The sequence below is a fragment of the Marmota flaviventris genome, chromosome 5 (genome assembly GCF_047511675.1).
Source record: "Marmota flaviventris isolate mMarFla1 chromosome 5, mMarFla1.hap1, whole genome shotgun sequence".
Classification (NCBI taxonomy): Eukaryota; Metazoa; Chordata; class Mammalia; order Rodentia; family Sciuridae; genus Marmota; species Marmota flaviventris.
The window spans coordinates 164,424,995-164,485,942 of NC_092502.1; the positions used below are offsets into that span (position 1 = coordinate 164,424,995).

The 60,948-nt window shown below is 38.9% G+C and overlaps 2 pseudogenes; one reads left to right on the forward strand and one right to left on the reverse strand.

The window, feature by feature from the left end:
• The first annotated feature begins 46,716 nt into the window (after positions 1–46,716).
• On the forward strand, positions 46,717–49,156 carry LOC114099531 (lysine-specific demethylase 2B-like; annotated as a pseudogene).
• Positions 49,157–56,641: 7,485 nt separating this feature from the next.
• Positions 56,642–56,904, reverse strand: LOC114099563 (protein kish-A pseudogene; annotated as a pseudogene).
• Positions 56,905–60,948: the final 4,044 nt, after the last annotated feature.

The following is a 60,948-nucleotide window of genomic DNA, read 5'->3' on the forward strand; positions in this document are numbered from 1 at the left end:
AGTCGGTAGCTTCTCTTTTTGTATGTGTGTAGGGGAAGGAATGATTTTTATTTTGACACTTGGAATAGATTAGGAGACAGTGAGATTGCCCTGATAGGGAAGTATTATAGTTTTCCTTTAGATAATAAGTCTTAGGAAGATTTAAAGTAACTTTTTTTTTTTTTAAAAAAGGTTGATTCTAGTAGTGAAGGGTTCTGATCTCTTTTTCCTCTTTCCACATTTTTTAAGTTGGTGTGTGGTAGTTGTACATGATGATGGAATTTGTTGTCACACATTCATACTCCACACCATAGAACACAGCATCACTTCCCACCACTTCCCCTCTCCCCTACCCCACCCGGCCTCTTTCCTCTGCTGATCTCCCTTTGGTTTTTATGAGATCCTTGCCCCACCTGTTTTTTCCCTTTTCCTCTCTAGCTTCAGGGTCTTATTTCAAGGGGAGCTTTGTAAATAGTGACTGTGAGAGGTATGCAGGGTGGTGCCAGCCTGGTGTGACTCTCTGAATTATGGAGCACAGGGCCGGCCATGGTGGTGTGGTTCTGTTCAGGGTCTCTAGGTCCATATTACCTAGTCAAGACAATTTTTTTTTTGTTTGTCTTATTTTTTGTTAACAATGTTATTTTCATAGACATAACAACTGGAGAGGCTGAGGCAGGAGGATTGCAAGTTTGAGAACAGCCTTGGCAACTTAGTAAGACCATGACTCAAAATAAAACATAAAATAAAAAGGTTGGGGATAGAGTGCCACTGGGTTCAATTCCGACTACCAAAAACGAAGAGGAGGAGAAGACTTATATTTAAGGATTTAACTATTTTGGGGGGTGGGTAGGCTATTGTAAATGACTAATGCTTTTTAAAAATTTCTTTTTCCATTTTTCAAACTCCACTGTTTGCGGTATATTATTGTTGACATAGGAAATCAATGAACTTGTCAGTTGGCTGTGCACTTTGCTTCTCATTATCCCATTCACTCCTATCAAGACATGACATGGCATGGTGGAATTTATTTTTGTTTGATTTCCAAAATCATGGCCTGGAATAATCAGAAGGATGAATTTCAGAGCTCCACCAGGACTACCACCTTGATCATGGGGAGTCCTGCACTACCAAGAGTGGTCAGCAGGGGCTGCTCAGAACCACTTTCTCGGACTCCCAAGGCGCATCAGCCTTCTGTTTTATGGGTTTCTGCGTCTACAGTGACTTTCTTCTGGTAGGACCAACTTGGGGACACCTGGGGCCATATCTACCATGAAGACCAGAGTTTCCTCCTTGGCACCTATCCTTGGAGATGCCACTGCAGCTTTGGGTTGATTAAAGTCTGTGTGGTCAGAAGGTGAGGAAGAGTGAGGGAAGAGCCTCTTGTCCACAGCCCCAAGCCATGTGCTTTACCTTCTCAGGTGCTGTTTAGCAGGGTTTCACTTTACAACAGTGTCCCTTATTAGGCTCTGACGGCTCACCACCATCATGGCATGCCGAACTATTTTTTATGATTCTATTTTTTATATTTCTGGGGAAAATCCTTAATTGTGGAGGACCTAAGGGAAAGGGGTAATGTGCATTTCATGGCTTGCTTTTATTTGTGTTTTAATGGTTTATTTTTCTTATAGTGATAAAGTACTTGAAAAATACTGAAAAGGTGATGTATTAAACCTCAAGATTACTCTAAGTGTAAATAATTATAATTCCGCCTGTTACAGGGAGAACTTTACAGGTGGGTTGTAGCTCAGCAGTGGAGTGGTGCCTAGCCTGTGTGAGGGCCTGTTCAACCCAGGCACTGCAAGATCAGTAAGTAGGTAACAGAAAAAGAAAAGGGAGGAGGACTTACGATGTGTTACTCAAATGTAAAGGAGGCTCCTATTTTGAACCTGATTTGTTTATACTAACTGTGAAATTTATTTGAAATAATTGGAGATGTCTGTTTATTGATTGGGCATTTGATGTTTAGGAATTAGTTTTGATTAATTTCAATGTGATGATAATAATACTGTGGCTGTATTAGAGTTCTTTCCACACTACATGACTTAAAAATTTTTATATAAGAAACTAGATGATGCTGGGTTTGCTAGGTGAGTCGGTTCACAGTGGGGTGGGTCATCCGGCAACCCCTGGGGGTCACTGTGGTGTTGGTTGTGTGGGAAGCCTGCAGCTCCTATGGACCCACCAAGGAGGGGTGCATGGGGAGAATGCTGGACTGCACTACCCAGGATCCTTGGGGCCCCCAGAGCCTGTGTGGTAAGGGCTGCACAGGCAGAAAAACTGTACTACTCAGAATTCCTGGGGATTCCTTGGCAAACGTGTGGCTCACAGTTTCCAGAGGCCTTTCTGGGGAAGTCTGGAAAGTCAGCTGCTGGGCTGCACTACTCAGAATTCTCAGGCTATCAGGAAAATCGCGTGGCCTGAAGCTTCAAGGAGCCTTGACAGTGAAGGTTGAGTGGCAGAATGCCAGACTACACTGCTCGGAGCCTTCCGGTGTGGCTGTTCAGCATGTGGCATGCCACTCCCATTAGCCTCTGGGGTGAGGGTTGTACAGGTAGGATGGACTGCACTACCTAGAATCCTCCAGGGATGTAGTTCCAAGAGGCCTCTGCAGTGAGGGCTGTGTGGGGAGATGGAGAGACTGACCATCATAACTTGGAGACCTGAAGCTCCCAGAGAGAGACTTCTGCAGTGAGAACTGCAAAGAGGACAGAAAGCCAGGCTATGCTGCCCAGAATCCCTGGGGATGCCTAGGAAAATGAGCAGCCTGTAATTCCCAGAGGTTTCTGTTGTGAGGCTGCATTGGTAGAGCAGTGGACCCTCAAGGTCCCAGGGCAAGCGTGTGGTCTGCAGCTCCCAGGATCCTCCGTGGTGAAGACTGTGGGGCAGAGAACTGAACTACACGACCCAGAATCATTGGGGTGGGGGGAATACCCAGGCAAGTGTGCAGACTACAATTCCCAGAAGCTTCCATGGTGAGGGCTGTGCAGGCTGAGGGTTAGAGTACTTGACCTGCAACTCCTGGAAGGCCAGACTGTGGTGTCCAGAAACCCTGTGGGCCTAGAGCTCCCAGACAGCTCCTGTTGAGGGCTGCATGGGTGGAACTTTGGACTGCACTACCCAGGCTCCTCAGGGACACCCAGGCAGACAAGAGACGAGTAGCTGCCTGGAGCCATGACAGTGAGGTCCACTTGGGTAGGATGAACTATACTGCCCAGAATGATCGATGGTCTGCAGCTCCCAGAAGCTTCTGAGGGCAGGGTTGCCTAAGTAGAGCTGACTACAATACCTAGAGTTCTTCACAGTCAAGGAGCACTGTGGTGTGGGCTGTACCCGCCTAATACACTGCACTGCTAAGAGGCCTGCAGCTCCCAGAGGCCTTTGCATTGAGGACTGCATTATACCCACTGGTCGTGCAGACCAGACTGGGCACTGTGGTCCACCTCAGCTTTCAATAGAGAGCACTTGCTGCTCTGCCACTGAAGGCCTTTTTTTTTTTTTTGGTAACAAGAACTGAACCCAGGGTTGCTCAATCACTGAGCCACATCATCAGCAATTTTTTATTTTTTATTTTGAGACAGGGTCTCACTAAGTTGCCTAGGGCCTCCCTAAATCTCTGAGGTTGGCTGAGGCTTAGTAGACATGTTTTTTTCCCTTTTATCCTTCTCCAAAATTATGATGCGAATGACACCCCTGCCACCCCAGGTTAGGACATGCCTGGAATGTGCCACTTTAAAAACACTTTATTCCCTCTGATGGGCAGAATTACAGCCTCTGGGATAAGAGTACCATGTGTTTCTTCTTTACTAGCAAAGTAGTAGTACTTCCCCCCCCCCCCTTTTTTTCTCAAAACTGTGTCCTTGTTATTGGATTGACATCCAGGACAAGGACTGAGCTTTTGATATCACTGGGGGTATCAGGGTGAGCATGCTGCTTGCAGACCCCATGGGCCTTTGGGCTGAGGGCTGCATGAGAGAATTCCAGAGTATGTTGCCAGGAAACCAGGGAAGCCTTCATCTCCTGGAGGCCTCCGCAGTGAGGCTGGGGAGCACTGCAGTGCACTTCTGGCCTACTGCCCTGAGAGGCATCTGGGGTGAGGTCTGCCTGGGCAGAAGGCAGGCGTTGCCTGTGGTACGCAGTCCCGTGGTCCTGCATGGTGAGGGCCGTGTGGACAGGGTTCCAGATTGCACTGTCCAGAACCCCTGCGTCTCCCAGAGGCCTCCATGGTGAGAGCTGGGAAGGCAGGATGGACTAAACTATCTAGAATACCCCGGGGTGGGGTGTGCAGCCTGCAGCTCCCAGAGGCTGCTGGGGGATTTGCTTCTACGCTGCAGGTTGTCGCCTTGACACTAGTCTGGGATTTAACTTTTTTTCTTGAAATCCATGATCCTAAAATGGAGGGGTCCCTGGCTATGTCCCTCCATCTTAAAGACTACACTCCCAGAGGCCTCTGTGGTAGCCTGTTTCTACCCTTGGGCGAATGAGTGCCGTGTTTGGGCTCTGTCCACCGTCATGTCTGCACCCTCTGCCCGCCTGGCCTGGGCTGCAGCAGTGCTGGGCCTGGTGGAGTGCAGGACGGGGTTCAGGAAGGCGGTCTCCTGGATTCCCTTCTCTCCTTTCTAGAGATTCCACTCTTCATGATGCCGTGAACACAGCCAGACCTAGTTACCGCAGTGGGAACAGACTGCATCCAGGTACAGGTGAGGGTGGAGGAGGGGCCCAGATCCATCCTGAAGCCAGGAGCTGCAAGGCCTCCCAGGAGGGATCCTCCCTCACGGGGCGTGGCCAAAGGGGCGGGGCCCTGCAGCTTCACCTCCCGGCCAATCCTGCCTCCTGTGGGCGGGGCTTCCTGCTCAGGACCAACGCCAGAGAGCCCGGCCTCTGGGGACGGCTGGGTCCCCGCAACTGGGACGACCAGAGCTTCCTCCTGAGGGGCGGGATGAAGCTCCCAGCAGTCTGAGGGGGATGCCCAGGCTTGGGGACCCACGTGAACTGAGTCGATGGGACTCCGCAGCTCCCTTCTTTTCCCAGCAGCCTCAGGGGGACGCCAGGTTGGGGACCTCGTGGGTTGTGTCTGTGGGATGTTCAGGTCCCTTCTCCTCGGAGCAGCCTCAGGGTGACACCCAGGTTGGGGGATCTCGTGGGGTGTGTCTGTGGGATGTGCAGGTCCCTTCTCCTCAGAGCAGCCTGAGGGGACGCCAGGTTGGGGACCTCGTGGGGTGTGTCTGTGGGATGTTCAGGTCCCTTCTCCTCAGAGCAGCCTGAGGGGATGCCAGGTTGGGGACCTTGTGGTTTGTGTCTGTGGGATGTGCAGGTCCCTTCTCCTCAGAGCAGCCTCAGGGTGACACCCAGGTTGGGGACCTCGTGGGGTGTGTCTGTGGGATGTGCAGGTCCCTTCTCCTCAGAGCAGCCTGAGGGGACGCCAGGTTGGGGACCTCGTGGGGTGTGTCTGTGGGATGTGCAGGTCCCTTCTCCTCAGAGCAGCCTGAGGGGACGCCAGGTTGGGGACCTCGTGGGGTGTGTCTGTGGGATGTGCAGGTCCCTTCTCCTCAGAGCAGCCTGAGGGGACGCCAGGTTGGGGACCTTGTGGTTTGTGTCTGTGGGATGTTCAGGTCCCTTCTCCTCAGAGCAGCCTGAGGGGACGCCAGGTTGGGGACCTCGTGGGTTGTGTCTGTGGGATGCTGCAGGTCCCTTCTCCTCAGAGCAGCCTGAGGGGACGCCAGGTTGGGGACCTCGTGGGGTGTGTCTGTGGGATGCTGCAGGTCCCTTCTCCTCAGAGCAGCCTGAGGGGACGCCAGGTTGGGGACCTCGTGGGTTGTGTCTGTGGGATGCTGCATGTCCCTTCTCAGAGCAGCCTGAGGGGATGTCAGGTTGGGGGACCTCGTGGGGTGTGTCTGTGGGATGTGCAGGTCCCTTCTCCTCAGAGCAGCCTGAGGGGACGCCAGGTTGGGGACCTCGTGGTTTGTGTCTGTGGGATGTTCAGGTCCCTTCTCCTCAGAGCAGCCTGAGGGGACGCCATGTTGGGGGACCTCGTGGGGTGTGTCTGTGGGATGCTGCAGGTCCCTTCTCCTCAGAGCAGCCTGAGGGGACGCCAGGTTGGGGACCTCGTGGGGTGTGTCTGTGGGATGCTGCAGGTCCCTTCTCAGAGCAGCCTGAGGGGACGCCAGGTTGGGGACCTCGTGGGTTGTGTCTGTGGGATGCTGCAGGTCCCTTCTCCTCAGAGCAGCCTGAGGGGACGCCAGGTTGGGGACCTTGTGGGTTGTGTCTGTGGGATGTGCAGGTCCCTTCTCAGAGCAGCCTGAGGGGACGCCAGGTTGGGGACCTTGTGGGTTGTGTCTGTGGGATGTTCAGGTCCCTTCTCCTCAGAGCAGCCTGAGGGGACGCCAGGTTGGGGACCTCGTGGGGTGTGTCTGTGGGATGTTCAGGTCCCTTCTCCTCAGAGCAGCCTGAGGGGACGCCAGGTTGGGGACCTCGTGGTTTGTGTCTGTGGGATGTTCAGGTCCCTTCTCTACAGAGCAGCCTGAGGGGACGCCAGGTTGGGGACCTCGTGGGGTGTGTCTGTGGGATGCTGCAGGTCCCTTCTCTACAGAGCAGCCTGAGGGGACGCCAGGTTGGGGACCTCATGGGGTGTGTCTGTGGGATGCTGCATGTCCCTTCTCAGAGCAGCCTGAGGGGACGCCAGGTTGCGGACCTTGTGGGGTGTGTCTGTGGGATGTTCAGGTCCCTTCTCCTCAGAGCAGCCTCAGGGGGACGCCAGGTTGGGGACCTCGTGGGGTGTGTCTGTGGGATGCTGCAGGTCCCTTCTCTACAGAGCAGCCTGAGGGGACGCCAGGTTGGGGACCTCGTGGGGTGTGTCTGTGGGATGTGCAGGTCCCTTCTCTACAGAGCAGCCTGAGGGGACGCCAGGTTGGGGACCTCGTGGGGTGTGTCTGTGGGATGCTGCAGGTCCCTTCTCTACAGAGCAGCCTGAGGGGACGCCAGGTTGGGGACCTCATGGGGTGTGTCTGTGGGATGCTGCATGTCCCTTCTCAGAGCAGCCTGAGGGGATGTCAGGTTGGGGGACCTCGTGGGGTGTGTCTGTGGGATGTGCAGGTCCCTTCTCCTCAGAGCAGCCTGAGGGGACGCCAGGTTGGGGACCTCGTGGTTTGTGTCTGTGGGATGTTCAGGTCCCTTCTCCTCAGAGCAGCCTGAGGGGACGCCATGTTGGGGGACCTCGTGGGGTGTGTCTGTGGGATGCTGCAGGTCCCTTCTCCTCAGAGCAGCCTGAGGGGACGCCAGGTTGGGGACCTCATGGGGTGTGTCTGTGGGATGCTGCAGGTCCCTTCTCCTCAGAGCAGCCTGAGGGGACGCCAGGTTGGGGACCTTGTGGGTTGTGTCTGTGGGATGTGCAGGTCCCTTCTCTACAGAGCAGCCTGAGGGGACGCCAGGTTGGGGGACCTCGTGGGGTGTGTCTGTGGGATGTTCAGGTCCCTTCTCCTCAGAGCAGCCTGAGGGGACGCCAGGTTGGGGACCTCGTGGGGTGTGTCTGTGGGATGCTGCAGGTCCCTTCTCCTCAGAGCAGCCTGAGGGGACGCCAGGTTGGGGACCTCGTGGGGTGTGTCTGTGGGATGCTGCAGGTCCCTTCTCCTCAGAGGAGCCTGAGGGGATGCCAGGTTGGGGACCTCGTGGGTTGTGTCTGTGGGATGCTGCAGGTCCCTTCTCCTCAGAGCAGCCTGAGGGGACGCCAGGATGGGGACCTCGTGGGGTGTGTCTGTGGGATGCTGCAGGTCCCTTCTCCTCAGAGCATCCTGAGGGGACGCCAGGTTGGGGACCTCGTGGGTTGTGTCTGTGGGATGTGCAGGTCCCTTCTCCTCAGAGCAGCCTGAGGGGACGCCAGGTTGGGGAGCTCGTGGATTGTGTTTTGGGATGCTGCAGGTCCCTTCTCTACAGAGCAGCCTGAGGGGACGCCAGGTTGGGGACCTCATGGGTTGTGTCTGTGGGATGCTGCAGGTCCCTTCTCTTCAGAGCAGCCTGAGGGGACGCCAGGTTGGGGACCTCATGGGTTGTGTCTGTGGGATGCTGCAGGTCCCTTCTCCTCAGAGCAGCCTGAGGGGTCCCCCAGGCTTGGGAACCTTGTGGCTTGTGTCTATGGGACGCTCAGCTTCTTTCTCAGAGCAGCCTTAGGGTAATGCTCAGGCTTGGGGACCTCATGGGTTGTGTGTATGCGATGCTGCAGGTCCACTCTCCTCAGGGCAGCCTGAGGGGTTGTCAGTCTTGGGGATTTCATGGGTTGTGTCTATAGGACACTGAGCTTCCTTCTCAGAGCACCTTGAGGGGGATGCCCAGGCTTGGGGACCTTGTGACTTGTTTCTATGGGATGCTCAGCATCCTTCTCAGAGCCGCCTGAGGGGGATGCAAGGTTTGGGGACCTCGTGGGTTGTGTCTATGGGATGCTGCAGGTCCCTTCTCAGAGCTGTCTGAGGGACACACCTGCCTTTGGGACCCTTGTGGGTTCGTCCAGATGACACCAGAGCTCCCTTCTTTTCAGAACGGCCTGAAGGAAATGCTTGGCTTGGGGACCTCATAGGTTGTGTCTATAGGACACTGGAGCTCCCTTCTCTTCGAAGCAGCCAGAGGGACTGCCTGGCTGGGGTTCCATTGTGGGTTGTTTCTCTTAGGATGCCTGAGTTTCTCTTCTCAGAGCAGTCTCAGGGAGACACCTGCCAGGGGCCCTTGTGGGTTTGTCTGTAGGACCACCCAGAATTCTTTTCCAGTCAGAGCAGCCTGAGGGAGATGTGTGGCTTGTGGACACTGGGTCATGTCTATAGAGATGCCCAGAATTTCCTTCCCCTCAGAACAGCTCCAGGCAGACACCTTTTGGGTCTTGTCTGTAGGGATGCCTGGAGCTTCCTTTTTGTCAGACCAGCCTCAGGGAGATACCTCAGAACCTTCTGTGTGAATAGGCATCTTATAATGAATACCTGCCACTTCTACAGCTGTGATAGTTTGGATGTGAGGTGTCCTCCAAACGCTCATGTGCAAGACAATGCAAGAAGACTTGGAGGAGAAATGATGGGTTAGAGAGCCTTAACCTAATCAGCGAACCTGACTCCTGATGGGATTACGTGAGTGGTGGCTGGAGGCAGGTGGTGTGTGGCTGGAGGAGGTGGTTCACTGGGGGTGTGGCTGTGGGGTTTATATTTTGTATCTGGAGAGTGGATTTTCTCTCTGCTCTCTGAGCATGATGTGAGCTGGTTCTCATTGCCACACTCTTTCACTTATGATGTCTGCTTCACCTTGAGCCCTGAGGAATGGAGCTGTCCTTCTATGAATTAAGACCTCTGAAACTGTGAGCCCTCAAATAAACTTCTCCTCCTCTACAGTTGTTCTGGTTGGATCCTTTAGTTATAGCAGCAAAAAAAAAAAAAAAGGACTAAAACATCAGCATTTTAAGGCAGCTGGTACAGAGCAGGTAGTGGTGGTGGGTGGCTCCTGGTGCTTAGCGTGCTGGCGGGTGGTGGGTTGGGCAGCCTGTCTACCTCCACTGAGCTCCAGCCTCAGCTTCCCCTCGGTGGGATGTGTGGATGGAAGCCTGGAGTTTCAGGGGCTCTGAGCTAGTGGCCACTAAGGTTGCTGCTCCTCACCACCTGTGTGTGCTCCCTTTGACCCTCCTTCAGACACCGCTCCTCCAGACCCTGCCCCCCATTCTGACCCCACCCATCCTCCTGTCCCCACCCCTACTCCAGGTTCTGCCCCCATTGGGCTAGGTCAAGCAGCTGACCTAATCTGTGCCTCAGTTCACTAATTGGCAGTATGTGTTTAGTGGTGCACAGAGTGGTGTCAGTCGTATAAACATTGACATCCTGCATTGGATAAAGTATCTTGACCATATCAGTCTTGGATATACCATAAAATAAATTTAAAAAGTTATCTCTCTCTCTTTTCTTTTCTCTAGATTGTGAACATTTTAAATAAAATTAGAATTTGTTAAAGGTCAGGTAATACTCTGCTGTGAGCCCATGATCCTGGGTCTTTCCAGTGGGAGATCTCTTAGCACCAGGCCAGCTTTCCTATGCTATTTGATCAATTTACAGTTTCCTTATTTTAGGGTCATGTTGTACCATCTGTATTTACTAGGAAATCCCCCATGTTCTCCAAGTTTCCAGTTCTGTGATGTAGCTTTCTCCTATTCAACTTTTAATTTCTTCTTATTCCAATTTTCTACAGAATTCTTAATCCTATGAACTTCCACTAGTTTTCATCAGCAATATATAAAGAATATACTTTTAGCTTACTTTGTTTTTGAGAGAATTGTCTCGTTTGAAAATTCTTGTGATAATCTTAAATAATTCTAATTAATTTCCGTTTATTAAGATGTCTTTGGGGTCTGGATGTTCAGCTTGGTGGCAGAGCACTTGCCTAACATGTGAGAGGCCCTGGGTTGGATGCCCGCACCCTCTCACCCCAACATGGAACATGTTTTTGACAGGACTTATGCATCAGAGGTATCCAGAGGTACTTATTGTTTAAAAAGATCATGTATTTAGACATACACAAATATACCAAATGACCACTTCCAAATTTGAGTGAAATTATTTTAAGCAGAAATTTCAAATAGTTTTAGAAGATAAAAGCAAGAAGGTGATATTTTCAGTGCCGACTATTGGTATGCATGATGCTTAAAACCTCTATAGATAAAATTTCCTCAGGACTCAAATCATTACAATATGTAAGAGACAATTCAATAGCTGCTTTTTTGTAGTTCAACACATTTACTAAAAATAAACTTTAAAAAACCCCAGACATTTTCTTCTTTACTTTTTAAATTTAGAAAGTATATCTGCATGTCTTATTAAAGTTGTACATTCATCAGAAAGTTAATTTCTCTTATTCCTTCCAAACAATAGTATGGGCCTTCTAATGAGCATGATACTTCATATATTGTCAAGAATTATTGTTGGAGAACTCTATGAAGTGTTTCTGTTCAAAATATCATGTAATGGGCTGGGGATGTGGCTCAACAGGTTGCATGCTCGCCTGGCATGAGCGGGGCACTGGGTTCGATCCTCAGCACCACATAAAAATGAAATAAAGATTTTGCGTCCACCGAAAACTGAAAAATAAATATTAAAAAATTCTCTCTGTCTCTTTAAAAAAATCATTTAAAACTGTACCATTGTAAGTTGAGCTGTGGCTAGCACCTGTGAGGTGTGTTAGAGTGCTTGCCTAGCACCTGTGAAGCGCTGGGTTTGAACCTCAGCACCACATACAAATAAATAAATTAAATAAAGGTATTGTGTTCATCTATGAGTAAAAAAATGTAGCATTGTGCTTTTGATTTCATAAATTTGAATTTCTTTTTTTGAGATTATGTATTTATTAGTACTTAATGAATTTCATGTGGGAAATGCCATGATTACATTTTATCCTAATGTTGGTATCCCTGTAGAGAGCAGAGTTAAATAGATCTCTCTCATATCTGTTGGATTCCTTAGGAAAATACATACACTTTTTATCATCTTTCAAGGGTTGTCATATTTAAATTACTAGGAGCAGAGGTTAGATATGTTAGTATCATGAGCTGAACAAAGTGCAGGTTTAGTTTAATCATTTGTAGGAGGTTGACATAATGGTCTGTTCTGTTCTACTCTTGCTGTGGTTGTCTATGATGAGACATCTGGTCTGGAGAATTTTTTGACAATGGAGTTTGAACCCAAAGCCTCACATGTGCTAGGCAAGCACTGAGCCACCTATACCCCCAGCCATTTATAAATATTATTTTGAGACAGGTTCTTGCTAATTTTCCCAGGTGATCTACCTGCCTTAGCCTCCCAAATAGTTGGGATGACAGACATGTGTCAAAGTGCCTGGTGTGTTCTGGAGGATTTGGATGTCAATATCATACGTTTCCAATGTATAATAATTTCCTAAGCTATACTATGTCCATTTTCCCACTTCTCAAGACTCGATAAAGTTTTTTTTTTTTTTTGCATGCTTTATGTGACACTGCTGTTCATGAGAGTCTAGTTATGCAACACTTTTATTCTGATAGTCTCAATTGTGTTTCAGGTCCAACGTGTTTTCCTAGGAGCAGTGATTATTCATTTTATATTTGGTTACACAATTAAGACACAAATTCTGTTTTTTTTTTTCCTTCTGTGGTGCTGAGGATTGAACCCAGAGCCTCCTGCATGCTTTTGTTTTTCCATAACAAAGCATCTAAGTCACCCGTGGACTGTGCTGCCCCTTGTGTTACTCTCTACACTTCCTGCATTGTGTCATGGAGGAGATAGATGCTGGTGTCTTTTTAAAAAATCTTCTGCTCAGAAGGCATCACTCATTGTGTCTGCCAATCCTGTTTATCTGTTTCATTTCTTTGACTATTTGTGGCAAATATTTTATTATATTACTGCTAAAGGGTATGCATAGAAACAAAATAAAGACAAAGATTCTTTGGAATAAGTGATCCAGTTGGTGAGTCAATTTGCCGTTGGGATACACACACACACACACACACATCTTTTTTTTTTTCTTTTAACAAAGTCTCTCTTTTGTGAAAGTTCAACCATGAATTGAAATAGTCTCAAAAATGTTATTCTTTCTCTAGACTAAAGTGATCAGGTTTTTAGAAGGCACCCCCAGGACTTAGTGACAGCGTAGAAATACAATAAGTTTACATATATGTTATTACTTCCACATAAAAACCTGTAAAAGAAGCACTTATTTTGAGTTAAATATTAGATTGAATTATTTAAATTTTGTTATAATAAATTTTTGTGTTAATAATAAACTATAGAAATAGCTGAATGTCAATTACCAGTAATCAACTGTATAAATAAATAAGCAGATATATGAAAAAATAAAAACCATATCTTAAAGATTTATTTTAGAGTAGTTTTTATCTTTATACAGAAATTGCAAAGAAAGTGCAGAGATTTTCCAGGTAGCCCTAACCTGGTTTTTCCCTTTGTTATGACCTATGTGCACTATCTTGGATGTGTTAACATTTTAGACCAGTTGTCATGAAGAAAAAATACAGGTATGCTGTAACTAAGTTGACTCTTCTTTGGATTCTCAGTTCTGTCTCTTCCTGTTCTAGGGCCCCATCTAGGACCTCATCCAGAATTCTACATTGCTGGGAGCCATTAGCCAAGTAGGTATGACAATTTCCTTGCCAGCGTACCCCATGTTGCTGACATGTTGCAGCGACATTGAATGTAGGTGACCTTGCTCAAGGACCAAGGCAGATTAGGGTGTTCCCGGTTTTAAGATAAATCGTGTTTAGGGCGTTCCCAGTTTAGGTTCCAGGTTTAAGGTTTAAGATTATTCCTCCTGGGAATAGGGCGTATCCTGCTGCCTGAGTTCCCCTTGAGTTCTCACGTGATTCAGACAGTATATTTTGGAGATAGAAGCCCAGAGAACGTGGATTTGGGCAGAGATCGTGAATTTGGGCAGAGAACGTGGACTTCCCCAGAACGTGATTGTAGACGGCTGGTGTGAGTTCGGGAATAAAGAGTTGCTGTTTGAATCTACAAGCTGTGTGGTGGCTCGTGATTGTGTGCCCAGCCAGACTGCGGCATTTGTGCCCAGCCAGACTGTGGCACTACATGCCATTCACCATGTCTCCGTAGACTCCTCTGGGGGTGACAGTTTCTCTGACCTTCCTTATCCTGATGACCTTGACAAGTGTTGAGGAGGACCTGTCAGGTATTTTTTAGATTGTTCTCCATTAGTGGGAAATCTAGCTCCTAGTTTCTGCCATGTAATTAATTAATTGTTCTATTATGAGCAGTGAATTAATCATTGTTCCAAATTACAGATTGTGACATAAGAAACACACATTTGTCCTCTGCCCTAAGATCCTGGTACAGAGATCCCCAAATCCTCATATTTCCTGAATGATAGTAGTGTTAGGAGCTATTAAGAGCATCTTTTGTTCTAGCATTGGTCCTTTGACCTTGGTTCCTTGCACAGAGCTCCTAAATCCTGCTTGATCTCCTGGGTGGTATGAGGGTGTTTTGCTCTAATAAGGACACTTGGTTGGCTCTAGGGCAGCTTCAGGATGGAAGTCATGGGGAAGACCAAGCAATGACTAAAAGCTTGGAATTTTCAGTGCCCACCACATCCTCCTGGGAAAGGAGCTGGAGATTGAGCTAACAATCCATCATGCCTACATAATTAAGTCCCGACAGAGGTCTCTTAGAGAAGTGATCTAGAAGTTTCTCAGTTGCTGAATACATTCATGCATAGGGACTCCATGTGGACAGAGTCTCCTGCACTGGGCTCCCTCCTGGGCCTCATCCTGTGCACCTCCTAATCTTACTGAAATTTTGTCTTTTCTAGAATGTCATAAAAGGTGAGCCATACATCATGTAGCCTCTTCAGCCTGGCTTGTTTCACTTTGCAGCACACCAGGTAGGATGCATCTGTGTCTTGCATAGATGGATAGTTCATTCCCTTCTATTTTGTGTTGGTTGTGAATTCAGCTATGGAAGTGCATTCTAACTTCTGATCTGATTGGCATCGGTGGAGCTGCTGTGCATAATTCCTGCTGATTTCATTTTGACAAAGTACTTGTTTTTTTATGTTTTTTCAAAGCACTTGTCTAAATGGAGATAATTTATAGGTAGCCTATTGGGTTATAGATTAGACTTGTTTTGCTTTGAGAAGAACTGTCTTCCAAAGTGGCTGTGTCACATATTCTCCCAACAATGCCTGAGAGTGCTGGTGTCGCACATCTTGCTGCTGTTGGTGCACTGCCATTTCTTAAGAGTTTAACATTTCTAATAGCAGTGCCATGCTATCTCAGTATTGTTTTAATATGCAATTACCTAATGATATGTGATGCTGAGCATCATTTTGTCTGTTCAGATATTTACTCATTTTAACTGGGTTTTTAGTTGTTGGTTTTTAAGAATTTTTAAGAGTTCTTTGTGTATTTTGAATAAAACTTTCTTTTCAGAAATGTGTTTGTAAATATACCAGTCTGTGGCTTGTCTTTTTGTTCTCTCTTTCACAGAATAGAAAATTTAATTTTTGTGTGTGTAGTGCTGGGGATTGAAGTCAGGGTCTCACAAAAAGTAGGCAAGTGCTCTACCACTGAGCTATTTCCTATCCTTTTTAAAATTTCCCAGGCTGGCCTCAAATTTGCAATTCTCCTGCCAATTTTTCAGTGATTGGAATTGTAGGCATATAATACTACACTTGGCAAAAGTTTGGTTTTATAAAGTCCACATTATCAGTATTTTTCTTGAGTCAATTGGCTATTGGGATTGTGAGTTAAAACTCATCACCAAGGGCTGTGGAAGTCACTCAGTATTAAAGAGCTTGTCCAGCATGTATGCAGAACTGCATTTGATACCATTACCAGAACACACACACACACACACACACACACTCTCATCATTAAGTCTAAGATTACATAGATTTTCTTCTGTTTCCTTCTAGAATTTTTTTAGTTTTTTCACATTTATATATGGACAACTATGAAGTAATTTTTGTAGGAGTTTCGGTTTGTATCTACATTCATTTCACTCAATATAATTTTCAAAAACTTGTTCAATCACTATTTTCTAAAAATCATGGATAATGGATTTCCTTTCAGTTTGAATTTCCAAAATCATGGCTTTGAATAATTTGGAGACAGTACTGAATTTTGTCATTTCTCAGGAATGCCAGGAAGGGGCGTGTGCAAGGCTGATCCTGCACTGGGTCCCAGTGGCCACTAGAGGGCACACCCACCTTCCAGGGCCAGGTGGTAAAATACTACTGATATGGCAGTGTGATAATGCTACGGTGTCATCCATGTGCAGTCTCTAGTGCAAATGAATTGTCCATAGTGACCTTTGATGCTAATGTGTCCCCTTGTGGCCTCTGATACTAATCCAGTATCCACAGAGTGAGCTTGAACACTAATGCAACAGCGGCCATATGGCCTCTAATCCTAAGGTAATATTCACATTGTGGCCTCTAATCCTAAGATAATATTCACAACATAACATCTAAAACTATATAGAAGCTGCCTGTGGCCTCTCATGTTACTATTCATACTCATTAGTGGAATATCTATATTGTAGCATCTAAGACTAATCTAATGTCTGCCCCATAGACTTTGGTATTAATATAATTTCCATAGTATACCATCAAAACTTAACATAATAGCTGCCCTGTAGCATTTAATAGTAATATAATACTTATAATACATAATATAAACTAATATAATAGCTGATCTTTGGTCTTTAATACTAAAATAATATGCATACTATAGCATCTAAAACAAGTACAATGGTTGCCCTGTGACACTTGATACTAATCTGATATCCTTACTATAGCATTTAAAATTGGTATGACACCTGCTCTGTGATCTTTAATGTTAATAATGTATCCACTCTATATATCTAAAACTAATATAATATTAGTTTATTATATTATTCGTTTTTATTATATTATAAAACTAATATAATGCAAGTATAATTTACATACTGTAACATCTAAAACAAATCTAGTATCTCCCTGTGGCCTTTAATACTAATATTATATGCATAATGTAGTATGTAATGCTAATATAATAACTGCCGGTGTCCTTTCATGTTCTTGTGGTATCCATACCTAATATGGTTTGATATGAGTCGTCCCCAAAAAACTCATATGTGAGACCATGAGAGAAAATTTAGATGTGTAATGACTGGGTCATGAGAGCATTAACCCAATAGTGCATTAATCCACTGACAAGGCTTAACTGGGTGGTAACTATAGTGTGCAACTGGAGGAGGTGTGTAAATGAGGGCATTTCTTTGGGGTTAATATTTTGTCCCTGGTGAGAGGGGCTCTCTCTTTTCTTCTTGTTTGCCATGTTTTTGCTTCTTGATACTTTTCTATACCTTTTGGCCATGATATTCTGCTTCATCTTGGACCAAGAGTAATTGAGTTGTCTGTATTTGGAATGAGACCTCTGAAACTATGTGCACCAAATAAGCTTTTTCTCCTCTAAAATTGTTCTTATCTGGTCTTTTGGTCACAGTGTTTAAAAAGCTGATGATGGTACTGAGAGTGGGTTTTTTGCTATGACTAGTCTGACTATGTGTTTCAGAAGTCTTTGGAACTGGTTTCCTGGGGCAGGGGTGGGGTGGTGGGGGTTGAAATGTTTACAGATGTTGTATTTGGGACTTAATGGGTGATTCTGTTGGGACCCCAGAAGACCAGAACACCAATAGGATTGTAGAAAGCAAAGACTGGGCTTGTAGAGTTTCAGAGCAGAGGACTATTGAATTGGGCTAGAGGCCATCCATGTTACATTCTGGCTATGCAGTTGGCCTGTGTCCTGAGATATTCTGTGAGGCTGAATTTAAATGTAATGGACTAATTAATCTGGCAGAGAAAATTTCAAGGCAACACAGCATTTGGACAGTGACATGAATATTTCTGGAAGCTTTTAGTCAAGTTTACTGTGATAATAAGGATCAGAAAGCAGAGCAGATACATTTGAACAATTTCCAATTTGGCAAGAAAAATATAAAACTGAGGCTAAGGAAGTTGTGGTTGTTAAAGACCACTACAACCACTAAAGAGATGTTAAATACTTTACCAGGAGACAATAGGAAAGATGGCTTGAGGGCATTTTAGGAATTGGCAAGACCACATCCATCTCAGGCTCAAGGTTGTAAAAGTAAAAATTCCTTTGAGAAGAGGCCATTTGTGCACCCTGCTTGCAAAAGGGGAGTTAAGACGTTGTTTCACTCATCTGCCCAGACACACAGAGGCTACTGCAGCCTTGATCTTGGCTTAAATTGGTAGCAGCCTTCGCATCAACCACAAGATGCTGGTTCTTTAGGACTGCAGGATTCTGGAGTTAGAGGGTCATGGAGACTTCCACTGAGATTTCAAAGGAAAACCTAGGAGGCCAGGCAAGGTATTGGAATCCCCGTGGGCAGCCCCTGAGATGTTGATGCATGAAGAAATAAGAAGGAAGCTGCAGCTGCAGTGGAGACCCCTGAGATTCAGAGATGCCAGTACCATGGAAAGCCTGCCAAGGAAGGCTGTGGGAATCTAACAGAGATAAGCTGAGAGAGGCTTGTGGGTTGCAACCAGCAAAGCCATAGAGCACAGCAGCACAGCCCTTTGGAGAGAACATCACAATGCCATATGCCTCAGATGCTGAATGTGGAACTACAGGTCTTCTTGCCTAGCTAAATTTCAGTGTTGCTTTGGTCCTATTCCTTCTTTATATGTCCCGGTGCCATTCTATATTGGATTGTGTGTAACTTGCTTTAGATTTTCATGGGGGCTCATGCTGAGAGTTTGCCTTGAATCTCAGAAGAGACTTTGGACTTGGACTTTTGGGTAATGCTATTAACAATATATGGACTTTTGGAAGTAGATTCAATGTATTTTGCATTGTGAGATGGCCATGAGCTTTTGGGGGCCAGGGTCAGGATATTATGGTTTAGATATGAAAGCTCATGCATGAGAAAATTCAAGAACATTTACAGGTAAAACTATTGGGTTATGAGAGTCTTAAACTAATCAGTGTATTAATTCACTGATAAGGATTAACTTGATGTTAATTGCAGGCAGGAAGGATGTGGCTGGAAAAGGTTGGTCATTGGGGGCATTCCTTTGGTGTTTATATTTTGTTCCTGGTGAGTAGAGCTCTTTGCTTCCTGTTTGCTATGTCCTGAGCTACTTTTCTCCTCTACACTCTTTGTTCATCAGTTCTGCCTCATTTCAGGCCAAGAACAGTGGAGCTGGTCCTCTATGACTGAGACCTTGGAAACTGTGAGTGCCAAATTACATGTTCATTCTCTAAATTGTTCTTGTCAGGATTTTTTAGACAGTGGCATAAATGATGACTAAAATATTAGTGTCATATCTAAAAATAATATAATGGTGGCACTTGGGCCTTTCATACTAATGTAGTATTTATTGTATAATATCAAAAAGTAATTCAGTAACCCTCATATGTCCTTTAATACTAACATTATATCAACACTATAGATCCAAACTAATATAATACCTGCATGATGGCTCTTAATGCTACTACAATATCCATAATATAGCAACTATACTGAAAGTTGTCCTGTGGCCTTTAATATTAATGTAATATTAATAATGTGGCCTCTAAAACTGAAATAACAGTTGCCTTGTGGCCTTTTAATGCTAATATGACATTCATACTATGGTATCAAAACTAATATTATAACTCCCTTGAGAACTTTACAATTAACATGACATCCATATTATGTCATCTACAACTGATTTGTAATAGTTGAAATGTGAAAATTAATATTAATATGATATCCATAATGTGAACCTAAAACCAATATAATAGCTCCCCCATGGCCCTTAAAATTAATACAATATCCACACTGTAGCTTCTAAAATTAATATAATAGTTGTCCTGTGGTTTTGATACTAACATGATATCCATAGTATAGCATCTAAAACTGATATAAGAGCTGCCATGTAGCCTTCAATACTAATAAAATATCCATGCTATAGCAATTAAGGTGACATCATAGTTACCTTGTGGCTTGTAATACTAATATGATATTTATGCTGGAAGCACCCAAAACTGATATAAGAGCTGTCCTGTGTGGCTTTAATGCTAATATAATATTCTTACTACAAATGTTGAAAATTGATATAATATCTGCCCTGTGCCCTTTGATATTAATATATTATCCACACTATTAGATCTAACATTGATAAAATAGCTGCACTGTGGCCTTTAACAATATTATGATATTCATATTATAGCATGTAAAACTGATTGCTTTAGTCAGCTTTTTCACTGCTTTGACCAGAAGACCCAACAAGAACAATTTTAAGAAGGAAAGGTTAATTTAGGGACTCATAGTTTCAGAGATCTCAGTTCATAGACAGTTGGCTCCATTTCTTGGAGTCTGGGCTGAGAAAAAACATCATGGCAGAAGTGCGTGGTGAAGGAAAGTGGCTCAGAACATTACACCAAGAAGCAAAAAGAGAGCTTTACTCAACAAGGACAAAATATATACCCCCAAAACATACCCCCTACCTGCTGTTACCACCCCATTAATTTCTATCAGGGATTAAAACATGGATTAGGTTATGGTTCTCATAACCCCCTCATTTTATCTCTAAACTTTTTTTTTTTTTAATTTTCTCACACATGAACTTTAGGGGCTGACACGTAATATCTAAACCTTAACAGTCTGCCTTTGGTGCCTAAAAGCCCATGTCCATCTCACAATGCATGATACATTTAGTCCATTTTAAAGAGTCCCCATAGTCTTTTTAAAAAATATTTTATTTTATTTTGTTAGACCAAGATGCAAGAAAAGACCACTGATTCCAATTAAAATCAAATTAAAGCAAGCTTATTATTTCGACCGGCTGGGCTGCCTCTCCCACCCAAAACCGCAGGAACAAGACAGCAGCCGCAGCTTTCCTGCAGCCCAGTTTTATATCCCAGAAAGTCACACAAAGGGGGTTACAGATAACAAAACTCTAATGAGCATAACACTAATTAATGGTAGTTTACATTTTTGCTGGCCCCAACATCAGAATTTATGAGGGTCATTAGAGCCTCAGAAAGAGTCGTTATCTGGCCAGGGAAGGCCAATATTTATGAGGTGTCACTAAAGTCTCAGAGAGGACTGCTATCTGGTCAGAGAGCCAGACATGGGTGAGTTCAGGCACGGGCAGGCATTCCAAGCTAGTTTAGAATTTGCAGTAATTTATAGTAAAGCCAAAATTAGCTTTTCATGGCTTTGTGGCAAGATGGCACAATTTTAAGAGAAAATCAGGTTGGGTCTATCAATTTATTTATTTATCTTTATGTGGTGCTGAGAATTGAACCCAGTGCCTCACACGTTAGGCAGCCATCTACCACTGAGCCACAACCCCAGCCCCCAGAGTCCCCATAGTCTTAACAGTTCAAGCATTGCCTAAAAGTCAAAGTTCAAAGTCTCCACTGAGACTCAAGGCAAACTCTAAGTGTGAGCTGCTGTAAAAATCAAAAGCAAGTTACGTAAAGGTGCAGAATAAATATTTCCATTCCACAGGGAGAAATAGGGACACAGAAGGAAGGGATGGGCCCAAAACAAGCCCAAAATCCATCTGGAAAATAAATCCTATACCTCCATGTCCAGCATCTGGGGCACGTGGCATCATGATGTTCTCTCCAAAGGCCTGGTATAGCTCCGTCCCTATGGCTTTGCTGGTTGCAGCCTCTTTGTTGACTTGTTTCTGCTCCATTCCTGTGGGTTTCCCTGGAAGATGTTCCACATTACTGGCAATTTTAAATCTTGGGGTTCTCCATTGCAGCTTTGGCTTTCTCCTCATAACTCCACACATTGCCTTCTCAGGGTCAACCCACAGGGTCTCTGACCCTGTAGCACTTTGCCTGGTCTCCTAGGCCTTCCTTTGTAATTTTAGAAGAAGCCTCCATGATCCCCTAATGCCAGCATCTGCGTTCATGCTGAGCCATCACCACATGGTTGACATCAAGGTCTGCTGCCATCTTAAGCAGTAGCTAAGCCTCCAAGGACCAAGACTGCGGTAGCCTCTGAATGCCTAGGTGGCTGAGCACAGTGAAACAACTTCCTAGGCCTCTCTGAGCAGGCTGGGTACCCCAATAGTCTCTTCTCAAAGTAATTTTTCCTTTTACACCCTTGGGCCTGAGGTGGATGTAGTCTTGCCAATTCCCAAGATGCCCTCAAGCCTTCTTTCCAATTGTCTTTATTCAAAGTCTCTTTAGTGACTGTAATATCTTTGAAAACCACAACTTCCTTAGCTTCAGTTTTATTTGCAGTTTTCTGGCCAAACTGCAGGTTTTTCAGAATTTTCTGCTCTGTATTCTGCTCCTGATTATCACAATAAACTTTGCTAAAACATGCCAGCAATATCCATGCCATTATCTAAATGCTATGCAGCCTAGAATTAAGTCCATTACCTGTAAATTCAGCCTCACAGAAAGCCTCAGGACATGGGTAAAATATAGACAACTTCTTAGCTAGAACATAACATGAATGACCTCTAGTACAATTTCCAAAAGTCTTCCTTCTCTGAAATCTCATGAGTCCTGTTTTTAATACCTGAAGTCCTATCAGCATTCTGGTTCTGAGTTCCCACAAGAATCACCCCCATTAAGCTGTTTTTACAATGTTTCAAAGGTTTTCCAGCTTGCATCACTAAAATTTTTGAGATTGCTCCCACACATTCTAAAATGCCCCAAAAGCTTCTGAACAACATGGTCAAGTTAGTTACAGCCATGATACCACTTCTTGGTGCCAGTTTATGTTTTAGTCAGCTGTTTCATTTGAAAGAAAAAGACCCAACAAGAACAATTTTAAGGAGAAAATTTTATTTATAACTAATACTTTCAGAGGTCTCAGTCCATACATAGCTGGCTTCATTCCTCAGGGCCTGGGATGAGGCTGAACATTTTGGCAGAAGTGTGTGGTGGAGGAAAATGGCTCAGAACATTTTACCAAGAAGGAGAGGGGTGGGGGGGAGGGAGCTAGAGTGAGAGAAAGAGAGAATATAGGACAAAATATACCCTAAAGGCACACCCCCAGGAACCTACCTCCTCTAGCCACATTCTACCTGCCTACAGTTATAATCCAATTAATCTGAATCCGGGATTAGATTAAAGCTCTCATAACCCAATCATTTCACCTTTAAACTATCTTGCATTTTCTCATATATGAGCTTTTTGGGGATACCTAACATTTAAACCACAACACTGATATAATAGCTGTCCTGTGGCCTTTAATGTTTATACCCATACACTGGCTTATAAAATTAATGTTATAGCTGCACTGTGACTTTTAATACTGACATATTATCTGTATGATATCATTGGAAATATGTTAACCACCTGTGGATTTGATACTAAATCCTCACTATAGCATCTAAAACTAACGTAATAGCTTTCCTGTGGCTTTTAGTATTGATATAATATCCCTATTATGGCATCTAAAACTAATATAATATGGGGCTGGGATTGTAGCTCAGTGGCAGAGAGCTTTCTTAGTATGTGTGAGGCACTGGATTCAATTCTCAGCTCTGCATATAAATAAGCAAAATAAAGGTCCATTGACAACTAAAAAAAATTTTTTTAAACCACAACTATTAAAAAACCCCTAAGATATAATATCTATCTTATGATTTCTGAAACTAATAAGATATCCATAATATACTCTAAAATTAATATAGTAGATGCTTGGTGGCCTAAAATACTAATATGATATTCTTACTATAGGATCAAAAACTAATATAATATCAGCCTTGTTGTCTTTAATAATAATATGTTATGCATATTATACCATCAAAAGTTAAATAATAGGTGCTGAGAGGTTTTAATAATATATTCATTATAGCATCTAAAATGAATATAATAGATGCCCTGTCTCCTTTAATACTTGCATGATAAACATAATTTCTAGCATCTAAAACTGACCTAGTGGCCTTAAATACTAATAGGTATCCATAAAAGAGCATCTAAAATTAATGTAATAGCTGCAATATAGCCTGTATTATTAATGTAAATTTTATACTATAACAACTTAAATTAATATAATATCTTCCTTTAATATTAATATAATATATAAATGGCATTTAATAGTTATATAATAGTTGACCTGTGGACTTTATTATTATTATTATTTTGGGGGTGGTACCAGGGATTGAAATCAGGGGCACTCAACCACTGAGCCACATCCCCAGCCTTATTTTGTATTTTACTTAGAGACAGGGTCTCACTGAGTTGGTTAGTGCCTCACTTTTGCTGAGGTTGGCTTTGAACTTGCAATCCTCCTGTTTCATCCTCTCAAGCTGCTGGGATTACAGGCATGCACCACCATGCCTGATGATCTGTGGACTCTAATATTTTTAAAATATCCATACTGTGGATATTATATTACAATTAAAAAATAGTTGCCTTATAACATCAATATTAATATATCCATAGTATAGCATCTAAACTAATATAATACCTGTCCTCTAGAGTTTAAAATTAATATTATAGCTATATGTAGTATCTGAAACTAATATAAACCCTTTTCTGTGACCTTTAATCTTAATATAACATTCATGCCATAGCATCTGAAAATAATGTAAAAGCTGCCCTGTGGAATTTAGTACTAATATAATATCCACGTTATAACATCTAATGCTAGTATAATAGCTGCCATGTGGCATTTAGTACTAATATGATATTTATAACATAGCATCTAAAATTAATAAAATTGCTCCCTGTGGATTTTAATACTCATATGATATCCATACAATACTATCTAAAATAATGGAATAACTGCCCTGTGGATTTTAATTCTATCATTTTATCTGTACTGTGTCATCTAAAAATAACATAATAATGACCCTATAGGCAGCCTTTAGTACTGAAGTAGAATAAATACTCTATCATCTTAGAGTGATATAGCTGCTCTGCAGCCTTTAGTACTAATATAATATTCATATTATAACATCTAAAACTAATATTATACTTGCTCTGTGGTCTTTGATCCTTATATGATATCCATACTCTCAAACTCAATACTAGAATAACAGCTGTCCTGTGATATTTAATTGTAATATAATATCCATAGTTGAGCATCTAAAATACATATAATAGCTACACTGTGGCCTTTAAATTTATGTAATATCCATTATATAGTATCTAAAAATAAAATATCTGTCCTGTTGCTTTAATACTACAATAATTTCCATACTGTAGCATTTAAAATTAATATAATAGCTGACAGTGGTCTTTAATGGTAATATAATATCCTGTGTTAGCATTGGAATCTAATGTAATAGCTGTCCTATAACACTTTGTGGTAAAATAATCTCTACATTATATCATTTCAAGCTATAATATAGTTAACTTGTGTTTTTAAATACTAAAATAATATCTATATTATAGCATCTTAAACTAATAGATGTCCTGTGGCCTTTAATATTAATACAGCACCCATATATGTCCTGTGTTCTTTAATACTAATATGACATCTATATTATTGAATCAGAAACTAATATAAAAGGTAGGTTGTACCTTTAGTACTAATATATTTATATATAGCATCTAAAACTAATAAAATACCTGCCCTATAGCCATTAATATTAATATCCATACTACTACATCTATAACTAATATAACGTGGGCCCTGGGACCTTTAATACTAGTATAAGTGTTCATATTATAGCATCTAAAACTGATACAACAGTGCCTATTGGCTTTTACTAGTAATATAATATTCATATTTAAACCATCAAATATAAATATAATACCTGCCTGTGACCATCAATATTAATGTAACATCCATATATCCAAATAATATAGTAGCTGCCCTTTACTTTTTATTATTAATGCAGAAACCTAACCCCCCAAACATCTTAAACAAATATAATGTCTTCCTTGTAGCTTTTAATATTAAGATAATATTCATACTGTGGCTTCTGAAACCGAAATTATAACTGTTCTGTGCCCTTTTAATACTAATATAGTATCCATACTGTCTCATATAATATAATAACTGTTCTGGGGCCTTCATAACTAATATGCTATCCATACTATAGCATCAAAAATTAATATAATAATTGCTCCTGAAAACTTTAAGACTTATATAATATCCAAACTATAGCATCTACAGCTAATAAAATAGCTGTTCTGTGTACCTAAATACGAATGTGATATTTATATTAAATAATAAAAAATTAATGTAATAGGTGAACTATGACTGCATTACTAATATGACATACAAATTATAGTGTCTAAAACTGATATAATATCTGTCCTGTGGCCTTTAATGCTCATGCAATATTTATATTATGGCCTCTTAAACTAAGGTAATAATGGACTGATGGCCTTTAATACTAGTATAACATATACACCATAGTATCTTAAACTATTATGATGAAAGACCCACCGATTCCCTGTCCAAGAAAGACGCACGAGGCACTGGCTGCAAACGCAAGAGGCGATTTATTGATACACAGGCGCCTGCGGGTGCCCAGCGAAACCTCAGCCGGAGCTTCGGTGAACTGGCACACCGGGCTTTGGGGTACAGATCTTTTATAGGGTACAGTGGTCAGTTTCCCTCCTAGCACAGTAACAGGTATCCCATTGGCTCTTTTGAATCCAGCATATAGGTCACTTAAAGGGTAAACTTGTTTTTTACTATAGGTTCCTGGAAAAACCACATAAAAACCATTTGTTATTCATTGTATGGTTTTTCATTGTATGATCCCGTTTGTCCAACCGTGCCGGTTCCTTTCCCAACCATCCTGTCCTTTCTTAATCGGTTACACTTAACTGATTTTCTGAAAAATACATCTGACGTCTGTGCAGGTGCGGAAGCAAGCCCTGGTGATTTATTACTGGGCCTAAAGTTATTGGGCTGGGGTCTTTCAATGATAGCTGTTCTTTAATACTAATGTAACATCCATATTATAGCAGCTAAAACTAATAAAATAAGTGAACTGTAGACTTTAATATTAATGTAATAACTATACTACAACCTCTGAAAATATTATAATAGCTGCTCTGAAGGCTTTCTTACTAATATAGTATTTAACACTAATATTACAGCTAAATTTTGGCCTTAAATACTAATATTAAATACTAACATGATATCTATAGTGTGACATTAATACAAATATATATCATATATATATTATTTAAGTAATATAAAAGCTGAACTATAGCATTTAATACTAACAAGATATTCATATTATAGCATCTAAAACTTATATAAATTCTGTTCTGTGACCTTTAATACTAATATGATATGCACACTATAGCATCTAAACTTAATAAAATAGTTGATCTTTGGCTTTTAATTCTAACATAATATGCATAGTATAACATCTTAAAGTACTATAAGATATGGATTATGACCTTTATTATTAATGGAGGTAGCAATTAGAGAAATGCAAATCAAAACTACTCTAAGATTTCATCACATTCTAGTCAGAATGGCGATAATCAAGAATACAGACAACAATAAATGTTGGCAAGGATGTGGGGGAAAAGGTACATTCATACATTGCTGGTGGGACTGCACATTGTTGCAACCAATCTGGAAAGTAGTATGGAGATTCCTCAGAAAACTTGAAATGGAACCATCTTTTGACCCAGCTATTTCATTCCTTGGTTTATATCCAAAGGACTTAAAATCAGCATACTACAGTAATGCAACCACATCAATGTTTATAGCAGCTCAATTCATAATAGCTAAATTATAGAACCAACCTAGGTATCCTTCAATAGATGAATGGATAAAGAAAATGTATTGTATATATTCAATGAAATATTACTCAGCTTTAAAGAAAAATGAAATTATAGCATTTGCCTGTAAATAGATGGAGTTGGAGAATATCTTGCTAAGCGAAATAAACCAATCCCAAAAAACCAAAAGCAGAATGTTTTCTCTGATATGTGGCTGCTAGCTCACAATAAGCTGGGAAGGTGCTTGGGAGGAATAGAGTTACCTTAGATTAGAAAGAGGGGGAGTGAAGGGAGGGGAGGGGAGGGGATAAAGAGATAGAAAGGATAGTAGAATGAAACAGACATTATTACCTTATGTATATATATATGATTGCATGATTGATGTCATTCTACAACATGTACCATCAAAAAAATGATAAATTATACCCCATCTGTGTATGATATATCAAAATGCATAAATGCATTCTACTGTCATGTATAGCCAATTAAAACAAATTAAAAATTACAAAATATATTAATGGAATATTCATACTGTAACATCTAAATGGAAAATAATAGCTGTCTTTTGGCCTTCAATCCCACATGATATTAGAATCATAAACTGGTATTATAGCATCAAAAATAATATAAAAGATTTATTTGGTCTGTAATACTAATATAATATCCATACTCTAGTTTCTAAAACTGATATAATAACTGTCCTGTGGACTTTAATATTAATGTAATATCCTTTCTATAGCATCAAAAAAAATTTGGGGGGGGGGGTGCCAGGAATATAGTAGCTGCACAATGGCACTTATTATTAATATGATATGTATACTGTAGCATCTAATGCTAATATAATAGCTGAATTTGGGCCTTTAACAGTAATATACATACTCTAGCACCTAGAATAAATGTAACAGTGCACTTCAGCCTTTAATATCCCTATTATAGCATCTTATGCTAATAATTTAGCTGTCCTGTGGCCTTCATACTGATATGATATTCATACTATAGCATCTAATGCTAATATAGATTATCTTCTCTGTGACCTTTAATACTAATGGAATATCCATATTGTAGCATCTTACACTAATATAATATTTATAAATTAAGAGCTGTCCTATTATATAAAAACTATTATAATGTCCATAATATAGCATCTAAAATTAAAATATAATAGCTTCCCTTTTGCCTTTGTATTAGTATAATACCAATTATATATATAGCATCCATACTAATATAATAGCTGCCTTGTGGTCTTTAATATTAATATAATATGCATACCATCTCATCTATATATAACAGATGTCCTATGTTCCTTAATATCAATGTAATATCATATATAGTACCTTAAACTAGTATTTTCCCTTTGCTTCTAATACTAATATGAAATCCATGTCATAGCACCTAATACTAAAATAATAGCTACCCTCGGGTCTTTAATACTAATATGATATCCATACTATGACTTCTAAAAGTGATATAATATCTGCCCAGTGGCCTTTAATATTGATGTTATACCCATTCTATAGAACGTTGTGCTAATATATTAGCTGCCTGTGACCTTTTATACTTATATCCATAATATAGTGTCTAAAGCTAATACAGTAGCTGCTATGTATCTTTAAAAACTATGACAGTTTTCATAGTGTAACATGTAAAATTAATATAATAATTGTCTTGTGGACTTCACTACTAGTATAATATGCATGGTACAGCATCTGAATCTATTATAATACCTGACTTGTGGCCTTTACTAATAAATACATATATAGTATAGCATCTAAATGAATGCAATGTGGCTGTTGCAGGCGACATATGTGGCCTTTAATACCAATATAATATTTATAGCATGGCATCTAAAGTTAAAGAAATAGGTATTCTGTGGCCTGTAATATGGAGACCTCAATATTATAACATCTGAAACTAATACTTGCCTTGAGACAATTAATACTAACATGGTACCCATGATATACTATCTAAAGCTAATATAATAGCTCTCCTGTGGGCTTTAATATTACTGTGATATCCTACCAGAGCATCTAAAACTAAATACTTGCTGCAATTTGGCCTTTAATTGATGTAACATCCATAATGCAGCTTTAAAAAAATTATTTGAAAATAGCCAGCATGTGGCCTTTAACACTGACATCATATTCATACTATAGCATCTAAAAATAATAAAGCATATGACCTATTGCTTTTTGTACAAATTTTATATCCATACAATACTATCTAAGTATAAGATAATAGCTTCCCCATGGTTTTTAATAATAATGTGATATCCACACTAAAGCATCTAAAACAATTTGTACAGCTGCCCCATTGCCTTTAAGACTAATATAATATCCATGTTATAGAATCTAAAACTAATATAGTAGTTGCCCTGTGGTCTTAAATATTAATGGAGTATCCAGTGAAGCTAGCCAATCCCTAAAAAACAAATGCCAAATGTCTTCTTTGATATAAGGAGAGTAACTAAGAACAGAGTAGGGTCGAAGAGCATGAGAAGAAGATTAACATTAAACAGGGATGAGAGGTGGGAGGGGAAGGGAGAGAGAAGGGAAAAAGCATGGAAACGGAAGGAGACCCTCAGAGTTATACAAAAGTACATACAAGAGGAAGTGAGGGGAAGGGGAAAAATAATACAAGGGGGACAAACGAATGTCAGTAGAGGGGGCAGAGAGAGAAGAGGGGAGGGGAGGGGAGGGGAGGGGTGATAGTAGAGGATAGGAAAGGCAGCAGAATACAACAGACACTAGTATGGCAATATGTAAATCAATGGATGTGTAACTGATGTGATTCTGCAATCTGTATATGGGGTAAAAATGGGAGCTCATAACCCACTTGAATCAAATTGTGAAATATGATATATCAAGAACTATGTAATGTTTTGAACAGCCAACAATAAAAAATTAAAAAAAAAAATAAAATAAAACTAATATAGTAGTTGCCCTGTGGTCTTAAATATTAATGGAGTATCCATACTATAGCATATTAAACTAATATAAGTCCTATGACCTTTAATAAAAACATGATATCCATTTTGTAACATTCAAGACTAATATAATAGCTGTGCTATGGCCTTTAATGATAATATAATATTCACATTGTAGCCAAAAAATTTAAGATAATATCCTTCCTACTGCATATTATATGAATATAATATCTGCTCTTTGACATTTATACTAATATAATGTCCATAATATAGCATCTAAATCTCACAAAGTAGCATCCCTGTACCCTTTATTATATTATGATATCTCTAGTGTAACATCTAAAACTCACATAGTAGCTGCTCTGTTGCCTTAATACCCATGTAATAATCTATACTCTCATCTTTTTTTAATTTTTAAATTATTTTAAAATATATTTATTTTAATTTGTTATAAATAACAGCAGAATGCTTTTCAGTTCATTATGCACATATAGAGCACATTTTTTTCATGTCTCTGGTTGTACAAAGTAGAGTCACATCATTCGTGATTTCATACATGTACTTGGTGTAATGATGTTCATCTCATTCCACCGTCTTTCCTACCCCCTGAGCCCTCTCTTCCCCTTCTTCCCATTTTCCCTATCTAAAGTTCTTCCATTCCTCCCATTCTCCATTCCCCCCCCCATCCCCATTATGGATCAGCATTCTCATATCAGAGAAAACATTTGGCATTTGATTTTGGGGGATTGGCTTACTTCACTTAGAATAATATTCTCCAACTCCATCCATTTATCTGCAAATGCCATGATTTTATTCTCTTTTAAAACTGAGTAATATTCTACTGTGGTATATATAACATGGTTTCTTTATTCATCAACTGAAGGGCATTTAGGTTGGTTCCACAATTTAGCTATTGTGAATTGTGCTGCTATAAACATTGATGTGGCTGCATTACTATACTAGGCTGTTTTAAAGTCCTTTGGATATAGACCGAGGAGTGGGACAGCTGGGTCAAATGGTGGCTCCATTCTAAGTTTTCCAAGGAATCTCCATACTACTTTCCAGATTGGTTGCAACAATGTGCAGTCCCACAGCAATGAGTGTGCCTTTCTCCCCAAATCCTCACCAACACTTATTGTTGTTTGTATTTTTTAAATTAATTTTTAAATTTATATATGTCAGCAGAATGCATTACAATTCTTATTACACATATAGAGCACAATTTTTCTTATCTCTGGTTGTATACAAAGTATATTCACACCAATTCATATCTTCATATATGTACTTTGGATAATAAATTGTCCATCACATTCTACCATAATTTCTAACCTATATGCCCTCCCTTCCCCTCCCACCCCTCTGCCTTGTCTAGAGTTCATCTATTCCTCCCATACTCCCCCTCCCCTACCCCACTTTGAATCAGCCTCCTTTTATCAGAGGAAACATTTGGAATTTGGTTTTTTGGGATTGGCTAATTTCACTTAGTATTATCTTCTCTAACTCCATCCATTTACCTGCAAATGCCATGATTTTATTCTCTTTTATTGCTGAGTAACACTCCATTATGTATATATGCCACATTTTTTTATCCATTCATCTATGAAGGACATCTAGATTGGTCCACAGTTTAGCTATTGTGAATTGTGCTGCTATAAACATTGATGTGGCTGTGTCCCTGTAGTGTGTTGTTTTTAAGTCCTTTGGGTAAAAACCCAGGAGAGAGAGAGAGCTGAGTCAAATGGTGGTTCTATTCACAATTTTCCCAGAAATCTCCACTGCTTTCCATATTGGCTGCACCATTTTGCAGTCTCACCAAAAGTGTATGAGTGTACCTTTTCCCCCACATCCTTGCCAACTATACTATGCTGTTTTAAACAAGGAGTGTTGTTTGTTGTTTGTATTCATAATAGCTGCCATTCTGACTGCAGTGAGATGAAATCTTAGAGTAATTTTGATTTGCATTTCTTTGCAAGTGATGATTAACATTTTTCATATATTTGTTGATTGATTGTATATCATCTTCTGAGAGAAGTATCTATTCAGGTCCTTGGCCCATTTATTGATTGGGTTATTTGATTTTTTGGTGCATAGATTTTTGAGTTCTTTATATTATACTCTGTCAGCTTACAGTAATAAAATATCTGCTCTGTGGCCTTTAATAGAAATAAAATATCCACATTATGGCATCTAAAACTAATACTTTAGTTACCCTGTGGTCTTTGATATTACTATAATATCCATACTAGAACATCTAAAATAAAAAAATAGCTGTTCTGTAGTCTTTCCTATTGATGTCATATTCATTCTTTAGCATCTAATACTAATATAACAGTGCCATGTGGCTTTAACACTATTATGATATCCATGCTGTAGCATCTAAAAATAATAAAATAGCTGCCTTGTGGCCTTTAACATAATATTCATGGTATAGCATTCAAAACTAATATAAGAGCTATCTTGTAGACTTTTTCATTAAAATATATCTATACTGTAGCAACTCAAGCTAATATAATAACTGAATTGTGGCCTTTAATACTAACATAATGTTCATAATACATCATCTAAAACTAACATAAGAGACATTCTGTGGCCTTTAATATAATGTGATATCCATATGTTAGCATCTAGAAATAAAGTGTCCTGTTGTTTTTGACTTAATGTAGTATTCATACTATTACATCTTAAACTAATATAGATCCTGTGGTCTTTAATACTATTATGATAACAATACTATACAACCTAAATCTAATATAAAAGCTGACCTGTGGCATTTTATACTAATATTGTATCTATAGCATACCATCTGAAACTAATATAACACTGTGGTGTGATCTTAAAGCTTATGTGATATTTACACTTTAGCATCTAAAAGTTATGTAATATCTCTCCTGTGACCTTTATTATTAATGAAAAATTTATACTATAACATCTTAATCTAACATAATAGCTTCCCTGTAGCCTTTAATTTACATAATATCCATATTATAGCATGTAAAGCTAATAGCTTCCTTGTGGCCTTTCGTATTAATACAACATCCATTCTGTGGCCTCTGATACTAATACAATACACTTGACATCCAATAATGTTTATTGTGTGATGTCTAAAGCATATATAATAGCTGTTCTGTGTCCCTCAATATTAATATAATATCCATAGTACAGCATCTAAAATGAATATAATTGCCTCTGTAGTCTTTAATACTTATGTAATATTTATACAGTAGAATCTAAATTAATATAATATCTGCCCTGTGGACTTTAATATTAAAATAATGTTTATAATACAGCATTTAAAACTGATATAATAGTTGCCTTATGGCCTTTATCACTGCTATATATAAATATTGGAACATCTACATCTGATATAATGGTTGTGCTCTAGCCTTTAATATTAATATAACACCCATTCTATGAAATCAAAAACTGATGAAATAAATGTTCCATGACCTTTTATCTTAATATAGTATCCATAATAGATAAAACTAAAAACATAATATGTAAAAATAAAATAATATCTGCCTTGTGACTATTATGCTAATATGATATATATGCTGTAATATCTGAAGTTAATATAAGTTTACAGTAATATGAGATTCACATTACAGCATATAATATTAATATAATAACTTCCCTTAGGTCTTTTAACACTAATTTGATAGCATATAAAGCTCTATGGCATTTAATACCAATATAATATATATATATATACTATAACAATTAAAACCAGCACTATAGGTACCTTGTGGTATTTCACATTAATGTGCTATTCATAGTATAGCATCTAAAACTAACATAGGTGCCTTATGGATTTTAATACTAATATGATATCCATACTGTAACATCAAATACTAAATATAATAGCTGTGCTGTGGCCTCTAATAGTAATATGATATCCATTGCTTTTGATTATAACATGGAATATTATAATTTAACATTGATGTAATATCCATACTAGAGTATCTTACACTAATATATTAGGTGCCCTGTGGCTTTTCATATATTTTATTTTATTATATTATATTTTAATATAATATTATGTCCATAATATAGCATCTAAAACTAATATGATGGCTACATTTTGGCTTTATAACTAAGATAACATACATACCATAGCATCTAAAGCAGATTGATTAGCTTCCCTGTAACCTCTAATAGTAATATAATTTCTTTAGTGTTACATACAACACTAATATAGTAGCTGCATGATGCCCTTTCTTACACTAAAAAATAATTAATAAAATAGTCGGCATTTGGCTCTTAATGTTTTATCCATACCATAGCATATTAAACTAATAAATAGTAAAGACTTGGCTCAAAGGAAAAGGACTATGTTGAAAATTGGATAAGAGTCCATTCTTGTTAAATTCTGACTAAGAAGTTGCCTTTGTTCTAAGACTTTCTATGAGGCTGAATTAAAATTGATGGAATAATCAGGCAGAGGAAATTTCAAGGCCACACAGCATCCAGGCAGTGACATGAATGTTGCTGATAGCTTTTAGCCAACTGTGCTGTAATAATCAGGATCAGAAAGAAAGAATGTATAATATTCATACAGTAGCAGTTTGGCCAGAAAAGTGTGAATCAAGCTGGATCTAAGGAAGTTGTGATTGCTAAAGACATTACAACCACTAAAGAGATGCTGAACACTTTATTCAGAGACAATAGAAAATAAGACTTTGGTGCATCTCAGAAATTGGCAAGATCATCCCAATTTCAGGCTCCAAGTTTTAAAAATAACAATTCCTTTGAGAAGTGACCAGTGAGGCACCCTGCTTGCACAGCGGGGCCTAGGAAGTTGTTTCACCATGCTAAGCTGCCCAGGAGTTGTTGCAGCCATGGTTTCAGGAGTCTTACCTACTGCTTGAGATGGTGGCAGACCTTGGAATCAACCACATGATGCTGGTCCTGCAAGATGCTGGCGTTAAGGGGTCATGGAGGCTTCTATGGAGATTTCAAAGGAAAACCTGAGAAGCCCAGCAAAGTGTATCAGATTTGGATTCCTGCAGGTAGTCCTTGAGAGAATGAAGGAAGCTGAAGCTGTAGTGGAGACCCCTGAGATTAAGAGATGCTAGTACCAAGGAAACCTGCAGAACTCAAACAGAGATGAGCCAAGCAGAAGTCATGTGGACTGCTATTAACAAAGCCCTTTGGAGAGAACATCACAATGTCATGTGCCCCAGTATGCTGGATAGGGAACTACAGATCTTGTTTGCCCATCTGGATTTTGGTCTTTTTTTTTTTTTTTTTTGGTCCCATTCTTTCTTTCTATGTCCCTATTTCTCTCTTATAGAATAGAAATGATTAATCTGTGCCATTATATTGGATGTATACAGCTTGCTTTTGATTTTTCGGGGTCTCATGCTGAGAGTTTGCCTTGAGTCTCAGAAGAGGCTTTGGACTTGGACTTTGGGAGAATGCTGGAACTATTAAGAACATGTGAACTCTTTGAAGTGAACTCAATGCATTTTGTATTGTGAAATGGACATGGACTTTTGGAGGCCAGGGATGGAATGTTATAATTTAGATGTGAAGTATCACTCAAAAGCTAATGTGTGAGAAAACACAAGAAAGTTTAAAGGTGAAGTGATTGGGTTATAAGAGCCTTAGCCCAATCAGTGCATTAATCCACTGATAGGCCTTAACTTGGTGGTAACTGTAGGAAGTTGTTGTGTGGTGGGTCACTGGGGGCATTCCTTTAGGTTATATATTTGTCCCTGGTGAGTAGAGATCTCTATCTGCTTCCTATTTGCCATGTCCTGATTTGATTTCCTTCTCCACACCCTTTGGCCATGGTGTTCTGCCTCATTTCAGGCCAAGAGCAATGGAGTTTGCCTTCTATAGACTCAGACCTTGAAAACTGTGTGTGCCAAATAGAATATCATTCTCTAGAATTGTTCTTATCAGGAATTTTAGATACAGTGCCAAAAAAAAAATTACTAAAACAATACTGTACTATCTAGAAAGAATAAACAGTAGCCTGCTGCATCTCATGACCAAACCAGTCAGGGTCACTCCAAGTGAACTGGGCTGGCATGAAATAATCACACAGAGACAGAGAAATCCCTTTTTCATTGGGTTCTATGATGGCTGTGATGGGAGCCGCAGCTCCCACAAGGAGGGCAAGGCAGGCAAAAAAGAGAGAGAAAGAGCATGCCTCGAACCCGTGTTTTATTGGGGGAGGCTGTTCCATGGAACATTCTATCCCCAAAAGGGCAAAGGGGTAGGATTACAAGGAAGAAATGAGTGTAACTCAACCCCAGTGGTACGCCTACACCTGAAGCCACACCTTGCTATCTGAGCTGGGACAATGCCCAAGTCACTGTGAAATGTAGTAATTGGTCAGAGCCCCCTGTGTCATAACTTGAAGGTGTGATCATTTAGGGCAACTTCCCACAGTGGCCCTTTGACCTTTTATACTAATATCCATAATATAGCATCTAAAATTAATTGAATAACTGCCATATGGCCTTCAATAGTATTATAATATCAATACTATAGCATAACTAATATAATACCAGCACTATGGCCTTTAATACTACTATAGTATCCATAATATAGCAACTAAAACTAATATAATAGGTATACTGTGGCCTTTAATATTAATGTGGTCACAGGGTAGCTACTATCTTATTTTGTAGGCCACTGTATGAATATTAATATTAAAGACCAAAGGGCAACTATTATATCAGTTTTACATGCTATAATGTAGATGTACTATTAGTGTTAAAATAGAAATAACAGCTGCCTTGTGGCCTTTTAATACTAATACATCATCCATACTATGGAATTGTATTGGATATAATACTCCCTTGTGAACTTTATAACTAATATGATATCCATGTTATGGTATCTAAAACTGATATAATAGCTGAAATGTGGAATTCTTCATTAATATATCCATACTGTGGACCTAAACCTAATACCTCCCTGTGGGCCTTTAATATTAATATAATATCCATATTATAGCTTCTAAAACTAATATAATAGCTGCCATGTACCTTTTAATACCAATATGATATTTATTATAACATCTAAAATTAATATAATACTTTCCAAGTGCCCTTAGTACTAATATGATCTCAACAAACTATCACCTAAATCTAATATAATATCTACCTTATAGCCTTAATACTAATATGATATTTATATATACCATCTAAAAGCAACATATTAACTACTCTGTGGCCTTAAATATTAATATGACATACATACTGTGACATATAAAACTATTATAATAGCTACCCTCTGACCTTCAATATTAATATAAAATCTACATGGTTGTTAGAGTCTGTAAACAAGTCAAAATAACACCTGGCATTTTGCCAGGGGAATGTTAGAGTTCGTAAACAAGTCTGGATGATGCCTGGCAAAATGCCAGAGAGAGTGGTTTGAGAAGTAACAAAAGCGAGCCATTAAGTGTGGAGATTCCTTATTGGTTGACTGCTGTATCTAGTTTATGCTAATTAAGATAAGCTGTGTGGAATGTATAAATATTGCTCCGGCCCTACAATAAACGGCTCCTACTCCTGCTGTATCAATCTACACAAGTTGTTCATCACCCCCCGGTTATTTTGCTGCAGCCGGACTGCGGCACATGGTGACCTATAAAACTAATATTGTAGATTTCCTGGATATTCTATTACTATAATTATTATATTATTACTAATTATTATATGAATATAATATACTTACTATAGCACCTAAAACTGATAGAATAGCTACCCTGTAGACTTTAATACTAATAAAATACCCATACTGTAGTCATTAAAAATGACATAATAATTGCCTTTAATATGAACATGATGTCCATACAATACCATCTAAATATAACAAAATAGCTTCCCAGGGGTCTTTAATAATAATGTGATATCCATACTATAGCATCTAAAACAAATAGAATAGCTGCCATATGGCCTTAAATACTAATATCTTAACCAAATTATCAGATACTGATAAATAGCTGCACTGTAGCCTTTAACACTAATATTATATCCACATTATAGCATGTAAAATTGATATAACAGCTGCCCTATGGCCTTTAATATTACTATCCATACAATGGCCTATAAAACTAATATATAGCTACCCTGTTACTTTCAATACTAACATTATCTGTATGGGAGCCTTGAAAATTGATGTTAACTACCAGTGGATTTAGTATTAATATTTTGTCTTCATTATAGCATCTAAAACTAATATAGAAGGTTCCCTGTGGACTTTAGTACTAATATCATATTCATATTTCAGTATCTAAAACTAATATAATATCTGCATTTTGATCTCTAATACCAATAATATATCTATATAAAATTAATATCATAGCTGCCATGTGGGCTTAAATACTAATATGATATCCATAATTTAACCTCAAAATCTAATATAATAACTGCCTTGTGTTCTTTAATTCTAAGCATATTATAGTATCAAAAAACTAATATAATGGATGCTATAAGACTTTTAATAATAAAATTATATCCATATAGTATCTAAAATGAATAGCTGTCTTGTCCCCTTTATTACTAATATAATATCCATCCTATAGCTGACATCATAATTGTCCTGTGGCCTTTAATACTACTATGATATCCATAAAATAGCATTTAAAGTAATGTAATAGATGCAACATGGCTTTTATTATAAAGGTAAATTCCATACTATAACACCTTAAACTAATAGCTTTTGTGGCCATTTATATTAATGAGATAAATATACTGTGGCTTCTAGTACTAATATAATAGCTGACCTGTAGCCTTCAACATTAATGTAATATCCATTTTGTGACCTGTAAAGCAAATATACAAGCTGTTCTGTGACAATGTTGTATCATCTAAAACTAATATAATAGTTGATCTGTGGCCTTTAATACTAATATAATATCTATAAACTAGCATATAAAATTAACATAATATCTGCTTTGTGGCTTATAACTAAGATGATATCCAAACTATAGCATTTGAAGCTTACATAATAGTTGCCCTGTGGCATTTAATATTAATGTGATATCCATTCAAGATCATCTAAAACTAATATCTACCCTCTAATCTTTAATACTAATATAATTTCCATTGGTCTTAGAGGTCACAGAATGGATATACATTAATATTAAAGGACACAGGTCAGCTATTCTATTGGTATTAGATGTCAATGTGTGTGTGTGTGTGTGTGTGTGTGTGTACTAATAATTATGACCTTTAATACTAATATAATATCCAAAATATAGCATCAGAAACAGACATAATAGTTTCCCTATGGCCTTTAATACTAATATAATATGCATACCACAATATCAAAACTGGTATAATAACTGCCCTGTGCCTTAGTATTAATATAATATTCATACTATATCATCTAAAGCTAATGTATTAGCTGCCCTGTGGCTTCTAATACTAATATTGTATTGCATCATCTAAAACTGACATAATAACTGCTTTGTAGGCTTGAATACTAATATGATATTCATGCTATAGCATATAAAGCTGATAATAATAGCTGCCCTGCAGTCTTTAATAATAATATGATGTCAGTATTATGACATCTAAAACTAAAAAAATAGCTGTCCTGTGGTCTTTGGTATTCATATGATGTCCTTATTATAGCATCTAAAACATATGTAATAACTGCCTTTGGCATTTAATACTGATGTGATATTCACATGAGAACATGTATAACTGATATAATAGCTGCCCCATGGCCTTTAATATTGATATAAAAACCATACTGTGGCCTATAAAACTGAAATAATAGCTGTCCTGTGTTCCTTTAATACTAATGTAGTATACATATTGTAGTATCTAAAACTGATATAATAGCTACTCTGTGGCCTTTATAACTGATATCCATATGGCAGCATCTAAAATTAATATAATAGCTGCCCTGAAAAATGTAAGATTAATATAATATGCAAAATATAGCATGAAAAACTAATATAATAGTTGTTCTGCACTTTAATAATAATATGATACTCATATTATAGAATAAAAAATTAATAAAGTAAGTATACTGTGACTTTAGTAGTAATATATTCATACTACAACATCTAAAACTGATATAACACCTACCCATTGACCTTTAATAATTATGCAATATTTATACTATATAGCCTCTTAATATAATGGTATAGCTGTAGCCCTTAATAGTAGTAAAACACATACACTCTAGTATCTTAAACTGTTATAATAGCCGCCCTGTGGCCTTTAACACTAATGTAATATCCATATTATAGCATCTAAAGCTAATATAATAGATTAACTTTAGCCTTTTTGTTAATATCCATACTACAATCTCTAAAACAAATTTAACAACTGCTCTGAGGTCTTTATTACTAATATCCATAGTATAGTATCTGACACTTTATAATAGCTGCACTATGGCAATTACTACTAATATGATATCCACATCATAGCATCAAAAGTTAAAATAATGACTGGCTTTTGGCCTTTAGTACTAACATAATATGTATACGATAGCATCTTAAACTATTATAAGAGTCTTTACTATTAATGTAACATCCTTTGTACAGCTGAGACATTAGTATTATTGTAATATTCACACTGTTGCACCTAAAACTAATACAATATCTGCATTGTGGTTTTAATAAAAATGTAATATGTGTACTATAGCATCTAAAACTGATGTGATAGTTGTCCAGAGGCCTTTGATATCCATACTATAGTATCTACAACAAATATAATAGCTGCCCTGTGTCTTATAATACTATTATATCCATATTGTAGTATCTAAAACTGATATTATAGCTGCTCTGTGGCCTTTCAATTGATGTGATAACCATACTCTTGCATTGAAAACTGATTCTATAGCTGTCATTTGGCTTTTAATTTTAATGTGATATTATATCATTTAAAATTGATATAATAGCTGCCCTGTGGCATTTAATACTAACATATTCATATTGTAGCATCTAAAATTGACATCAGAGATGTTCTGTGGCCTTTTATACTAATGTGATGTCCATAGTGGAACATATAACACTAGTATACTAGCTGTCCAGTTGCCCTTTATATTGATACAATATTCATACTGTAGCCTCTGAAGCAATAAGACAACTTCCCTGAAACCTTAAGACTCTTATGATATTCATACTATAGCTTCTAAAGCTAATATATTATCTGCCTTCAATGCTTATATGATATGCATATTACAGCCTCTAAAACCAATGTAATAAATGTCATTTGGCCTTTAATATTAATATCTATACTTTGGCCAAAAAACTGAAATAATAACTGCCCTGTGGCCATTAATATTAATATAATATGTATCCTGTGGCCTACAATGTAATATAATGGCTGCCCTGTGGCCTCTAGTACAAAAATAAGCTCTATACTATATTATCCCAAATTAATAAAATAGCTGCCCTATAGTTATTATAATGAATATCTTATCTGTATTATAAATCTGAAGCTAATAAAATTGCTGCCCTCAGACCTTTCATACTATGATATCTATACTATATAATCTAAAACTAATATAATAGCTACCATATGGTCTTTTATATTAATATAATATACAAACTATAGTATCTGACACTAATCCAATAGCTTTCCTGTAACATTTATAATTTATATAATATAGGCATTATAGATTCAAATCTAATATAATAGCTACCCTTTACTGTCGCGACCCCTTGCCAGCAAGGGAAAACACGACACAGGATTCTTCTTTCAGCAGTTTATTCAGGCCTTGATTAAAGTATCATCTTCTAGTGACCCCCTGCCGAGCGCCCAAGCACAGCCTAATAAAGCCTCCCACATACCAATCTTAAGCTGCCACGTAGATCTTTCTCATAGGGTGGTCAGGGATTGCATGCCAACTCTCCATAAAAGGAGTTGTTTACCTCAGGCCTCAGTGGAAGCCAGCGCCATCTTCTAATGGCGGTCATGGTCTATAGGAACGGCTCACCACAGTTCCCCCTTCTGTTTTATAAAACAATGCAGGCGAAAGTAGAGGTCCTATCCCACTGTGCAGAAAGGGCTGCAATGTATGGTTCAGTCCTAAGGAGGGCCCTTCCCTAGACCTGGTCCCATATCAGCCGACGCCTTTTTTCGTAGGGCGGGGCGTGGACGTCAAACCCGCATGCAATAGGACATGCTTTCCTTGAGGTCCGTTGAGGGATCACTCAAGTGCAGTGCCTTGCCTCGCATCCTGCATCATGACGACGGTGAGAAGTAGGATAATACAGGTAGCCTGGTAATGATGACAAAATTTAAGTTGGCAACACAATCCCTAAGCCCCAGAGGAAGGTAAAGAGTCTGTAGCCGAGAAGAAAGACCAGTCCTGAAACCCATCTGCGTGCAATGGTAACAAGACCTGCAGAGTGCAAGAGCTATTCAGTACCGGGAGAGCATAAAGAAGAGGACATGCCAATCCCAGTGCAATGTGAAACTAACTTGGGGTGCAATGGCCATGCCCAGAAATCACTGTTTAAGATGTGCAAGCCAGATTTGTGGAGAAATGCCATTTTCTGAGGCCGCAAGAGCCTGTACGATCATAGCCTTCTCTTTTGCATGGCGAGTTTTAAGGCGACAGAGAAGCCACAAACAAAGTACAACACCGAAGCAACACATTGCCCCAAAAATGCCCACTCCCACCCATTCCTTAAAAAAGGAAAAGGCAGAGGACAGCCAACTGGTGAATTGACCCAAAGTCACTGGTTCGACACGGGTACTATTCAAAACAGCAATCTGAGTTAGTTGAGACTGGATCAAGTTTTCTGCTTCCAAGGACCAGGTTCCGGATAGATACTCTCCGATGATGCGGGAGGCATTTCTGGAATCATTAAATCTGACAGAGGTTATACATAAATGTGCACGTTGATCAATACAACCCAAATGTACTAGGTCAGACAATTCCTCAACTTGAGCTTGAAGCAGATCTATCCTTTGATTAGCAGCCAAAATCCCAGATAAAATGTGTTGATTAATTTTACTTTGGGATTCAAGTACGGTGGATGTTTGTTGAATAACCTGATTAATAGTGGCAGCAGTTTGTACTTGGCTGGCCATGGCTACTCCAGCTGTAACTGCTGCAGCAGCAGATACCGCCACAGCTGTCACTATAGCTGCCTTGTCCCAGAAGCATATCCTTATCCCAGGCAGGGCGTCCCGCTGCATGATTTTGGGCAGCTTGCTCTACTGCACCCTCTAACATAAATGCTCTCCAATCCAAATATTTCCCTGGGGAAACACAAGCACGGACTAGACTAGCCCAATCTGAGGGAGTCATGCAAAATCTAGTAAGTCCCTCCACCTGAGTGAGAGTGAAAGCGGCATCTATGCCATAAGTGCGGACGGATTCTGCCAAGGTTTTAACTATCTTAAAGTCTAAAGGCTCATGATATCTTCCCCTGTTATTGTCCTGAAATACAGGGTATGCAAGTCCCATATCTGTATTAACTGTCCTCCAAACTTGTGCATGAAAAGATCTCCCGGAACTTTGGCTCCCCCCCACATACGGGGGTGGGGCAACAGGCATCATATCTTCTTCTAAATTTTCAACCTCCTCCTCCTCAGAATTCTGTTGACCAATATTAGATCCCTCCCCCTTCTTACAGTAGGCATGCGCGCCTTGTGTCTCCTTTTTCTTCTTTTTCATTTTTATCTTACATAGTTGTTGTAACAATATATCAAGGTCCTCAGAACTCTCTGAGTCGCTTGTGTTCTCAGGCGTTTTTAATTCGGTCAAGTCTGGATAGAGCCTTCTCCTATTTTTATCTTCAGGCTCTTTTGCCTTCTCACTACTGTTACTCTTAATACTCTCTGCCACTTCACTATGTGATCCTTCAGATTTTTCCTCATGTAGTTGCTCAAGAACAGCTTGACCCTCACTCACAGCTTCTTGGCATTTACTATCTACTATACATCCTCTAACTAACTTCCAAAGTGGTATAACACCACCCTCTAAGGTGCCTTGCTCACGAGCGAAATCTAGATCTTTCCCTAATTTGTCCCAGCTAGGAATCGTAAGACTCCCTGAAAAGGCAAACCAAGGAGCTGCTATGTCAGCTTCTTTCAAAAACATCTGCAAAGTGCTCTGCTTTACTTTAAGTCCTTTTGAACGTAGCAACCCATCTAGGGCCAACAAAATTGGGCTTGAAGAGGTAACACCCATAATGTTTTTAGAACTATAAAGAAAGTGAAAGTACAAAAGTCCCCACTCTCTTCCTTTTACAGGGGAGCGTCCCTTTTTATGAATTTCCCGCTCTCTTCCTTTTATAGGGGAGCGTCCCTTTTTATGAATTTTCCCGCTCTCTTCCTTTTACAGGGGAGCGTGCCGCTATTAGCTTGCGGATTCCCACTTTACCTGGGAACTTACCGGTGCACCACCCTGACTGCTGAAAGTTCTGGATCCTGAGTTCGAGGAATATAATTCCCCGTCCGGGCCACCAATTGTCGTGACCCCTTGCCAGCAAGGGAAAACACGACACAGGATTCTTCTTTCAGCAGTTTATTCAGGCCTTGATTAAAGTATCATCTTCTAGTGACCCCCCGCCGAGCGCCCAAGCACAGCCTAATAAAGCCTCCCACATACCAATCTTAAGCTGCCACGTAGATCTTTCTCATAGGGTGGTCAGGGATTGCATGCCAACTCTCCATAAAAGGAGTTGTTTACCTCAGGCCTCAGTGGAAGCCAGCGCCATCTTCTAATGGCGGTCATGGTCTATAGGAACGGCTCACCACACTTTACCCTTTAATTTTAATATAATATCCATGCTATAGCATCTAAAACTAATAATAACAGCTGATCTGTGACCTTTAATACTAACATGATATCCATACAGTAGCATTGAAAACTGATGTACTAATGTTCTGTGGCTTTTTAATATTAATCTAACATCTTTAGTAGCTGTCCTGTGGCCTTTAATAGTAATATGATATAGATTATATAGCAACTAATTAATTTAATAACTGAACTGTTTCCTTCTTGATTAGCATAACATCTATATTGCTAAGAGCCACAGCCAACTAATATGGTGCATGGCATTTTTGGTTGAAAGGTGATGCGAGCAAGCCATTGAGATGATATGATTATGTTAAGATTTGCATTCATATGGATATTGGACTCCTGCTGTTCACCTCGTGCCTGCTACAGGCCTCCTGGAGAGTTCCCATTGGTTGGGGAAGTGCGGTAGGAGGGAATTCTGGAGGAGGGAGTTCCTGTTGGGACCCGGGAGAAGCTGCGTGGGTCGGTCGGCAATCTTCCTGGGAGCGTACGGGGCATTGGCGGCAGTTTCAAAAATAAAGTTTGTTCCTGCTTGAGTGGCTCGTGATTTTGTGCCCAGCCAGACTGCAGCACTATATGGTGGCCTAGAAAACTAACATAATTCCTCTTCTATAGCATTTAACATTAATATAATATCCATAGTGTGGTCTTCAGAATTAATGTAAAAGCTTCTACATCTCCTTTCATGCTGCATGATATCCATCTAAAAATAATACAATAACTCCACTGAGGCCTTTAATACTAATATGATATCAATTAGCATCTGAAATGAATATAATACTTGTCTTCTGTCAAGTAATACTAATATGATATTTGTTGTATACTATATAAAGCTAATATGATAGCTATCCTGTGGCCTTCAATACTACTGATATCCAACTAGAGCATATAAAACTAAATAATAGCTGCTTTTTGGCCTTTAATTGATGTAATATCCCTAATGTAGCATTTGATACTAATATATTAACAGCTCTGTGACCTTTAGTGTTAATATATTAACAGCTCTGTGACCTTTAATGTTAATATAACATCCATATTTAGCATCAGAAATTACATAATAGCTATCCTGTGGCTTTTAATTCTAGCATCTGAAATGAATATAATAGCTGCTCTGTGGCCTTATTTTTAATATGAGATCGATAGAGAGGCACCTGATACTAATATAACAGTTGTCATGTTGCCTTAATACTAATATATTATCCATACTGTAGCATGTGAAACTAATAAAAATAGCTACACTGTGGTGCTAAATACTAATCAGATATCCACAGTGTAGAATCTGTTACTAATGTATTAGCTGCCCTTTAGCTTTTAACACTATTATAATAACCATGCTATACTTTCTAAAATGATATAATAGCTGCCCTGTCACTTTTCATATTACTGTAATATACAAAGCATTTCATCTAAAACTAATATCTTTCCTGTTGCCTTTAATACTAATATCCACACTATAGCATCCAAAATTAATGTAATAGCTACCCTGTGGCCTTCAATATTAATATAATATCCATTATAGCATCCAATACTAATATAATAGTTGCCCTGTGACATTTATAGTTAATATGATGTCATACTGTAACCTCCAACACTAATGTAATAGCTTTCATGTCACTTTTCATGCTAAAATATTTCCATATTATAGTATCTACAATGAACAAAATAGCTAGTGTGGCCTTTAATACTAATGTAATATCCACAGCCTGACATCGAACATTAAATAAACAGGAACCCGGCCAGCCCTCCCGCCCGGTCCTGTGAGGGCCTGCGAGGTGTGCAGGTGAGCATCTCCCTCCTCGCGGCCGCCGGAGGCCGAGCCCAGGCCAGGAGGAGCCGAGGCTGCTCCAGACGCAGCAGTTCAGCTACGTCAGCACCATGAGCCTAGGCCCACCACATGGCCATGTCCGTGAGTGCGGAGGACGATGACTATGAATGGGAACCAAACAGTTCTGGAGGCCAGAAGGCTGCAATCAAGGTGGCAGGTGGCAGGGGCCAGCTCGCTCTGAAGGCTACGGTGAAGGAACCTTCCTTGTCTCTCCAACTTTTGGTTTTGGCCAGTAATACTTGGTGTTTCTTGGCTTATAGACAAGACTGCAGTCCCATGGCCACTTCTCCTTATGTCTTCACATGTGTTCCCACCGGAACCAGGGCGGTGGGTCTACCCAAGGGCAAGCTGGGCCTGACCTCCACAGTGAAACTGGCCACCAACTGGACCACAGCAGGAGCCTGCAGGCGCCAGACGCCATGCAGCAAGTGTGAGGCCTGCCTGCAAGGACAGGAAGAAGTTCGGGCGGGCTGATGAAGCAGAGCTGCATCAGGTGGCAGTGCATTGTGCCAGTGCTGCCCCACCCTGCTGTGTGCCTTGTGTGTGGCCAGGCGGTGAAGGAGGGCACAGTGGAAGAGGAAGAGGGCAAGTTTAACCTCATGCTCATGGAGTACTCCATCTGCATTGAGACCATCCATCTGCATGCCTTAAGATTAAGGAGTCAGAGGGTGTGGTCAACAAGGAGCTTCCAAACTGCTGGAGTGTCCGAAGTGTAACCATGACGGCCAGACCGGGAAACAAAAGCGTGGCCCTGGCTTTAAGTATGCCTCCAACCTGCCCAGCTCTCAGCTCCAGGAGCAGAAGATGAACCGGGACTTTAAGGAAGGGCAGGAGCCTGTCAAGCGGAGGAGTGATTGTGAGGAGGCTGCCCAGGGCAGGTCAGATAAGCCCCCCAAGAAGGTGCCCCCGATGGCATCCTGTGCTGAAAATCTGACGATGTACACCTGAGGAGGAAGCAGAAATACGAGAAGCCCCAACAGCTGAGTGGACGCAAATGAGCCTTGACGCTTCAAACGCCCCAGGCTTCCTCCTCTCACCACTCGCAAGGCCCCTTCTAGGCAGCAGACTCAGCCCTTGATGGAGATCCAGTCTCACTTCCAGCAGCAGCTAAAACCTGGCAAAGAAGATAAACTTTCAGGAAAAAAGCAAAGGTCCTGGAATAACTCAGGACCGGATGGTGCTGGCCAACAAGCCCCTCAGACGCTTCAAGCAGGAACCAGAGGATGATCTGCTTGAAGCACCCCACCCCAAGACCAGGGAGAGTGGCCACTCATGCTCCAGCTTGCCCACAGCTGGGCCTAGCAATGAGGGGACTGGGGGCCGAGAGGAGAAGAAAAAGGTGAAGATGCCCAGAAACAGTGGCTTCCCAACAAGGAGCTGAGCAAGGAGCTCAACCACAAGATCTAGAAGACAGAGAGCAGCCTGGCCCAAGGAGAACCACCAGCCAATCAAGTCAGAACCCAAGAGTGAGAAGGAGGAGCCCAAGGGGCCCCTGGGCCTCTGTGAGTGCCCCCATGGCTTCATCAAGGGGCTCAATGGAGTCCAGCCTGTGCAACCCACCCAGAGTCATCTCCCAGCCTCTGCCTCCATGTCCCCACCCAAGCGCATCCAGATGGCGTGCCACATGATCTGGCCACCCCCCATCAGCCCTCCCACCTGACTCACTGCCCCTGGGTGATGGGGCAGCCCATGCCATGCACAGGGAGGTGTGGATGGCTGTCTTCATCTACTTCAGCCACCAAGACCTGTGTGCCTGCATGTGGGTCTGCAGGACCTGGAACCACTGGTGCTGTGATAAGCAGTTATAGACCTGCACTGACCTGAACTACTGCAAGTTCATCACAACCCTGATGCTGAGCGGCATCATCCGGCAACAGCCCATCTCCCTTGACCTCAGCTAGACCAATATCTCCAAGAAGCAGCTGAGCTGGCTCATCAACTTGTTGCCTGGGCTCCAAGACTTGGTGCTGTCTGGCTGCTCATGGATTGCAGTCTCAGCCCTCTGTAGCTCCAGTTGTCCACTCCTCCAGACTCTGGATGTCCAGTGGGTAGAAAGACTAAAGGATGCCCAGATGTGGGATCTTCTGTCTCTACCCATAGATAACAAGCCAGGTCAGATGGACAATCGGAGCAAACTCCGGAACATTGTAGAGCTGCGCCTGGCAGGGCTGGACATCACAGATGTCTACCTGCGGCTTATCATCTACCACATGCCCCTGCTCTCCAAGCTCCACCTTAGTTACTGTAACCATGTCACCAACCAGTCCATCAACTTGCTTACCGCTGTTAGCACCACCACCCGAGACTCTCTGAGATCAACCTGTCAGATTGCAATAAGGTCACTGATTAGTGCCTGTCCTTCTTTAAATGCTGTGGAAATCTCTGTCATATTGACCTGAAGTGCTGCAAGCAAGTCACCAAGGAAGGCTATGAGCAGTTCATAGCTGAAATGTCTGTGAGTGTCCAGTTTGGGCAAGTGGAAGAAAAATTCCTGCAAAAACTGAGTTAGTCCAAGGACAAGTATGTAAATATGGGGTAGATGGGGGTAGGCCCAGCCAGGGAGGAGAAAGACTTTACAAAACATGAGGGCTTTTATTTCTCATGAAACTTGGAACAACAGACCCCAGAATAATTCCATTTTGCAAGTCTTGCCAAGGGAGAAGCTGTTCAACCACCCATTTGGGGATGTGTGAGCCAGACTTTTCCCTCTGGTCTTTTTGTGTTGTAAGTGCACTGCTTTCTGGACCACAGCTAAGGGCCTTTACAAGAATACCTTCCCGGGGCTGGGGAGGTGGCTCAAGCGGTAGGCGCTTGCCTGGCATGCGTGAGGCCCGGGTTCTATCCTCAGCATCACAAACAAAGATGTTGTGTCCTCTAAAACTAAAAAATAAATATTAAAAAATTCTCTCTCTCTTTAAAAAAAAAAGAATACATTCCTGTGGGAGGAACATGGGCTTTGGAGGAATTTTCTTAGAAGCCTGAGCTCAGGGTTCTCCCTACCCCACCCACCATGATATTTTTGTTTTGGACATACTGTACCTTAAAATGCCAGTGTTTTTGGTGTCAACATAAAGTGGACCACACACCCCATCTGCTGCTGCCCTGGCACATTTTGTTTGGTTGGTTTTGTTACATCTTACATTATGAAGAACTATTTTTGTACAAATTATTTAAAAGCTATTTATGCACTGTTTGAATGCATACCAAGTGTTTTTATTGCTTTGAGATTGCCAACTTTCCTGATTTCCTTCAGGTAGGAGAGAACTTAACCTATACTATATCAACACAAAGAACTCATCTACAAATGTGCCCAGATCTGACAAAGTGGGCCAAGACCTTCAACTTAAAAACATGTTTAACTGGAAGTCGAGCCTACTTGATATGTCAAGAAGTTACATGAGCATGGTGTGGACAGATGTGAATCACAGTTGAAGTAAGACACTTTGCCAGGTTTTCTCCGTAGATAATTCACCTTTTTCTAGAAATTTTACAATTCAGACGTCAGCCTTTGCACTCAGGAGGGTTTTGCTCTGGCATGAGCTCTTGTACTTGACCTAGATCTAATTTATACTGTGAGTCAAGACGTAGAATACATGTGCCCACACAGCCTCTTTTCCTTTTTTCCTCTCCTTTGAAGTGTGAGTTGAGTTCTCATTTAGGTTTGTAACCTGGCTGTTGTGTAGTTGTGATGTTCTGCATTCATACGTGCCATAGTCGAATGGTGGTGTTTCCTAGACCTTCCCTGATGTGATATTACCTTTGTTGAATTTGTATAAATAGTTGTACAAAAAAATAAAAAAATAAAATAAATGGGAACCCTGTGGATTTAACTACAAATGAGATCTCAATACTATAGCATCTGAAACTAATATAATACTTGCTGTGTGACAACTTATATTAATATGATATTCATAATATGACATCTAAATCAAATAGAATAGATATTCTATCTTTTAATATTTCTGTGATATCCTACTAGAGCATTTAAAACTAAATAATAGCTTCATTTTGGTCTTTAATGAATGGACTGTCCATGCTTTTGCATCTGATACTAATGTATTAGCTATCCTGTGGCCTTTAATGTTGGTATGACATCCATGTTTTACCATCTAATATTAATATAATAGCTGTTCTGTGGCCTTTAATATTAATATGATATCTACACTATAGCTTCTAAAAATTAATAAAATATGGGACCTAATGACTTTTATACTAACATGACATTTATACTATACCATCTAAATATAACAAAGTAGCTCTCCTGTGGTCTTTAATAATGATGCAATATCCATACTATAGCATCTAAAACAGAAGAGCTATTCTATGGCTTTTAATACTAATATAATATACATTCTAAAACTAATAAAATAACTGCCTTGTATATATTATATGGTATGCTATCCATACCATAGCCGCTAAAACTAGTATTATAATAGCTGCCCTATGTCCTTTAATGTTAATATCATATGCATACTATAGCATGTAAAGTTAATATAATAGCTGCATTGTGGACTTCCACATCAATGTAATTTCAATACTATTGCATATTAAACTAATGTAGTAGCTACCCTGAGGCATTATTATTAGTGATATCCATAGTGTAGCATTTATGCTAATATAATGGCTGAACTTGTGAACTTTAATACTGATAAAATATCCATACTGTAGGATATAAAATGAATGTGATAGTTTCCCTGTGGCCTTTAATATTATTTTAATATCCATACTATACTAATATATTAGTTTTCTTGTGGTCTTTCATACTAATATATTCATAATATAATACTTAAAACTGATATAATAGCCACCCTGTGGTTTACAAAAAGTTATAATATCTATAATATAGCATCTGAAATTGATATAATAGCTACCCTGTGGCTTTTATATTAGTATGACACCAAGTATTAAAATAATAGCTGCTCTGTGTTTTTTTACAGTAATATGATATTCATACTATTGTATCTCAATTGAACATAATAGCTGCCCTGAGATCTTAATATTAATGTAATATGCATACTGTCTTATCTATCTAATCTAATAATAATAATCTATATTATTACTTGCCGTGTGACAACTTATATTAATACGATGTTCATAATATATTATATATAATCTATATTAGATTCCTGTGTTCTTTAATATTAAGATAATATCTGGGCTGGGGATGTGGCTTAAGTGGTAGCGCACTCGCCTGGCATGCATGCGGCCCGGGGTTCAATCCTCAGCACCACATACAAACAAAGATGTGTGTCAGCCAAAAACTAAAAAATAAACATTAAAAAATTCTCTCTCTCTCTCACTCTCTCTTAAAAAAAAATTAAGATAATATCTATATATATCATCTTAAACTAATATATGTCCCTGTGCCTCTAATACTAATATAATGTCCATATTCTAGTACCTGATACTAATAGCTGACTGTGCTCTTTAATACTGTGATATTCATACTATAGCCTCTAAAACTAATATAATAGGTACACAATGACCTTTAATATTGATGTAATGTCTATACTATAGAATTTAATACTAATATATTAGCTGCCTATGGCCTTTTATACTAATATATTCATACTACCACATCTCAAACTCACAATAGATTCTCTGTTTCTTTTAATATTAGTGTAATATTCATATGATACCATATCTAACTAATTAATAGATACCCTGTGGCCATAAATATTAATGTAGTATTTATAATCCAGCATCTTAAATAAATACATGTACTGTATCCTTAGTAGTAATATTATATTCTTACTATAAGATCTAAAACTAGTGTAATAAATGACTTGTGACCTTTAATCCTATTATGCATCTAAACTTAATATAATAGCTACTAGGGGTCTTTAATATTAATGTGATAAACATATTGTGTCCTTTTAGTTTTCAATATATAATATACTATCTGGGCTGGGGTGGTGGCTCAGTGGTACAGTACCTGCCTAGCATGTGCGAGGCACTGGGTTCGATTCTCAGCACTGCATATAAATAAATAAAATAAGGTTCCATTGATAACTAAAAAAATAATACTAAAATAATATCTTTATTATAGCATCTAAAGGAACAGTTGCTCTGTGGCCTTCATATCAATATAATATCCATAATATAGAACCTAAAACTAATATAATGGCTTTCTTATGGCCTTTAATATAGTTATATGATAGCCATACAATACCATCTAAAAGTAATGCAATAGTAATATGAGATACATACTATATCATGTAAAAATGATCTAATAGCTTCCCTATGGCCTTCAGTAGCAATATGATATGCATAGTGTAGCATCTAAAACTAACATAATAGTTGATCTGTTGCCTTTAATATTAATATAATATCCCTACTGTATCCTCTAAAACAAGTATGTAAAACACATGTAATATCTTCCCTGTGTTCTTTATTACTAATATAATATCAAATTAAAAGTATTTCAAACTAAAAGAACAGTCATACTATGGTATTTTATATTAATATAATATCTAAAATATATCAACTAAAACATATAATATCTGCCCTCTGACCTTCAATACTAATGTTATATAAAAGCTACAGATCCTGAAACTATTATAACAGCTGCCTCATGGCCTCTAATACCAAATGACATTCACACTATAGTATCTATAACTAATATAATATCTGCTGTGTGTCCTTTAATACTATGGAAATGTCCATGCTCTACCATTCTGAAATAATGTAATAACTTCCCTGTGCCTTTGAATACTAATATAATATCCATACTATAGGAACTAAAGCTCTATTAATTCAATATTAATATTATTCTGTGGCATTTAACATCAATGTAATATCAATACTACAGCACATTAAACAAATAGAATACCTTGCCCTGTGGCATTTAATACTAATATGATATCTGTATTATAGCATCTAAAACTTATATAATGTATGTCCTGTGGCCTTTGATGCTAATATAATAGACACACATTAGCACCTTAAACACTTAAAAGAACTGCCCTTTGGGCTGTAATATCAATGTAATATCCATACTTTGATATCTAAAACAAGTGTAATAACTGACATGTGGCCTCTCATATTTGTATTGTGTTCATAGAATAACATCAAAAACTAAAATAATGGGTGACCTCTGGCCTTTGAGTTAATGTAGTATTGATAAAATAATACCCTAAGATAATATAATAAAGTTTGGCCTTTAATACTAATATAACATATATTCTATAGCTCTGATACTAATATATTAGCATCCCTGTGGCCTTTAATATTAATTTAATATCCACAGTATAACTCTTGAAACTAATATGATAAATGTCCTATGGGCTACATTTTAGTGTAATATTTGTGCTATGACATCATAAACTAATAATAATAGCTGCACTTTGACATTTAATATAATGTAATATCCATACCATATTCTTTTAAAACTGGTATAATAGCTGCCCTGTGGTCTTTAACACTGTATGGTAGCCAAACTATAGTATCTAAAACTAGGGCTGGGGATGTGGCTCAAGCAGTATCGCGCTCGCCTGGCATGTGCAGGGCACTGGGTTCGATCCTCAGCACCACATAAAAATAAAATAAAGATGTTGTGTCCACTGAAAACATTTTAAAAAATTCTCTCTCTCTCTCTCTCTCTCTGTCTCTTAAAAAATAAATAAATAAAACTAATATAGCCTCTGTGCTGTGGCCTTTAATACTAATGTGATATCCATACTATAGTATCTGAAACTAATAGCTGCCCTATAGTGTTTACTATGAATGTGATATGTATATTATAGCCTCTAAAACCATTGTAATATATGTCCTGTGGCCTTTAATGTTAATGTACTATCCTTTTCAGGCTTGTGAAATCAAACAATAACTTCCTGGGGAATTTTAATGTTTATTTAATGTCCATACTTTAGCATCTAAAACTGATAAAAAGGAGTTCTGTGGCCTTTAATATTAATGTGATATCCATATTATAGCAATTAAACTAATATAATATCTGTATTATGGCATTAATGAATGATATTCCTAGAGTTATATCTAAAATTAATAATTGCCCTGTTGATTTTAATACTAACATGATATCCATAGTAAAGCAACTAAAATTGGATAATTGTGGACCTGGGGCTTTAATATCAATATGATATCTATACTAGAACATTTAAAACTGATGAAATAGCTGCTTTTTGGCCTTTGATATTAATATGGATCCATACTATAGTAACCAATACCAACATTATTGCTTCCGTGTGATATTTATTATTAATATATCAAATTATGAATTTAACATAATAGGTAACATATGACCTTTAATTTTAATATAATATCCTTACTATAGCATCTAAAACTAATATAATAGCTACCCTATGACCTTTAATCCTATTATATTTATATAATGAAATAGAAAACTGATATATTAATGCCCTTCATCTTTTAATATTAATGTAACATCTTTAGTGCAGTATCTAATACAGATATATAGCCGTGCTGTGGCCTTAAATGTTAATATGATGTAGATATTATAGCAACTAAAATTAATATAATAACTGTCCTGTTCCCTTTATTATTAATAATATCCATAATCCTAGAAAACTAATACCTGTCCTGTGGCCTTTAACATTAATATAATATCCATATCCATAGTGTGGTCTCCAAAACTAATGTAATAACTTCAATATTGCCTTTCATGCTAAAATGATATCCATATACAGAATCTAAAACTAATATGATAACTGCACTATGGCCTTTAACACTTATATAATAGCCACAGTAGGGCATCAAAAATTAAATAGCTGAGTGTGGTGGGGCACACTTGTAATCTCAGTAACTTGGGATGCTGAGGTAGGAAGATCATGAATTCAGAACCAGACTCAGCAATTTAGCAGAGCCCTAAGCAACTTAGCAATACCCATTTCAAACTAAAAAATACAAAAAGACTGGGGATGTGGCTCAGTGGTTAAGCACCCCTGGGTCCAATCCCTGGTACAATGAATAAATAGGTGCACTATGTCCTTTAATAATAATGAAATCTCAATACCACAGTATCTGAAAAAATATAATACCTATCCCTGTGGCAATTAATACTAATATGATATCCATAAAATAATATCTAAAGCTGAAATATGATATGCATGCTATAGAACCTAAAACTAATATATCAGCTGCCCTGTGGCCTTTAATACTAATATGATATCCATACTATAGCATCTAAATATAACAAAATACCTTCCCCAGGGTCTTTAATAATAAGGTGACATCCATACTATAGCATCTAAAACATATAGAAGAGCTGCCATGTGTCCTTTAATATTAATGTAATATCATACTTTAGCATCTGAAAGTAATATAAAATGTGCCCTGGGGTCTTTAATATTAATATAATATTCACACTATAAATTAATTTGATACCTGAACTGTGGCCTTTGATATTAATATAATATCAATATGCAAGCATCTAAAATAAACAGAATAGCTTTTCGGTAGCCTTTAATATTGACATAATATCCATTCTATATCATCTAATACTAATATAATACCTCCTCTGTGGTCTTTATTACTAATATATATATGTGTGTCCTCTATTCTGTTATATATATATATATATTGTTTTTTTGGTGTTAAGTTTTTTGAGTTCTTTATATGTCCTAGCGATTAATGCTTTATTGGAGGTGCATGTGGTAAAGATTTTCTCCCACCTGTAGGCTCTCTCCTCACATTATTAATTGCTTCCTTTGCTGAGAAGAAGCTTTTTAATTTGAATCCATCCCATTTATTGATTCTTGATTTTACTTCTTGCACTTTAGAATCCTTTTTTTTTTTGACATTTGCACAAAATGTAATACTGTAGCAACAGTACTGAGGTTAATTGTTACAGACTATTAAACTCTGTGTATCAAATTTTTATATCTTAGTTATTTATACAAAACATTGGTCCAATAACATAAAAATAGAGAACACCATCTGGAAATTTCTCTCATCAATGTTCAGAGATAAAAAGGTTAACCATTCTTTCCATTATTTTCTGCAGATAAGTCCTTGTTCACACTGAAGTCTGATGGCAATTAAATTCTGCTATTTTTCCAAGATACTGTATGAAAAGGGTGCTGAAGGCCATCACTACACAGCATACTACAATATAAGGACTCTTCATTCACCAATTCTGGCACACTTCCAAAATATTCCCAATAGTCCAGTTTTATTTCTGTCCAGAAGGCTGGGTGCCAAGGACCGGATATAAACACAGGTACATATATGCAGCAAGATTACAGCCAACAGACTCTGAAAATTGAAAAAGGCAGGCATAGTGAGGCTAGCGATGCCCCAGTCACATCACCCTTCCGGGCCCAAGGCAGAAGAGGCGTGCATGCCCCACATGCCCTTCTCGATATAGGAATCCTCTTAAGGAACTCAGATCCTAGGCTGACATGGTGAAGACTTGGGCCTATGTTTTTTTCTATTAGGTGCAGGGTCTCTGTTCTAGTGCCTAAGTCTTTGATCTACTTTGAGTTGATTTTTGTGCAGGGTGAGAGATCGAGGTTTAATTTCATTTTGCTACATATGGATTTCCAGTTTTGCCAGCACAATTTGTTGAATAGCCTATCTTTTCTCCAGTGAATGTTTTTAGCACCTTTGTCTAGTATGACATAACCATATTTATATGGGTTTGTCTCTGTGTCCTCTATTCTGTACCATTGGTCTACCATTGGCAAATTGCATACAAAAACATTGAAAAGATAGTGCACCACGATCAAGTGGGGTTCATCCCAAGGATGTAGGGTTGGTTCAACATATAGAAATCAATACATGTAATTCATCATATTAATACACTTAAAAACAAGAATCATATGATCATCAAATGGCATTATTTTAGTGCCAACACCATGCTGTTTTTATTACTATAGCTTTGTAGCATAGTTTAATGTCTGGTATTGTGATGCCTCGCTTCGCTTTTCCTGCTAAGGATTACTTTAGCTATTCTGGGTCTCTTATTTTTCCAAATAAATTTCATGATTGCTTTTTCTATTTATATGAAGAATGTCATTGGAATTTTAATAGGAATTGCACTAAATCTGTATAACACTTTTGGTGGTATGGCCATTTTGACAATATTAATTCTGCCTATTCAGGAGCATGGGAGATCTTTCCGTCTTCTGAGATTTTCTTCCATTTCTTTCTTTAGTGTTATGTAGTTATCATTGTAGAAAGTCTTTCACCTCTTTTGTTAGATTGATTCCCAGGGGTTTTTTTTTTGTTGTTGTTGTTGTTTTGATGCTATTGTGAATGGGATACTTTTTCTAATTTCTCTTTCAGTGGATTCATCACTGATATTTAGGAATGTGTTTGATTTATGGGTGTTGATTTTATATCCTGCTACTTGCTAAATTCATTTATTAGTTCTAGAAGTTTTCTGATGGAATTTTTTTGGATCTTCTAGATATAGAATCAGGTCATCAGCAAATAGTGATAGTTTGAGTTCTTCTTTATGTATTTGCATCCCTTTAATTTCTTTCTTTTGTCTAATTTCTCTGGTTAGAGTTTCAAAGATGATGTTGAATAGAAGTGGTGAAAGAGGACATCCTTGTCTTGTTCCAGTTTTTAGAAGGAAGACTTTTAATTTTTCTCCATTTAGAATGATGCTGGCCTTGGTTTTAGCATATATAGCTTTTATAATGTTGAAGTATGTTCCTACTATCCTTAGTTTTCTTTTTTTGAACATGAAAGTGTGCTGTAATTGTCAAATGCTTTTTCTGCATCTATTGAGATGATCATATGATTCTTGTTTTTAAGTCTATTAATAGGATGAATTATGTTTATTGATTTCCATATGTTGAACTAATCCTGTATCCCTGTGCTGAACCCCACTTGATCATGGTACACTATCTTTTTAATATGTTCTTGTATGAGATTTTCCAGAATTTTATTGAGAATTTTTGCATCTATGTTCATCAGGATATTGGTCTGAAGTTTTTTTTTTCCCTTGATGTGTCTTTGTCTGGTTTTGGTATCAGGGTAACATTAGCCTCATAGATGAGTTTGGAAGGGTTTCCTCCTTTTGACTTTCATGGAATACTTTGAGAAATATTGGTGTTAAATCCTCTTTGAGAGACTTGTAGAGCTCGGCTGAGAATCTATCTGGTCCTGGGCTTCTCTTGGTTGGTAGGATTTTGGATGGCATTTTCTATTTCATTACTTGAAATTGATCTATTTAAATTATGTATGACCTCCTCATTCAGTTTGTATAGGTCATATGTCTCTAGAAATTTGTCTATGTCTTTGATATTTTCTATTTTATTAGAATATAAATTTTCAAGATAGTTTCTAATTATCTTCTATATTTTAGACGCATCCATTTGATATAACATTTGATATTTCCTTCTTCATCTTGTATTTTAATAATTTGAGTCTTCTTTTTCTTTTCATTAACATGCCCAGGGGTTTATGTATTCTATTTATTTTTTCAAAAACCAACTTTTTGTTTTGTTAATTTTTCAATTGTTTCTGTTGTTTCAATTTAATTGATTTCAGCTCTGATTTTAATTATTTCCTGTCTTCTATTGCTTTTGGTGTTGATTTGTTCTTTTTCTAGGGCTCTGAGATATAGTGTTAAGTCATTTATTTGTTAACTTTTTATTCTTTTAATGAATGCATTCCATGAAATAAACTCTCCTCTTAGTACTACCATCACAGTGTCCCAGAGATTTTGGTATGTTGTATCAGTGTTCTCATTTACCTCTAAGAATTTTTTTTATTTCATCCTTGATTTCTCCTACTATCCACTCATCATTCAATTGTGTATTATTTAGTCTCCATTTGTTATAGTAGCTTCTATTTTTTATTTTATCATTGATTTCTAATTTCATTCCATTGTGGTCTGTTAGAATGCAAGGTATTATCTGTAGGGCATGTCACATCAGAGAAATAGAAACCTATGATGGAGAAAAGGAAACCTAACTTGCAGACTGAGGCTCACTTCCTGGTCTTGGGGCTGCACATGGCTAAGATGGCACCTGGCAATCAGCCAGAAGGCATTAACGTGGGTTGTGATGAAAAATTGGACCACCTCTAGGATAGGCTCAGAACCCTTCTGCCCTCATGGACAGCTCGTGTCTCCCCTTACTGCCTGTAGAATGGGTGTACACGTGAGCTCTCCTCACCCTGCTGACCTTTATCCTGATTGGCTCCTGTGCCTTATATTGGCTGTGTGTGCTTCCTCAACAAATGAGCTCCAGCCTTGACTGGTCTCCCTGATGCATCTTATTGTCCTCCAGTGTGGGAGGGCTGGGTGCCACCGGAGGAGGTCAGTCGGACCTCTCCTTTCTTGGCTCGTCCTGGCTGGGGCGTGTTCTCCCTATCTCTCCTGCAGGTCGAGAAGGAACGAGGACTAAAAACCCCGAAAATTATCTGTGGGTTTTTTTTTTTTTAATTTACTAAGAGTTGCTTTGAGGCATAAGATATGGTCTATTTTAGAGAAGGATCCATGTGCTGCTGAGAAGAAAGTATACTTGCTCATTGATGGATGAAATATTCTATATATGTCTGTTAAGTCTAAATTACTGATTGTATTATTTAGTTCTATAGTTTCCTTATTTAGTTTGGAAGATCTGTCCAGGAGTGAGAGAGATGTATTAAAGTTACCCAGTATTATTGTATTGTGGTCTGTTTGATTCTTGAAATTGAGAAAGGTTCGTTTGATGTACATAGATGCTTCATTGTTTGGGGCATAAATATTTATAACTGTTATGTCTTGCTTACATATACTTCCCTTAAGAAGTGTAAAATGTCCTTCTTTAGCTCCTCTAATTAACTATGGTTTGAAGCCTACTTTATCTGAAATGAGAATGGAAACCCCTGCTTGTTTACACAATCCATATGAGTGATAAGTTTTTCCCCATTCTTTCACCTTCAGCCTGTGAATGTCTTTGCCCATGAGGTAAGTCTCTTGAAGACAGTATATTGTTTGGTCTTGCTTTTTAATTCAATCTTCAAGTCTGTCTTTTCATTGATGAGTTTAGGCCATTAGCATTCAAGGTTATTATTGAGATACGATTCCTGGTCATTTAGATATATGTATTCCCTATTATTTTAATTTATTTCTGGTTTTTGATTTGTCTTAGTTTCTCATTTGGTTGAATGTCACTTTAGTGTAGATCCCCCCTTTGCTGGTTTTCACTGTTTTTTTCCCCTACTTTATCATCATGGAATATTTTCCTGAGAATGCTCTGTAGTGTTGGCTCCCTAGTTATGAATTCTTTTAATTTTTGTTTATCATGGAAGGTTTTAATTTCATCTTTAAATCTGAAACTTAATTTTGCTGGATATAAAATTCTTTGTTGGCATTCATTTTCT